Source organism: Camellia sinensis, chromosome 9 (assembly GCF_055761805.1).
Source record: "Camellia sinensis isolate YWXY chromosome 9, ASM5576180v1, whole genome shotgun sequence".
Lineage (NCBI taxonomy): Eukaryota > Viridiplantae > Streptophyta > Magnoliopsida > Ericales > Theaceae > Camellia > Camellia sinensis.
Genome location: NC_138969.1, coordinates 91,746,966 through 91,819,054, shown reverse-complemented (window position 1 = coordinate 91,819,054; position 72,089 = coordinate 91,746,966). Strand labels below are relative to the sequence as shown.

At 38.2% G+C, this 72,089-nt stretch overlaps 1 protein-coding gene across 5 annotated transcripts; it reads right to left on the bottom strand.

The window, feature by feature from the left end:
* Positions 1–41,344: 41,344 nt before the first annotated feature.
* Positions 41,345–68,037, bottom strand: LOC114294316 (putative ALA-interacting subunit 2). 5 transcript variants are annotated; one of them, XM_082887284.1, is made up of 10 exons: positions 67,737–68,037; positions 67,506–67,634; positions 66,622–66,683; positions 66,458–66,532; positions 66,208–66,324; positions 59,610–59,680; positions 58,907–59,204; positions 57,389–57,678; positions 56,341–56,397; positions 41,345–41,748 (listed from the first exon to the last, which is right to left on the bottom strand). In XM_082887284.1, exons 2-9 carry the CDS (start codon positions 67,570–67,572, stop codon positions 56,343–56,345), a joined length of 1,035 nt encoding a protein of 344 aa, XP_082743410.1. In that variant the 5' UTR covers positions 67,573–67,634; positions 67,737–68,037; the 3' UTR covers positions 41,345–41,748; positions 56,341–56,342. The 5 variants fall into 5 exon arrangements, with proteins under 5 accessions (XP_082743410.1, XP_082743411.1, XP_082743412.1 ...); XM_082887285.1 differs by having other exon boundaries at positions 41,345–41,673; XM_082887286.1 differs by lacking the exon at positions 56,341–56,397.
* Positions 68,038–72,089: the final 4,052 nt, after the last annotated feature.

The following is a 72,089-nucleotide window of genomic DNA, read 5'->3' as shown; positions in this document are numbered from 1 at the left end:
GCCATGATCTCAGCATCGATCTCAAGAAGAGTCTGGTCTAGGCTCTTCTCGACAGAGAGGATTTTGGCTTCAGAAGTCGCCTTCTGGGAAAGGTGCCTTTGGAGACCTTTTCTTCCTCCTCTCCGGTCAAGTCTAGGACTTGATCGTTAAGAGTTAGGGAATTGGCCCCAATAGTAGCATCCCCTCCTTTGTCAACGTCAGTCTCTTCGTCTTCGGCCTCGTCCTCGGATGGGTTTGGCGATGGAGGAAAAGGCAAGTCAAATTGGCTGATATCCCAAAGTGGTGAGTCCTCGGGGAAAGATAACTTCTTGAGTGCTTCCATTCAGCCCAAGAAGTAGCCTTTGTTACAAGCTAAATTGATTTGCTTCTTATATTGATTGGGTACGTCAGCCTGGCCTTCGGTATAAGCCTTTTGGTGGCCTTGACCTCGGCTTCCTTGGTCTCTAACACCTCTGCGAGTTTGGCCTCAGCTTCGGCAACTCGGACCTCGGTAGCCTTGGCTTCAGCCTTGACCACTTCGGCAGCAGCCTTAGTAGCTTCGGCTTTGTTCTGAGCACTTTTGGCAGCTTTTGATTTGTCCAGCAAACTCTGAGTACGGGTCTCGGCTTCGTTGAGTGAAGCAAGGAGACAGACAACTTCCTGGGTCTTCTTAACCAAATCCTTTTTCATCATCTCGGTCTTGACCACATGAGAATGAGCATGCTAGATGGCTTGCAAGAAAAAGAACAAGTTAGAAAACTTTGGCTAAGTGTTGGAAAGCTGGATGGAAAAGTAAAAAATTAGAGACTTACTAAAATCCAATGTCGCATCATCATTGCAAAGACTCTTGATGGCAGCACGATGGTGGATAGAACAACGCTGAACTCCAGATTCTCGATGGCACTATCACTGACCTTGATGGGCCGGTCACCAATGAAAACCTCAAGCGCTTAGGTCTTTTCGGCGTGGAAGCTATTTCCTTTCTTAGGACCCTCTGATCTCAACTTTTTGGGCAGCGACGCTTCCGATGAATCGGCTCTTATCGGCTTCTGCAGGAATCTTATCAGCCTCAACCAATTTCAAAATGGGCAGTGCGTCCTCTGAGTTAGAGGCAATGGTGGTGACCTTGTCTTTTGCCTTAGTCGTTTTCACCCTTTTTTGTTTGGGCTTTTGCTAGGATTGAGATGGAGAAGACTGGACTGTAACAACGCCAGGAATGTCGCCAAGGAGATCCTCGGCAACAACTGGCTTTTGACCCATTTCCTTGGTAGTCGTAACAACAATAACTCTGGTGCCGAAATTGATGGCAGGAAGAGCAATGTGAGGATTGGCAGGATCGTAAGTCGATGCCTCTGAATCTCGGTGCCTTCTGCTATGCGTTTTGTCGACAAGAGCGTTGGGAGGTCGGCGACGACGTTAGCACTATGATGGGGGAATGAGTTGAGCTGGAATGGAAGTGGATGACTGGGCCACTAGGTCGGACGATGAGGCTTGATCTGGCCTGGTCAAAGAAGTGACTGGTTAAGTGGTTGCTAATGTCTTGCTCCTTCTGGGGACATCGGGGAGCAGGATCGGTAGGTCGGCACGTAATTTAGTAGGATGGGGGCTTTACGTCCTTCAATGGACAGGTCCAAAAGCCTTTTAGATCACGACTTAGGATGTAGGACTGCCGAAATGACTTGCTCGGCTGAGGAAGAGCTACACAAGTCAAACAAAAACATTAGCACAGGTAAAAGAAATAAGTTACCAAGTGTTAAATAGAAACCGAACTATGAGATGTTTTTACCTTCATCTTCCCTAAAGGCTTCTCGGCGTAGAGGGTAGAGATGAAGATCGTCATCTGGTGTGAATTCCTAATTTTCCGAGACAATCAAATAGTCATCCCCAATGCCTTTGTTGGAGTCAGGAGGTTGGTTATTAGTTTGTACTTGGTGGATCTAGGCTTGAGGTAGTAAATGTAGCCGTTTTTAGATTTGAGGCCACACATGGTATAGTAGTACTGAAGGTCGGACAGGGTTGTTCTAGCTTTTTCTTAGTGTGCTAGCTCGACAACACCGTTGATGACCCTAAAGGTGTTGACTGCTAGTTGTATGGGGTTAAGATTGTAAAAATGGATAACTTCCCTAAAAAAGATATCAAGGGGGAATCTAACTCCACCGTCAATGATAGACACTACAGGGAAAGACATATAATTCTCTCCGGGCATCATGGAGTCCTCCTTCCCGGCCAACCTTAGTTGAACGTCAGCTAGGATAGAGAACTCCTAGCGGAAATATTCTAGTTTGGTTGGGAAGTCTACCCTCCATTTGAACATCCACATTACTTCAGCTTGGAGTATTTGGTACTAGACTTCGGAGAAAGGTGACTGGTGTGGGTTTGAAGACCTCAGCTAGACCCTGATGGCACAAGGGCGAGGATTCTGGTTGCCTAGGAAGATTGCGTTTCAATTTTCCTAAGGCAATAATGTTTCAAATCAAATCCCAAGCCTAAAACTATAAAGATAAACGAGGTGCAAGGGTAAGAATCTGGAAACAAACCAGAAAAGAACAGAAGAAAAATATGATTCAGAATCAAGAAGTGCAATAAGAGGCATTGACAAATTTGTGAGCATCAATTCGTGACATCTAACGATTGAGTACAAGGCAATGTGCAGGAAACATGAATAAAATAGAGCACAAGAACATGAAAACGAGAACGAGAAGAACATTGAAAGAAATCAAAGCCTAAGCATATGGAATAACGAAACTTGAATATGCTAATACAAATTCAATGGCAATGCAAGTACAGGAACAAATGTAGTAGTAAGCATATGGCAAATTCAAAGGAGAAATTTACAGATGAATAGTAAAGAACAAAAATGAAAAAAGAAGAAATCGGTGACTTACAGTGTGAAACTGAAGCAACGAACATCAGGATGGAGTTCGCCAGAGTTAGACGATGTAGATGATTGGAATCAAATGATTGAGAGTTCGCTAGCGGTAACTAATGGAGCAGTTGCAGAGCTTGAAAGCACAAAAATGACGATTTCGTAGAGAGGGAAAATTTGAGAAGAGAGAGAAAATGTATTTTCATAAGTGAAAAGATGAAGAGAGAGGGGTAAAGTTTTGTTAAAAACTAAAAAGGTAGCTGTAGACACCCCATTTTGATCGCCTTTATGACTTGGGCATTTCATTATGAACACTCGATGGGCATTTCACTATGAACACTCGATGACGAAATATTATGTTGTGTAATTGTTCAAATCTTCAGCAAAAAAGTTCAGGTTTGAGCTTCAAACCCAAACCTTGCACCCCATTTGGACCAAAACTTGTTTTTTTAGCTTGATCACTTAAAAATCAGCAAGACCAAAAAATGACCGGCAGACCACATCCTTTTGGCTGGCTGACCACCCTCTTGGCTGGCCGGCCATGTTTGCCGAGAGCAGCTATTTTGTAGCAGCCAGCTGCTCCCATGCACGGGTTTTGGACCAGCTATCTCTTTTGCAGATATTTCTATTGAAGGCGGTTGAAAGTCTATAAAAACAGCACCTTCCCTCTGAATTTAGGGTTAGAGAATTATTTGACAAGCTTAGAGTTCCCTCAAAGCTTTCCTCCACCCTCTTGAATATAGGTACAATATACATACACCATTAAAGCTCAAACTTCAAGCTTTTTACTGAACCTTTGAACATAATTTTAGATACTTGAGGGTGTTTAGATTGTGGTTTGTGAACTAAGAAGATCATTCCCTCTTCCAAGAGGTGAACTTTGAACTTTTTACCACCTTCTCTCTCTCTTTTTCTTTTCTTTAATACTAATTTTTAGAGTATTTTAGGCTTTAAAATGTGATTTAAATTTTGTTGAAGGTGGAAGGGTTAGCCACCTTTCCATAGGCTTGTTCTCTAGTGTTGCTCTCTTGTTATTCTTCATATTTTTGCTTCTTTTCTTTCATTTTAGCACTGTTTTAGGTAGTTTTTGATTAAATATGAACTGTATATATGTGTTTAAAGCTTATATAGATAGTTTGATTCTTGTATCATATCTTCCTTCTTAGAAGATATTGCAAAGCTCTTTTCTAGTTCCTTCTTTGTAGCATGGAAATAGATGTTTCATCCATGTTCCATGAGTAGGAAGATGAGCTTGCAATCATCTCTCCATAGCTTTCATTTCTTGCTTTTACGTAGTTTAGTTTTGCTTTTGCTTCATAGCTATATGAGAGCTCTTTCATCAAGACCATTAGAGACTCTCTTCTAGTTCCTTTGAAGGATGGAAATGGAGGTTTCAATCCATCTTCTATGAGTAGAAAGAAGAGTCTCCTCGGTTTTCTTAATGTTGGAACCTCTTGTGCATTAGCTTTGCCTCCAAGAATGGCTTCTTCTAAACCTATTCTCTCTAAGCTTGAGTATTCACCTACTCTTGTTTTCCATAAGATTCAATGGGCTTTGGCCATATCTTTGATTGTATCTTTCATAATTAGTTTTATTTAGCTTTATATCGATTAACTGCCCTCTCGTTGCTTCACTAATCATCATTTAAATACCCTTGGGATGTTTGATGATTTGTGAAGCAAACCTACTCTCTCCTTGAGAATCTTCATGACATGAGAGAGTAGGAAGGATGAACATCCTTTGGAAACCCTCTATTTTGCTCTATTTCAATTCTGTCGTTGCAGGTATTTCCCTAGAACTAGTGGCTGGCCAGCCATTACTTTGTACGGCCGACCACCCTTTTTGTACGGTATTGACGATTTTTCCAGGAAGATAAAGCAGATCCTGAGGCCTAAAACATAGTCATTTTTAGACTGTGAACATAACAGCTTCTGGTAGTAAGCAGTGGGGGTTATCGGAGGATGTTCTTGCTCGTGCGCATGTGATTCCCCGCCTCTCACTCAAGTCCATTAGATTAGTAGTTTTGATATTTGTATTTCATAATAATTAGTTAGTAATTAATTAATTAGTTAATTCGGACATTCATTTAGACCCTCTTGTGCGAGGCCAAATTTGTAATATGCGATGTATGTATTCCAGCCCCTTTTTCTTTCTCCCTTTTATTTACATGCTTGTCGTGGTTGCATATAGTATCATGTTTTCTTTTTATATCATTGACATGCTTTGTATCCATTTTTGCATACACAAGGACTTCGAGTTAATCCATATGACATGTTAATAAGCCAAACCTAATAAGTTGCATTCTTATATGTGTTACATTAGTGTAGACACCCCATTTTTGACCGACCTTAAGACTCAGACGTCATCGATTGAGCGCTCGGTGATCGTGCATGTTTGAGCTCGTTTCGAGTTTCCGGAATTTTTGGCTGAGAGCCTTGCCTCTGGGCCTCTGAACTCTTTGTGCTTTGGCTCGGTTTGTGGACCAAACCTTGTTTTCTCTCCCCAGGAGGGAGGGAGGGAGAGGTCCTGTAGACCATCCTTTTGTGGTTGTAGACCACTTTTTGCGGTCGTAGACCACTTTTCCCGCTTGGAGACTAGTTTTCGATTTTGGGAGCTTTCGGCCGTGTGCCTTGTCTCGGGACTGCTTAACGTTCTCCGTTTGGCCTGGTTTTTGAACCACACCTTGCTTCCCCTCCCTAGAGGGACACTGTGGTCCAAGAGACCGCCTTTTGTGGTCGTGTACCACTTTTGGTGCTCAACAGTTGGGTTTCGAGGCTTCTGGCTGTGCGCTTTGCCTCCCGAACTCTTGTTTTGCATCCGTGTTGGTTTGTTTTTGGTACAAACTTTGTTTTCCTTGCTTGGAAGGTGGTACGAGGATGGGAGACCAGTTTTTCCCCTTGGAGACCACTTTCCTTCCCGCCAGCTGGTTTTCTGGTCGGGAAACTGGTTTTCTTGGTCTTTAAGCCACCTTTTCTGGTCTCTTCCCCCCCGTTGGCTTGCTTTCAGTGTGGAGACCACCATTTCCCCCTGCCGACCACTTTTTTTTCTGGGAGACCACTTGAAGTGGTCGGCCGACCACTGCAAGTAGCAGGACGACCACTTTAAGTGGTCAGCACCTCTCCCCTTGTTTTGGCAGACTGTGTGGATGCCAGCTGTGCCAGCTGGAGGGCACAAACTGTATCCTCCATACACATGGAGGGATGGCATCCAAGTTTTAGCTTCTCCAAGAAGCTTTAACCTTGGTTTTTCTATAAGAGAGGGGCCCTCTCTCCATTGCAAGGGTTCTGATTTTGGGTTGAGGAGATAGGCTTACACTCTCTCTATATCCCTCTTTTTCTCTCTTTATATTGGTGCTTTACTTCACACTTGTGCACACAACCTCTCTTACCTTGTTGCTGAGTTGCTAGAGGGTCTTGAGGGAGCTCAAAAGGTGGTTTTGGCTCAAGAAATCTGCTGGTTTTGCAGTGCTTCAAGGGTAACCTCTTTTCTTCATTTTAAGCTTTATTTTGGTTGCTCTCTTGGTCTCATTTGCATGCTTATTTAGGCCTTGCTTTCAACTGGAAAAAGTTTTGTATTTAATTGTTTGTGATGTTTGTTTAAGGCCTCTTGGGTGTTGAGGGTCTTCTACTCTCTTGCATGTCTTGTTTGGCCTTGTCTTGTGCCATGGTTTAAGGCCTTTGAGCTAGTCCTTGCTTGGCCTTCTATCCACTGAAATCCAGTGGATTTTCAGTGGTAGGCATGTCATTTTGAGGCCTCAAATTAGAGGGCGGTGATCCCCTCTCTTCTTGTTTTGTTTGCTTGCATTTTTGGCCTATCAAAGGAGCATGCATCTTCATACTTTCAAGGCTTGGTTCAGGCACTTTTTCATGACTTTTAGGGCCTACCTTAGCTCTGTCTATGGCTGGTTTGGCCACCTTGTGTGTGCTTCTTGTATGTGTAGTGTATTCCCATTTGTGGCTCATCAAAGTAACATGTCTTTCTAGCATGTATTGGCTCCATTTCAGTAGATTTTTGGCCATCATTTGACATGTCATGACTCTATTTTTGGTTGGTTTGGTAGCCTCTTGCATGCTCCATATGCTTGTAGTGTAAATCTTGTTTACTAGCTTCGTATGCATGATGTTTTGGCTCATTATCCTAGCATATTTTGGCTATGTTCTAGCATGATTTTGTTCTTATTTTGGGCTGTCTTGGCTCTATTTTGAGGCTTCTTGGTCGATTGAGGCTTGTCATGCATGCTTGTAGTGTAATAGCCTTGACTAGCTTTGAGTTTTGAGATCTCATGCATGCTTAACTTGAGGTATTTGCATGCTTTGGCATCATTGAGAGTGATATTTCAGAGCATGTAGGGCTTTTACACTTCCATATTTTTCGCTCTTTAAGTGCTCTTGAGGGTTGTGCCTTTTTTGTGCCCTATTTGTGAGCTATTGCATGAGCCTCATTTTCGTGCCTTTCAAGCCATCATCCCAACTCATTTTTGCTACTGTTTTGGCCTGTATAAGGTCTGTTTGGGGTTGGTTTGGCCATTTGAGCATTGTCTTGTATGCCTCTAGTGTAATACACTTCACTAGCTTCAACTTGAGCTTTTCAACATGCATTACACGGGTTGTTCGCATGATTCTAAGTCATTTTGCATGCCATTTCAGTGTTGGAGCATATGCCATTGTACTCCATGTTTCGTCCTTTCAATGCCTTTGGAGAGTTGTATTTTGTGCCTTGAGCTTGGGCCAACATGCATGCATGTTTGTATAGCATTTTGAGTTTCCATCTTAGCATGTATGGCCACTGATTTGGGCATGACTGAGGTCAGTCCATTTCTGTTTAAGTCCATCGAGCATTGTGTATGCCATGTGGTTCATTACGTTGTGTATGCCACGTCCATTTGCATTGTGTATGCTAGTTGTGGTTCACATTGATTGCATGCCTGTGTCGCCTTGCATTGAGTATGTATGCATGTGCATTGAGCATGCCATTAGCCTTGTTAGGTTGTTCATGTTGCATTGTATGTTTTCATGCTTGTCCCTTGTATCTTGTTCACATGCTTGTTTCATTGCATTGTATGTTCGCATGCTTGAGCCGCATTGTGTATGCCATGACATGTCATTTGTTGCATTGTGTTTGGAATAGGAGTTAGTCCAAACACGGGAAACGAGAGGCGTTTCATACTCGAAGTGATGAAATGTGCCTCAATTCTCGGTTGCCGACACTCTTGACTATACATGATAGAGTTTTAGGCTTTATGTGTTCGTGTGTGCATTCATTTCATATTAAGTTGTGCAATTTGGCTCCTTGGCCATCATGCATCGAGATGCGTGATTGGTGGCCCGAGGGTCGAGAACCACACCCCCTTGAGCTTATGTAATGAGAGGGAGGGTAGTTGTGCATACATGTGTTGCAAATACTTTGCCATGCCCCTTTTTTGCTCTCTGTTGCAGCAAACTGAAGTCTGGCAGTAGAAACTAGTCGACCGACTAGATAAAGTGGCTAGCCGACCACTTTTTCTGGTTTTCAGCACAGAAAGTGGTCGGCAGATGGTCTCCAATGCCAACAACTAGTCGGCATCCCTCCTATAGATTCCCATGATGGAGTTTCAACCTTCTGGAGCTTTTTACAGTGTTCTGAGACCAGTTGCAAACAGAGGCAAATCGGGGCATCGCGATGCATTTTCGCACAAGGTGACCGGGCGCGCATCCTTCGTCATCCAAGGCAGTTTGGAGGCAGCCTATTTCATACAGTTTACATGCTTATTCAATTGCTAACTTAGTTAATTTGTTAATTAGTTAGAGTTGTATAATAATTAGCTGTAGCTTGTTATTCATTCTATTGTGTAATAACTAGTTTAATTAGATTAGCTTAGATTAGCTAGTTGGTTCTATATTATTCATTCGGACCCTCCGTCGAGAGGGCACAACTGTTGTAATGAGTGTGCGTGTGTGTGATGCATGTCTTCCAACCCCCATTTCTTTCTCCCTTTTATTTACCAGCTTATGATGGTTAGTTTTAGGGCATGTTTCAATTAGCATCCTTATGCTTCGCATGTTTGCATTCATTCATCTGTCTTGCATGCACCGGGCTCGGCGCATCATACTAACTGCATTGTATTTCAATACCAAGTTGAGTACATGTATAAACTGTTGCATTTCACATGCCATTTTAGAATAGCCGAGCCTATCTTAGTTGCATTTTGTATGTGTTGCATTAGGCATTCTTGACATAGCTAGGATCATGAATTGATTTCTAACATAGCTTTTGTTTTGGCTCGGAGTACTCGGTGAGTGTTTATGTTTTAGCATCCTTGCATGTGTATGAGTGGCCGCCATGATAGCATGCTTGCCATGAGGCTAACAGCTTATGTGATATAACTGCTTAAATGCCTGTGGGTGAAGGTTGGATTACTGGAATTGGAACAATTCATTGATTGCGAGTTTTAAGCCCACTTGAGAGTGGCAAATCACCATGTTTTCTAAGCCCACTTGAGGGTGGCAAAATTCGCATTTTAGCCTACTTGCAAGTAGCAAACCGCTTTAGAAAACAAACATGAGATGTTTTGTTCCAACTTAGGCGATCCAGTCTATACTTGTATGCTGTGCGCATCACATAGTAATTCTAGGTTAATAACCAGAATAAGAGCACACGTGTTTTCAAAAACAAGATATCATGTTAGTAAAGGCCGATCTTTGATTGGGCGAGCGAGGGTGCTCATTGCATGACCTTCCCCTCTCGTACCCAAGTTCCCGAGCCGAGGCAACTTTGGTGATGACGGACGTGTGGCCTTAGGCACGAGTCAGGATTTCCTAAATTTTTCAAAAATAAAATATTTAGGTGGCGACTCTGTATTTGGCGAAGCAGTCCATGTTTGACACTTCTTTCTAAAAATCAGTTTTTCAAAACGATTTGTCGGGTTTGGACTCTTTGGTGATTTATCAATCTCGTGTTGCACTTTGCGAGATTAGATTTAGAACCGTGACATTTGAGTCCGAACTGTAGTGAGCCTAATGAACAAAACGGGATTTTCCCGGCACGTTTGGGCGCGTCTACAATTAGTTATGTGTATTCTTAGGGTCATGCATTTTTCTAATTACTTTTGCTTTCTTTGATTTACCTCGGAGTACTAGGTGAGCATTTTTGCTTTAGCGTATTACATATGTGTTTGTGTTGCCATGTCAAACATACTACCATGAGGCTACGTGCTTATTTAAAATACTTTTTTGAATGCCTATGGATGAAGGCTATTTCGTTTAAAGTTGGAATGACTTTGATTGGTATACATGTGAGCTCACTTTTTCTTCAAGTGGCACGTATTTCTTTTTAAACAAACATGAAATCAAAGCATTTCAAAGTAAGTGACGTAGTCTACACTTGTGTGCCTTACATAGCAAGTTAGCATAATAAAATCAGAACATGAGCATATAATGTCCATAAAATTCACATCATGATTAGTAGGAGCCGATCTTTGATCGGGTGAGTAGGGTGCTTAATTCATGACTTTCCACTCTTATACCTAAGTTCCTAAGCTGAGACATTTTGGTTATGACGGACAAGTGGCCTTTGGCATGAGTCACGAGTTTCCTAAATTTTCCAAATATATTTAGGTGGCGACTTTGAAATCTGGCAATACAGTCCATTTTTGGCATCTCTAATGATTAATGGATTTTCTAAGATTTGCCAAATTTGGACTCTCATTCATTTTTATGTTTCACATTGCACTTGTGAAACCAGATTCAGAACCATGGGAGTCCGAACTGTAGGGCAATCGCATCCGAGGAGACTAAACCCCTCCGAGAAGCATGAAAAACCAGCTACAGCAGCAAAGTGTAATGAAGTGCGTTGGACGATGTGCCTATTAGGTGGCATGAGCAGAAATGTAGCGCCTGCTTGGTACGGGCCAGTAAGAATGGGACACGTGGAAGAAATAGTTGAAATGACAGTTCGTGACTGCTCATGCGTAGTTGAAAACTCTTGAAATTCTTGAAATAATGAAGCAATAACCTCGGCTAGAAGAGCAATCTCGATGAGATGCTTAAAGAACTTGGTTCTTGATTATTGATAAAGTGGGCGATTGAGTCCTGGTTACTTGAAGCCGATGAGTTATGATCTTGGTTGGAGTATTATTTGCGTATTGAGCCAACATGTTGGGTGGACAAACTATGTAGGTTTCATCACCTCATGTTGCCGAGGTAATAGAATCTAGAGGCAGTTATGGAAAAGTATATTGCGAATGACGCCACGTGGCCAAGATAGCCTTGAGATGTCAGCTAAGGTGCCATGTGGATGAGTCATGTTGCTGAGGTGATCACGGCATTACCGAGATGTTTTGCGGTAATGCCGGAATCCCGAGATATTCAGATAAGGGACAAGAGTCCTAGAACAGAGGCTTTCAGTCTGGATAAGGATAGGGCTCATGAAGAGTTTATCCCTATCTAGTTGAGAGTCCAAGATGAGTATTGAGCTCGAGTCCAATGAAGTGAGGCTTCTAGGGGACTAGGTCACTACTACTTATAAAAGTGAGGCACCCTTGTGGGTTGAAGGGAAGTTTTGGACTAGTGAGTTTAAGTATTGTTTTGATATCTGTGAGAGATAAGAATTAATGACTCGATCGTCGGAGTGCCACTGGGTGAACGAACAACAACGGTATTCTTATCTTCTTGTTGGTAGGTTGTTAGTTCAATCCATTATGTTGGTGCTCTATAGCTAAGTTCCCTGTTTGGTTGTGTGGTCAAAAATCAACACCCACACAACCAATAAAGTGGAGGTGAGTTATAAGTAGGTACCACATTCTTTCTGACTAGCAATCGGTAAAATGGGGTTGTGCTATTGTCACGCCCCAAATTTTATTACTCAGAAATATTACCAAAACCTTTAATTCAAGTCCATTTTATTAAATACATTTATTATCACAAATAACCATTACATTGAGTAATAATAATATTGTTCTCTCTCGAATGAATACAATCATAATACATGTCAACATTCACATTGAATTACACATAAATCTCTCATTTACACTATGACTTGTAAAAGAAAATAAACTCTTCAAATCCTTAATCTGGTGTTCTAGACTTCGTTCCTGAAAATGATTAAATTAAATGGGATGAACACAAAGTCCAGTAGGAATCCTCCCTAATTCTAAACAATAAGTCCCTAGATACATGCAATCATGAATGCTAACAAGTGATACATATACACTTAAGATGCTCTGTCATATTCGAAAATACAATATATATATATATATATATAGGAATACCATTTTCCTAAAGAAATCCACGAACCACTTTTCAAAGAAATGATTTTCTTTTGTTTATGTATGATTCTAGTATAATTTTCAAAAGTTTTATACGAAAATCCCTTGTTGACATTACCAAGAAGTGTAATTATAGAAAAGAATCATTCTAATATAAGTCATAACAAACCATTATCCATTATAACCACGTTAGATGAATCTACAAAATCCCACATATTCAACTGTACAACATTATGATTATTTACTTCTCATTATCACAATCACACGTGTAGATCTTGTTATAATCGTTTCACATAAACCAACTCCAGTACCAAGCCACATCATCACACTACCACGCTTTACCGGTCACGAGACGGAAGAAATGCGGAACCTCACACTTTACTGATCACAAGCCAGAAGAAACGAAGAACTTCACGCTTTGCTGGGTGCTACTTCGGAAGAAAGGAGGAGCCTTTATTATGCGCCACATTTTTCTGGCTCAAATACGGCGAGAAACAGAACCCAAAGCAACATCCTAATCCATCAATTTCTCAAGTCATTCCCCATTATGATTTGTGGTCAAAGCCAACACATCGTTCATTATATCCGTTACATATTAGCTCAATTACACATCCACCATATGATAAGGATTCATTCACAAAACTAGTACTCATTATGTTCCACCACATTCTCTATTATTTATCAAGTCATTCATTATTAAAATTCCAACAAAGAAAAACAATAACAACAGTCATTGTTTTTATCACAAAATATTCTTATATCACATCCACCAAAAATATAAAGGCTCATCTTTAGAAGTATTCACACTTCTTGTGTTCCAATTATGTCTTTACTTTTCCTCATTATCATCAAGTCTTCATACTAAATTTCACAATACAATAATCATCATAAATTATCCAAGATTAATTGATTTAATTACCAATCTTAATTTCTTTAACCTAACCCATATATACAATGATCATTTTCCAACCATTAATTGTCATTATTTATACTCATCTCAAAAAAACAAAAACTTTAATTTTATGAATCTAATGTCAGTTTAAGCATTCTTCATTTTCAAAATAAATTCTACAACTGGGGTTAAGCATAAATTAGGGCTTTTTACTATTCAACAGAAAATCTTAATCCCATAACCCAAATATTCCATATTCCACTTAAATCATCAATTCAACTTCCAAAATTTTAAAACCCTAACTTCCTTTACATGCTATTTTGAAAATCTCCTAAAAATGAGGGTTTTATGCAATAGAATTACCACTTATCTATCCACAAAATAATATTGAAGAGAAGTAAGGAAAATCCCTACCTTAAGCAAGAAGAGAAAGAGAAAGAAACCTAAAATTTCGACTTCAACGAAAACACAATCCACTTGGATAGATAGAAAGCCCTTGACATGCTCTTCGTTTTTATATAAGGAGCATGGGGTAGAAAACGAGGGAAAAAAAAGATGAAAACCGATCTTAAAAGCTTGAAACATACAACAATGGAGGAAAAATGGGAGAAGAGAGAGAAAGGCCAAAAATTGACTATTAAACATGCTGAGTTTAGACAATTTGCTCGAGCAAAGAAAAGAAGCTCCTAGAATCTCTGAAATTCGCACAGTTTGCTCGAGCGCAACTTCCTTCGCTTGAGCAAACTTACTTCCAACACAGATACAAAAAGTTCAAATGGGCATAATTCTTTCGTCCGGACTCCGTTTTGGGTCGTTCTTATGTCCAAATTGAAGCTCCAGAAACAAGCTTCCAATGGTTTTAGCCTCACATCCAAATTCAAAGAATGGAAAAAGAAAAGGGCAAAAGAGTGATGACTATTCGTAGGACAATTATCCAAATCAAATTTTTTGGTTTAGTCCTTTTTCATCATTATGATACCACCTCAATCAATATCCCAAAATGAAGCAAAGAGGCTCCAAGTATAAAAATAAAAGTGTTCAGAGCAATCCCATTAATCCAAGAAGTATGACGTGTCACAGCTATATAGAGGTATCGTGTTCCCTCTGGCTAGCAACCGGTAAAGTAGAGTTGTTTATGTAGGGCTTGGCGAGACCATGGATGTGTGCAAGTGTTTGGGATTCATTGTTGGAATGAATATATGTATAGGTTAAATTATTTTGTGAGTTATGAATTGTAGGGGGAAATTGTTATGAATCATGCAAGTGTTTGGAAGTCATTAGGTTTGAGTAGACTTGTGTTGAATAATATGAATATAAGTTTGAGATGAAATGAAGGAGTTATGGAAATATCTGAGTGTCTTGGACACAAATGATAAATGCCATATTGTATATGTATAATATGGAGCATCATGATCATATATATATATGTATAGAATTACATTAATTGAAATTAAAGATTTTGCCTATTAGACTATATATTCATCCAACGTTGTTAAAATCTTTTTAGGTATCAGCAGTGCACCCCGACCAAGAGTTGGCATGGAAGATGAGACAAGCTAGAAAGGCTCTTTTAATTGTGGCCACGAGGCCTTTATTTGTAGGCAGAATGCCATATGTATTTTAAAGGGTTACACTATTTTTTTTGGTCGTTGATGTAAGCTTAAGGGCATTTAATTCCAATTAGCGGTTAATGTTTTGTACTTCGTATTGCACTTAAAGATCTAATGTATCGAATGATTATTATATCTATACATTTATACAAGGGAGACTTCAGTTTATCATGCTTATTATTGTCTCGTTAATGTTAATCAAATTTATTTCTTATGAGATCGACTGTAGATTTTGGGGGCATTATGCCAACACATGGTTGACGTTGTTATCCATAAGCTTGATTGCACTATTCTTCCTTCAATCCAATCTTGTTATTCCTTCCTTGCTATGAGTTCAAGTGTATATATTTGGGGGCATGACGCGTTGTCGTAGCTACTTACTTCTCCCTTGAACTTCAACTCATTCCCAACTCAATTTCTATGATTTGAAAAATCTAAGAACATGAAATTTCACAATATAAAACCTTCCAAAATCACATGGAAATTGTGAATCTCAAACTCCTATTCAAAACTTTAGATTTTACTTATCAAAATCATGAACTTTTTACTAATTCAATTCCTTTAACCTAGTTTCCTTTATTCCATTTCATTCTTTCTTTCAAATTCACTTTCAACATATGTTTAACCATTTAAGGGAGTTACAACATAAAATACGAGAAGAATTCTTACCATTGAATTAACTAAAAGAGGTTTTATGTCAAGAATTAGCTCTCCTTTCTTCTTCATTCTTCTTCTTTCTTCTTTCTCTCTTCTCTTCCTTTATTCTCCTTCTTTTTATTTATTTTTTAATTTTTTTTTCTCCTTTCATCTTGCTTCTTTGCTCTCACAAAATTTTCTCTCTAAAATGATATTTTTCTTTTGGGTAAAAGCACACCCCCTGAGGTTTATTTAAATTACAAATTACTCCCTGTAGTTCTAGAAATTACAATATGCCCCTTAAGGTTTCTAATTTCATAACAAATAAGTCTTTTTATTAATAAATTATCAAGTTAATTAACATTTTTTAATGATGTTAAAATTTTATTTCAATTAATAATTCAGATGAATTTATTATTGTATAGGAGAATAGTTAGAAATTTTATTTTTTAGTTAATTCTGTTAAATAAAAAATTCTGATAATGAGGTATTTGTAATTTTTCAAACCACAGGATACAACTCGTATTTTAAGCAAACCTCATGAGCTATATTTGTAATTTACCCTTTTCTTTTTTTATAATTTGAGAGAGACACTCGTCTCTCCTAGGTACAGCCCCTTCCCTCCAAATAGCAGATGTCCTATATCTAGGGAGGTGTGTGTCGCAAATTATTACTAATTTTGATTAAGATTTTACACAATGCATGAAATCCTACTTAATTATTACAAATTTGAGATCCTACTTAATTATTATTAATTCCTATCAAGATTTTACACAATGCATGAAAATACCAAGCACAATAGTTCAAAGTCATTAAGCAACTGGATTAGTGTTTTAAAACAACATTAATGATACATCCCCACCCCACCCCAATTTTAGACCTCTAATGACATGGCAAACACTTATTTTAGACCTCTAATGACATGACGAACATTAATTGGAAAATTTTTATGTTTTAGTGGGGTTTCCAAGTGATGTGACTTATGACACATCACTTAGGGTTGTTTTGGGGGTCCAAGATTAGGGGTCCAAAACATTTTCTCTAAAACAACTTGTAGCATCTCAAATTCAAGACAAAACCATCTCCTAACTTGTAACGCCCTCAAAAAAAATAACATTAAACCAATATTTTAGACATGCATTGATACAAAAGAAATCAATCATTTATATTCATCAGAGTAATTCTTACAACTGTATTACATGTTAACAACAAAATCAAATGCCCTATGGGCTTACAGCTTTCCAAGTTAACACTTGGTTACAAAAAGAAGAGTACTAACTCAATACATATTAAGCCCTTGGCTTGAATTTACATGTAATACATCAAAATAAACAAAAGAAAAAAAGAGTCTTCAACTCTCATCATCATCCAAGCTATGTCCTTGGAGGTGGCATACTACCTGTACCTGAAAATAATGTCCCATAAAGGGTGAGCCAACGCCCAGTAGAGATATGCTAAACATAGTATGAGCAATTACTAAGACATTAGCAATTGATAAATGTTCAATTTTCATAAACCAATTCATAACCCATTTCCATTTCATGACCACTATGTTCATGTTTCATTTCAGTTTCCATTTCTTATCAATTTCACAATTTACATCAATGCCTCAGAACCTGGCCAACCACTTATATGAGACAATGACTCATATTAAACACTTCCCATTTTACAATAGATAAACATATTAGTTGTATCAACATCTCAACAGATAAGCATACAAGTTGTATCTACATTTCAACAGATATGCATATTAGCTATATCAACACTTCCAATGACAAGCATATGAGCTGTATCAACACTTTATCTGACAAGCATATGAGCTGTATCAGTGGAGTCCATCCCCTATCTCCTCCCAAACAACATCCGGTTTAGAGGTCCATCCCCTATCTTCCCCTAAACCGTGGAATACATCCTCTATCTCCTCCCACCTACACAACATATATACACAAAGGTCATATACGCAATCAATCAATACATAACGTTAATGTATTCTATCAACCGTCATACTCTATGACATATCCAATTGATTAGTTTTAGTTTGCCTAATCATCATGCATTGTCTACAACAATCAAAACTACCCTCCACCGGTAGCCCAAGCAATTATTTCTAAACAGATAATAAAAGCTCCAACAGATAAAATATCAATATTTTCCAAAGTGAGCGATTAATAAATCTAACTCCACTATTCAACCATATAATGAGTCAATTTCATTATTTCCAACTCAATTCCATATAGTTACAATTTCTCCAAATTAATTACACCAATTAATTTTGAACAACAAATTAGGGCTTTTACCCCCAACTTCCAATATTAACTCAAAGGTCCCAATATCAACAACCGACAACTATATCATCATTTTGAAACCCAAAATACATATTATGAGCCCAAAATCACAAAACCCTTTTTAACACATTTTGAAACCCTAAGTCCCAAAATTTCCCAACTTCAACACTCTATCAAAACAACTAAAAATCTAGGTCAAAGACCATAAGAGTGAGTAGGAACCCCTACCTCAAAAGATGACACCCAACGAAGAAGATGGTGAAAACGAAGTTGCTCCAAACCACGAGTTTCTCGGATCAAAAGGTAGCCCTCGACGATCAACAACTATTTTGTAAGGGCCAAAGGTGAGGAAACAACTCCTACTAGATCAATACCTAGAGAGAAGGCAAGGTTCTAGAGAGAGAAGCTCTCAAATGGCCTTTTCGGAAAAGTAAGAGAGAGAAAGAATGAGAAAAAGTGATTTAAAATTGCCCCACAGCCAACTGATATACGACATTCCCGCTCGAGTAGAAAACACAACGCTCGAGTGTCAAGAACAAAAACTAGGTCCGCTCGAGCGCAAAAAGTCCTGCTCGAGCGCCAAGACACAAGAATAAAGTAAATCCGCTCGAGCGCGAAAACCAGTCCGCTCGAGCGTAGATTTCCCCCTCCCAGAACTTACACCCAAAGGTACTACCCGCTCGAGCGCTCAAGTACCCGCTCGAGCGCCACCGCTCGAGCGTAAGGAAACCCGCTCGAGCGTAAAAATCACACCTGCAGAAGTTTTGCAGGGTCACGAAAAACTAGGAGTGTGCAATATCCGCTCGAGTACAAAAGGACTCGCTCGAGCGGAACGACCAAAAACTCGGCAACAAGATTTCAGACCAAGGTTCAACCCACCTGTTCGAAACAAGCCCAACACATCCTATAACTCAAACAAACGGAATTTAAGGATGACAACAAGATATATACAACTACGAACTTCACGAAACCGAGTCCGGAATACAACAGAACAGTAAAGGGACAACCGGGATCGCTATAACCTCCCCCCTTAAAGAATTTCGTCCCCGAAATTAAACACAAGTATTTCAAAAACAGGTTTTCTCCATTTTCAACAATGTTACAACATAATATTAAACAACCAGACGTATTACCGGTCAATCCCATCTCTTTTCAAGAGGCACATCACATTATTCATAACAACCTGCATTATCAACATGCATTCTTTTGAAATTTAGCAATTTCAACTCATTTTTCACAATTCCATAGCACATGCAACATTATCATTATGCTTGCATTTCCACAATATACTTAACATACACAATGTTAAAACAAACTTCCATTAACCAAAACATTCACAATGTTTTACGACTTAAGACACATGTAATGTTCTTAAAGTTCAACGATATTACAAAATTACCAATACATGGTTACACATCAACAAACAAGTCCGGATAATTCTCACGGACTTCCAACTCACGTTCCCAAGTGGATTCCTCCACTCCGTGATGTTTCCACAAAACCTTCACCAAAGGAATGGTCTTGCCACGCAGGACTTGATCCCACCTATCTAAGACCTGAACCGGTCTCTCCTCGTACGAGGCATCCTCATCTACTTCCAAGTCGGTCCAATCTAACACGTGGGATGGATCCGGCTCATACTTCCGAAGCATACTCACATGAAACGCGTCATGCACTCCGGACAACTGCGGCAGTAAAGCTAAACGATAAGCAACCTCGCCAATCCTCTCAAGGATCTCAAAAGGACCAATAAACCGAGGGGATAACTTCCCACTCTTTCCGAACCTCATCAAACCTCGCCTAGGTGATATTTTCAAGAAGACATGATCACCTACCTCAAACGCCAAAGGTCTCCTCCTACGGTCGGCATAACTCTTTTAGCGACTCTGGGCTGTAACAAGCCTCCTACGGATAAGCTCAACTTTCTCTATCGTCTCCCTAACCAACTCTGGACCCAACAAAGGTGCATCACCCACCTCGGCCCAACACACTGGAGACCTACACGGTCGGCCATACAAGGCCTCAAACGGTGTCATACCGATGCTAGACTGAAAACTGTTGTTGTAGGTAAACTCCACCAACGGCAAATGCCTCTCCCACGTCCCACTAAAATCAAGGACACAATCTCGAAGCATATCCTCTAGGATCTGAATAGTACGCTCGGACTGTCCGTCAGTCTGAGGATGATAAGCCGTACTAAAGGTCAACCTAGTGCCCAAGGCACTCTGCAAACTTTGCCACAACCTAGCAGTAAAACGAGGATCTCTATCTAAGACGATCGTCACTGGGACCCCGTGCAATCTCACTATGTCCCAAATATACAGGTCGGCGAGATGATCTACCGAATCTCTCACGCGCATAGGAATGAAGTGCGCTGACTTAGTCAACCGGTCTACAACCACCCAAATGGCATCACTACCCCGCTGAGTCCTCGGAAGACCTACAACGAAGTCCATAGTGACATGCTCCCACTTCCACTCGACAATAGGCAAGGGTTGCAACAAACCCACTGGCCTCTGATGTTCGGCCTTCACTTGCTGGCAAGTAAGACACTTAGACATGAAAACAGCCACATCTCTCTTCATACCCCGCCACCAAAACTGGGGACCCAAATCCCAATACATCTTAGTGCCTCATGGATGCACCGCAAGGCGTAAATGATGGAACTCTCGGAGTACTTCCTCTCGGCAAGGCTCCGGTACAAACAGACGATCTCGGTATCTCACACTCAGGTCGGGATACACCGTCAAACCCTTCTCAACTTTTTCATTTGAGATCTTCTCTCGAAGGGATTCCACCTCAACGTCACCTCTCTATGCCTCTAACACTCGAGTCACAAGTGTAGGCTGCGCAACAATAGAAAACAAGGCCGCAGCCTCAACTGATTTACTCAGAAGCAAGTCAAACTCGCCAAGCGTGCCCAACATCTCCCATTCCCGGATGGCGATACAAGCTACATCACTGATGGATTTCCTACTAAGGGCATTGGCCACAACATTGGCCTTTCCCGGGTGATAGTGCAATTCAAAATCATAGTCCTCAATGAACTCCATCCATCTCCTCTGCCTCAAATTCAAGTCTCTCTGTGTAAACAGATACTTCAGATTCTTGTGGTCCGAGAACACCTCGAACCTCTCACCATAAAGGTAGTGCCTCCAAATCTTCAAGGCAAAGATCACTGTTGCTAACTCTAGGTCGTGTGTAGGGTAGTTCTTCTCGTGTATTTTCAACTGACGTGAGCCATAAGCTACCACATTCCCCTCTTGCATCAACACACAACCCAAACCCTCTCGTGAGGCATCACAATAAACCGCATAACCCAACCCTCTCTCTGGAATAATCAAAACCGGAGCGGTGGTCAATCTAACCTTCAACTCTTGGAACGACTTTTCGCAAGTCTCACTCCACACAAACTTGACCCTCTTTCACGTCAATCTAGTCAACGGCGAAGCTAGCCTGGAGAAATCTTTCACAAATCGACGGTAATACCCAGCTAATCCTAGAAAATTGCGGATCTCAAACACACTCTTAGGCTGTGCCCAATCTTGCACTGCCTCTACCTTGGATGTATCAACAGACACCCCTTCCCCGGATACCACATGGCCTAAGAATTTCACTTCTCCTACCCAGAACTCACACTTCCCAAACTTGGCATACAACCTATGGGCTCTAAGCAACTCAAGCACCACTCTCAAGTGTTCCTCGTGCTCCTCCTCAGAAGGCGAATAGATAAGAATGTCGTCCACGAAAACGACTACAAAACGGTCTAAGAATTCCCAGAAGATCCGGTTCATCAAATCCATAAAGACTGCCGGTGCATTGGTAAGCCCGAATGGCATCACCAGAAACTCATAATGGCCGTACCGCGTACGGAATGCCGTCTTAGGAATATCCTCCTCCCTGACCCTCAACTGGTGGTAACCCGATCTCAAGTCTATCTTAGAGAAACAACGGGAACCCTTCAACTGGTCGAACAGATCATCTATACGGGGCATAGGGTACTTATTCTTGACCGTAGCCCGATTCAACTTCCGGTAATCTACACACAATCTCAAGGCACCATCTTTCTTTTTAGCAAAGAGAGCCGGTGCTCCCCACAGTGAAACACTAGGGCGAACAAAACCCTTATCTAGCAATTCCTGGAGCTGAATCTTCAACTCACTCAACTCGGCTGGGGCAAAACGATAAGGTGCCATTGAAATCAGCGACGTGCCGGGCACTAAATCAATAGAGAACTCTATCTCTCGGTGAGGTGGTAAACTAACGAGATCCTCGGGAAAAACATCCGAATACTCACAAACCACCCTCGGCAATACAATTTGGGTCTTATCACACTCACTACTCATAAAGCTAGCAAGTAGACCACTAAGCTCTCCCCGCCCCCGCGGATCATACACCGGTGGCAACACACTACCAACCCGATCCCCCAAGAAATGGAAACACTCCCTGCTCAAGGTACATACGGTGACTCTCTGGCGGTAGCAATCAATAACAGCTCGGTATGACGATAGCTAGTCCATACCCAAAATAACATCAAAACCCTTCATAGGCATGATAACAAAAGGAAAAGGAAGCCTATAATCGGCGACCTCTATATCACAACCTCTAACACCTTGTTTCAAGATCAACTCACCACCAATAGGCGATACTACACATATAGGAGATGCTAACTGTGCCAACTCCAATTCCAAAACAGATGCAAATGCAGCAGACACAAAAGAATGGGATGCACCCGTATCAATCAACACACTAGCAACCGAGTTGCAAAACAGAAAAGTACCTCTCACTACTGATGGAGCCGGTACTAGGTCCTGCGCGGTAACAGCATACACGCGCCTTGTAGGCCCCTGATCCACCTGCTCACCTCTAGGAGCAAAGGACTGCTACATTGATTGGAATGACGAAGCTCCCGGATTGGCCCTCGAGGCCTGCACAGACTGAGCTGGCTGATAAATCTGCGTCTGCCTAGAACCAGACGCTCTTGAAGTAGCACTCAACTGCGGGCAATACCTCTTCAGGTGCCCAGGCTGACCACACTGATAGCAAGACAAAGGCTGGCCTCTGCCCTGACTCTGGCCCTGAGGTCTAGCTGAAGAAGAAGCAGCTCGCTGATCCCCTCCCTTCTGCGGGCAAACCGAAGATTTGTGACCCAGCTGGCCACACGCAAAACAAGTCAAGCCTCCCTGACTACCTCTCCCAGAGCCCGTACCCGGCACTGGAAAGGTCGATCTAGCCACACCACTCTGAGACTGCTGAGGGTTAGAACCCCTCTGTCTCCTGCCATCACCCTGACCATCTTGGCTCTTCTTGGAGCCTCTCTGCCCCTCATCCTCCTCCTGCATCATGAGCTCCATACGAGCTGCCGCATCCACCAAACGTCTATACTCCCGGATGAAAGATCCACCAACCCTCAACTTGAGGCCTCGCCTCAACTTCCGCTCAAACTCAAAGCAACGGCGTTCCTCGGACGTCACCAGTTCAGGTGCAAACCTGGACAGACTAGTAAAAGTAGCCTCAAACTCGGCCACTGACAAGCCTTGCTGTTTAAGCTGGCAAAACTGTTCTCTCAGCTTCTCCCTTGCAGCTGAAGATAAAAATTTCTCCTGGAAAGCATTCACAAACGCCTCACATGCACCACCAACACTGCCCTTCTCGTACTTCCACCATTGACCCGCATCTCTCTTCAGCTGGAAGGATGCCAGGGTCACCTTCAAAGCCCCGTCCTTGATGCCCAGCATCTCGAACGTCTTCTCTATTTGTTCCAACCACTCGTCAGCCTTAAGTGGCTCATTCGGATCCCCAACAAACTCGTCCGGGTTAGACCGGAAGAATTCCCTCTTCAAGAAAGAAGGCCCTGCCTCAGTAACCTGATTCTTAGCTCTGAGAATACCCAAAGCTCCCGCTATCTCTCGGGCCAAGGCGCCCATAGCCTGCTGAGCCGCTGGCTCGGCCATGTTGGCCTGACTAACTCCCTCCTGCATTGCCGGAACGTCATCCGGTAAAGGTACCTCCTGCCTACCGTGCCTGCCACGCCTACCACGCCCTCGTCCTGACATCCTAATAAAGGTAACCAAGACTATTAGCATATTCACAAATGTGCCGAAGCTATAACACTCTCGTCCTAATGCATGGACAACTGTAATTCACTCCACGTAAGCACATAAACACATAAGCATTTACGAATTTCATTTTCGAATAATGATAGTCCCGAGGCGTTACTAGAGTTCCGATTAGAAACAACATTGATCAAGTGCTTTTCCAACAAGACTCCCAGAAATCCAAGGATCCAATCAACATCCTAGAAACTACATTCCATACCCACATAGTCACATAAGCATGTTATGAATTAAGCACATAGCATATGACACTACATCCAAGTCTCTATCAAGAGAGACAAACCCATTGTGATCCTAATCACTTCCCACGTACCCAAAGTATTCGAACCCGGTATGCTCTGATACCAAGTTGTAACGCCCTCAAAAAAAATAACATTAAACCAACATTTTAGACATGCATTGATACAAAAGAAATCAACTATTTATATTCATCAGAGTAATTCTTACAACTGTATTACATGTTAACAACAAAACCAAATGCCCTATGGGCTTACAGCTTTCCAAGTTAACACTTGGTTACAAAAAAAAAGAGTACTAACTCAATACATATTAAGCCCTTGGCTTGAATTTACATGTAATACATCAAAATAAACAAAAGAAAAAAAGAGTCTTCAACTCTCATCATCATCCAAGTTATGTCCTTGGAAGTGGCATACTATCTGGACCTGAAAATAATGTCCCATAAAGGGTGAGCCAACGCCAGTAGAGATATGCTAAACATAGTATGAGCAATGACTAAGACATTAGCAATTGATAAATGTTCAATTTTCATAAACCAATTCATAACCCATTTCCATTTCATGACCACTATGTTCATGTTTCATTTCAGTTTCCATTTCTTATCAATTTCACAATTTACATCAATGCCTCAGAACCTGGCCAACCACTTATATGAGACAATGACTCATATTAAACACTTCCCATTTTACAATAGATAAACATATTAGTTGTATCAACATCTCAACAGATAAGCATACAAGCTGTATCCGCATTTCAACAGATATGCATATTAGCTATATCAACACTTCCAATGACAAGCATACGAGCTGTATCAACACTTTATCTGACAAGCATATGAGCTGTATCAGTGGAGTCCATCCCCTATCTCCTCCCAAACAACATCCGGTTTAGAGGTCCATCCCCTATCTTCCCCTAAACCGTGGAGTACATCCCCTATCTCCTCCCACATACACAACATATATACACAAAGGTCATATACGCAATCAATCAATACATAACGTTAATGTATTCTATCAACCGTCATACTCTATGACATATCCAATTGATTAGTTTTAGTTTGCCTAATCATCATGCATTGTCTACAACAATGAAAACTACCCTTCACCGGTAGCCCAAGCAATTATTTCTAAACAGATAATAAAAGCTCCAACAGATAAAATATCAATGTTTTCCAAAGTGAGCGATTAATAAATCTAACTCCACTATTCAACCATATAATGAGTCAATTTCATTATTTCCAACTCAATTCCATATAGCTACAATTTTCCCAAATTAATTGCACCAATTAATTTTGAACAACAAATTAGGACTTTTACCCCCAACTTCCAATATTAACTCAAAGGTCCCAATATCAATAATCGACAACTATATCATCATTTTGAAACCCAAAATACATATTATGAGCCCAAAATCACAAAACCCTTTTTAACACATTTTGAAACCCTAAGTCCCAAAATTTCCCAACTTCAACACTCTATCAAAACAACTAAAAATCTAGGTCAAAGACCATAAGAGTGCGTAGGAACCCCCACCTCAAAAGATGACACCCAACGAAGAAGATGGTGAAAACGAAGTTGCTCCAAACCACGAGTTTCTCGGATCAAAAGATAGCCCTCGACGATCAACAACTTTTTTGTAAGGGCCAAAGGTGAGGAAACAACTCCTACTAGATCAATACCTAGAGAGAAGGCAAGGTTCTAGAGAGAGAAGCTCTCAAATGGCCTTTTCGAAAAAGTAAGAGAGAGAAAGAATGAGAAAAAGTGATTTAAAATTGCCCCACAGCCAACTGATATACGACATTCCCGCTCGAGCGGAAAACACAACACTCGAGCGTCAAGAACAAAAATTAGGTCCGCTCGAGCGCAAAAAGGCCCGCTCGAGCGCTAAGACACAAGAATAAAGTAAATCCGCTCGAGCGCGAAAACCAGTCTGCTCGAGCGTAGATTACCCCTCCCAAAACTTACACCCAAAGGTACTACCCGCTCGAGCGCTCAAGTACCCGCTCGAGCGCCACCGCTCGAGCGTAAGGAAACCCGCTCGAGCATAAAAATCACACCTGCAGAAGTTTTGCAGGGTCACGAAAAACTGGGAGTGTGCAATATCCGCTCGAACGCAAAAGGACCCGCTCGAGCGGAACGACCAAAAACCCGGCAACAAGATTTCAGACCAAGGTTCAACCCACCTGTTCGAAACAAGCCCAACACATCCTATAACTCAAACAAACGGAATTTAAGGATGACAACAAGATAGATACAACTACCAACTTCACGGAACCGAGTCCGGAATACAACAGAACAGTAAAGGGACAACCGAGATCGCTATATAACTCTTAACACAAAATAATGAGGTTCACACACTTACAAGTTCACTACAACATGCATTTCTATGTTTCCATCTAAATAAATCAGATCATAAAACTACTATGCAATGCAAGACCATCAAACAAGGACAAATGTATGCTCATGTCATGCAAGAAAGTCTTGGTTGCAACTCGCAAAGGAGAGGTTAGGAGTTGTACGCTCTTGAAGAGCTATTCTAACAATTAATAATTGACTTTTATTGATAAAAAAAAATAAAATAACTCCATAAATTTGAGGGGTACTTTAGGAGACCATGTAAGAGAGTTAATTCACAAAAGCCAAGATAATATCCAAGTGCTAATCGGGAAACAAAGAAAAGGAGCTAACTGTTAGAAATGATAGGGAAAATTCTGGGTAAAACCAGAATTTTTTCCTAAGTTTGGTCTATTTTTTAAGTGGGACCCGAGCGTCAATTTTCGCGGGTCAAAGTGGTAACGCATTCTATGCCGCATTGTGATTCACGTGGTATATTTGGTTGCTCAAAACCATTATCGAGTGAATGCAAAATTGAAGCTAAAGTGTGCTCCATGAAAATGGAGTTTTGGTGGAAAATCCTTAAAGGATGAAAAATGGCTTGTCCCACATTGATTTGGTGAGAACTTTTGAGTGGGTTTATAAGGCATGGGATTGGAACTTGGGGTGTGCCTCAAGGGGTACCCAAGTTTTGTAAAGAGGGAGGTTATGGGCAAAATGGGCTAGACTCATTGGACTCAAAAATCACCACACATGCGCGCGCGCGCCGTCCGTCCGTCTGGTTGGGCGGGCCAGACTTGGATGCATATGCGTAGTTGGGTTGGGCTTGTTCGACCCAATACTAATCTTTTTGGGCCAAAAATATTTAGTTTTAATTTTATTTTTTGAAATAAAATCTGTCCAACTGTCCAGAATTGAAATTAATTCCGGAATTAAACTATTCCGATTTTTCTCTACACCCAAACAGGACCCTAAGGTTTTTATCTGTTCAAATTTTAATCTAACAGGTTTGTATCTATTTATTCAAACCGAACAGGTATCATACCTGTTCAAACAGGTTTTGCACCTGTTTAATTCAAACCCAATAGCCATAAATTCTCCTATAAATAGACAAGTCTCTCATTTGTTTCCTCCAATTTTTCGTCAATCCTTGCTGCAATTTCATCTCTATATTTTGCTGCATTTATTCTATTATTTTTCTGTGAGAAAGAGTGTATACACTAAGTGTGTTCGTTGAACAAATAAATTGTAGTCCTGAATTTATTTGTTGATTGATTATTTTATCCTAGGAGATAGACGTCCACATTTTGAAAGTACCGTGGAGAGGACGAATTTGTCTTAAGGACACAGTATCGAACACCGGACTTGATCAGATTATTATTCGAAGAAATTAATCAAGTAAGTTGTTTAATTTATTTTCTGTTATATTTGTTTATTTAAATCAGATTTTAATTTTGTTTTAGTAACAAAATAAAATCTGTTTTTATTTATTTTATTTTTATTTCTAGTTTGATATTTGTAATCAAACATTCTCTCTCCTTTCTTATTTTTCTTTTGTATTCTGTTTGTCGTTTAGTACCCAAACAGAATTGATTTATTTAAGTACAGTAAAGATTGTTCAACAATCTTAAGACAAAATATTTTTTGTATCTTTATTGTATTTAATTTTCTATGTTTTCACAAAGTGATATTCTGGTTGGAAAATACAAATGGTATTTATAAACTATTTGACAGATAGTAGTAATATACTATCTATTTTCTTTGACAACTAGTAGTAATATACTGGTGTCATTAACAATTGTAGAATATTATTTGGTGTTACAGAAAATTATTGTGGTATTTATTTTTCTGGTTTTAGTAACAAGGAAAATAAAATTATTTTGTGTTATAATTTATTTTCTGGTTTTAGTAACTAGAAAATTAATTTGTGGTTTATTTTTTCTGATTTTTTGTAATCAGATATTATGGCTACTACAACTGAAACTGCAACTGGAAGTGGTACTCCAATTGTTACACCAACACCAGTCCCTATCCAGAACCATGTTCAAGTACCAATAAATCATGGAGAAAAACGGGAAAAATTTAACAATACTTAGTTTAAGAGATGGCAGCAGAAGATACTGTTCTATCTTACAACTCTAAATTTGGCCCGATTTCTCCATGATGAGGCTCCAGCACTTAAAGAGGATGAAAGTGATCGGCAAGTTGTTGCCGCTGTAGATGCTTGGAAACATTCAGATTTCCTGTGCAGAAACTACATCTTCAATGGCCTTAACAACATGTTGTATAATGTTTACAGCCCTCTAAAGTTAGCAAAAAAATTATGGGATTCTTTGGAGAAGAAATACAAGACAGAGGATGCCGGCACAAAGAAATTTGTTGTCGGTAAATTTTTGGACTTTGTTATGGTAGACTCCCAAATGGTAATTTCTCAAGTTCAAAATTTTCAAATAATTTTGCATGATATTCATTCAGAAGGTATGTCTCTTAGCGAGTCTTTCCAAGTCGCTGCTCTAGTGGAAAAGTTACCACCGGCTTGGAAAGATTTCAAAAATTATTTAAAACATAAACGCAAGGAGATGACCATGGATGAATTGATCGTAAGATTGAGAATTGAGGAAGATTATCGAAAGGCTGCAAAGAGGAATGAGAAAAATCCCATTGAGTCCAAGACTAATGTGGTTGAACAAGTTCACAAACCACATAACAAAAAGAAGAAGTTTACTGGAGATAGTCCTAAACAAGGCGACAGCAATGGCAATAAGAAGTTCAAAGGAAAATGCTATAACTATGGCAAGACTGGACATCGAGCTTCTGACTGCCGCTGCCCTAAGAAGGATCGCGGAAGTACAAACAAGAAGACTACCAATCAGGCCAATATAACTGAACTAGATTACATCTCTGACAGGGTGAATGACATTAACCTCTCTGCTGTGGTGTCTAAGGCTAATTTGGTTGGAAATCCCAAGGAGTGGTGGGTTGACACTAGAGCAACTCGTCACATATGTGCGGACAAGAAGATGTTCACTACCTACAATGAGGTTGCAAATGGTGAACAACTTTTCATGGGAAATTCTTCTACTTCTACTATGGCTGGACAAGGAAAGGTGATTTTGAAGATGACATTAGGGAAAGAACTGACCCTCAACAACGTACTGCATGTATCTGACATCCGGAAGAATTTGGTTTCTGGCTCTTTGTTAAGTAAAAATGGTTTTAGGCTTGTATTTGAGTCTGATAAATTTGTATTAACAAAGAGTGGTATGTATGTTGGTAAGGGGTACATGAGTGATGGTCTCTTTAAATTGAATGTAATGACAGTTGTATCAAAAGTTGCTATGAATAAGAGTAACATATCTTTTGCTTATATTATTGAGTCGAATTTATGGCATGGTAGATTAGGACATGTAAATTTTGATGCTTTGCGTAGATTAATTGGTTTGGATTATATACCAAAGTTTGAAATTGATCCTAATCATCAATGTGAAATTTGTGTAGAAGCGAAACTAACTAAGGCTCCATTTAAATCAATTGAAAGGAAAACCGAACCTCTAGAATTAATTCATACAGACGTATGTGATCTTAAATTTGTTCAAACTAGAGAAGGCAAAAAGTATTTCATAACATTTATCGATGATTGCACAAGATATTGTTATGTTTATTTACTTAGAAGTAAAGATGAAGCCTTAAAAATGTTTAAACTCTACAAAACAGAAGTTGAAAATCAACTTGGTAAAACCATTAAAATGGTTAGAAGTGATAGGGGTGGTGAATATGATGAACCATTAAATGAATTTTGTGCACAACATGGCATTATTCACCAAACTACAGCACCCTATTCTCCACAGCAAAATGGAATTGCTGAAAGGAATAATAGAACCCTAAAAGAAATGATGAATGCCATGTTACTAAGTTCAAGCTTACAACAGAACTTATGGGGGGAATAAATATTGTCTGCTAATTATGTTCTTAATAGGATACCCCATAAGAAAACTAACAGCACTCCTTATGAATTATGGAAAGGTTGACCGCCTTCTTACAAATACTTAAAAGTGTGGGGGTGTTTGGCAAAAGTTGAAGTTCCCGTTCCTAAAAAGACTAAGATTGGACCAAAAACAGTAGATCATGTGTTTATTGGTTATGCTCAGAATAGTAGTGCATATCGGTTTCTGACTTATAAATCAGAAATACCTGATATAAATGTGAACACTATGATAGAGTTAAGGAATGCTGTGTTTTTTAAACATGTCTTTCCTTACAAGAAAGGACATGAATTAAGTTCACAAAAAAGAACTTATGATTGTACACAAAGTCAAGAGACTAATGACAATCAAACACAGAGACTAGTAATGGTCTCGACCAACAGGATTTAACTGATGATAAATCAAGACGAAGTAAGAGAGCGAGAATATCAAAATCCTTTGGTCCAGATTTCCTAACATAACTGTTAGAAAATGAACCTCAAAGCTTTAAGGAAACAATGACAGGTCCTGAAGCACCTTTGTGGAAAGAGGCTGTTAATAATGAAATTGAATCCATTATGCAAAATCATACTTGGGAATTGGTGGATCTTCAACCAGGTTCTAAACCTCTTGGATATAAATGGATATTCAAGAGAAAAATGAAAGCAGATGGTTCAATTGACAAGTATAAAGCAAGACTTGTAGTTAAAGGTTACAGACAAAAGGAAGGTCTGGACTATTTTGACACATATTCCCCTGTGACAAGAATAACATCCATTCACATGCTTATTGCTATAGCAGCATTGTTTAATTTAAAAATATATCAAATGGATGTTAAGACAACTTTCTTAAATGGTGATCTAAATGAAGAGATCTATATGGAGCAACCCGAAGGGTGTGTAGTACCAGGGCAAGAAAAGAAAGTTTGTCGACTTGTAAAATCTCTTTATGGATTAAAACAAGCACCTAAGCAATGGCATAAAAAATTTGATCATGCAATGATTACTAATGGGTTTAAGATAAACGAATGTGACAAATGCGTCTATGTTAAAAACATTGACCAAGGATATGTCATAGTTTGTCTTTATGTGGATGACATGCTTATCATTGGAAACAGTCAAAACATGATCAAATCAACTAAGCAAATGCTTAACAAAAGATTTGATATGAAGAATATGGGGGTCACAGATGTTATATTAGGAATGAAAATTACTAAAACATCTGACGGATATGCATTATCTCAATCTCATTATATTGAGAAAATTCTTGATAAATTTATCATGGATGATATGAATGTAGCAAGAACACCTGTAGACATTAGTCTTTATTTATCGAAAAATAAAGGTGATGCGGTGTCTCAGTTAAAATACTCCAAAATCATTGGAAGCCTAATGTACCTAATGAATTGTACTCGTCCTGATATAGCTTATGCTATCAGTAAATTGAGTAGGTACACTAGTAACCCCGGAGAAGACCATTGGAAGGTGATCATTCGGGTTCTTAGATATCTAAGATTCACCTGTGATCATGGTTTGAATTTTACTCGATATCCAGCAGTACTCGAAGGTTATTGTGATGCAAATTGGATATCGGATACTAAAGACTCAAAATCCACAAGTGGATATGTCTTTACTCTGGCAGGCGCTGCTGTTTCTTGGAAATCCACGAAACAAACATGCATCGCACGATCCACAATGGAATCCGAGTTCATTGTTTTAGACAAAGTAGGAGAAGAGGCATAATGCCTCCGTCATTTTTTAGAAGACATTCCAATGTGGCCAAAACAAGTGCCAGCTATTTGCATTCATTGTGATAGTCAATCTGCAATAGGCAAGGCATAGAATCATATATATAACGGTAAGTCACGACATATTCGTCGTCGACATAATACCGTAAGGCAATTGTTGTCAAATGGAATAATCTCAATAGATTATATAAAATCTAAAGAGAATATTGCGGATCCGTCAACAAAAAGTTTGACAAAAGAGCAAGTGTATAGTTCATCGAAAGGGATGGGATTAAAGCCTATTACATAAGAGTCATCACAATGATAACCCTACTTATATGACTGGAGATCCCAAGAACTAAGTTCAAAGGGACAACTAAGTTATGTGTGGCTCGCCAGAAATCACCAAGGGATTAAAATTCCCTACCTATTCCTATAGTGAGAGTGATGTCTGCAACATGTGTTGTCTGCAGGGGTATATGGATAAGCTTTGCTTTTAATGATTACTTATATCTTGATTTAGGCATAAAATCAAGACGAGTATAAGGAGATACTCACAATAAGAATCACCTATATGAGTGTTGAACTGGGGTCGGTTCTATGAGAATGAAGAAGCAAAATTCTCTAGAAGCACTCATGAAAACTAGGAGCGTTCAAGGCCAAAATGAACACAATAGTGAGAACCACGATGTGTTAGAAGATATTTTGTGTGAAATCTATTGTCTTGGCTTACACAAACGGCTGAACAATTCAAGGCATCGCGTCCATTGGTTAGCTAGTAAGTCCGATAGGTTATCACTGGGGAAGGTTCAAGGCCGAAAGCTACCTATCCTGATGCAAGATATTTTCGACCTATACTCTTTCGACTAAGTTTGTATATTGTTGCATTTCCGTTGTCATCAAATTCCATTCATGTGGGGGATTGTTAGAAATGGTAGGGAAAATTCTGGGTAAAACCAGAATTTTTTCCTAAGTTTGGTCTATTTTTTAGGTGGGATCCGAGCGCCGATTTTCGCGGGTCAAAGTGGTAACATGTTATATGCCGCGTTATGATTCACATGGTATATTTGGTTGCTCAAAACCATTATCGAGTGAATGGGAAATTGAAGCCAAAGTGTGCGCCATGAAAATGGAGTTTTGGTGAAAAATCCTTGAAGGATGAAAAATGGCTTGTCCCACATTGATTTGGTGGGAAGTTTTGAATGGGTTTATAAGGTATAGGATTGGAACTTGGAGTGTGTCCCAAGGGGTACCCAAGTTTTGTAGAGAGGGAGGTTATGGGCAAAATGGGCTAGACCCATTGGACCCAAAAATCATCACACATGCGCGCGCGCGCCGCTGTCCGTCCGGTCGGGCGGGCTGTGCTGGGCCTGGGCTTGGGCGCAGGTGCATGGTTGGGTTGGGCTTGTTCGGCCCAATACTAATCTTTTTAGGCCTAAAAAATTTGGGTTTAATTTTATTTTTTTAAATAAAATCTGTCCTACTGTCCAGAATTGAAATTAATTCCGGAATTAAATTGTTCCGGTTTTTCCCTACACCCAAACAAGACTCTACGGTTTTATCTGTTCAAAGTTGAATCTAACAGGTTTGTATCTGTTTATTCAAACTGAATATGTATCATACCCGTTCAAACAGGTTTTGCACCTGTTTAATTCAAACCCAACAGCCATAAATTCTCCTATAAATAGACAAGTTTCTCATTTGTTTCTTGACTCCAATTTTTCGTCAATCCTTGCTGCAATTTCATCTCTGCATTTTGCTGCATTTATTCTATTATTTTTTTGTGAGAAAGAGTGTATACACTAAGTGTGTTCGTTGAACAAATAAATTGTAGTGTTGCATTTATTTGTTGATTGATCATTTTATCCTGGGAGATAGACGTCCACATTCTGAAAGCACCATAGAGAGGACGAATCTGTCTTAAGGACACAGTGTTGAACACTGGACTTGATCAGATTATTATTCAAAGAAATTAATCAAGTTAGTTGTTTAATTTATTTTCTGTTTTATTTGTTTATTTAAATCAGATTTTAATTTTATTTTAGTAAAAAAATAAAATCTATTTTTATTTATTTAATTTTTATTTCTAGCTTAATTTTTGTAATCAAACATTCTCTCTCCTTTCTTATTTTTCTTTTGTATTTTGTTTGTCGTTTAGTACCCAAACATAATTGATTTATTTAAGTACATTAAAGATTGTCCAACACTAACATGAGAAAGAAGAGTCCGTTAGCCTAGCCAAGGTGACTGTCTGGAAACCAAACAAGGGTTCCAATATCAATCGAATCAAAATGAAAGAACCCTCAATTTGGCATCGAACAATTCATCCTTGGCTATCAAACGTATGACTCTTAATCTTCATGTAAGACCTCTCTTCTTCTCTCAAACAAGTAATTGTCAACTCAACACACAAATGTTTGGTTTTCCATGTCTCTACTTATAGCCCCCGGCCCCTTAGAGAGTATATAGCTCAGATTCGGATATAGTTTAACTTTTTCAATATGTAATGTATGTATGTAGGTCACTTTGGTTCTTTCACTAGTAAGAAGTGTCTTCTTCTCTCCTTGCATATGCATGAATGAATGCCTCCCCATAATTAATGGAATATATTCTATTCGAAATCAAAGGAAAGGAACCAATTTGTCAATGCTCGGATCTTGCATTTCCTTCCCTGCTAGTTGATGGAGATTTGGGAATTTCAACGCCTTACAAAAGTAGTGCTTCAAAGACTTGTTCCTATTGCTCTACTTATAGGTCAATGGTCATCTTGCATGTAAATTGACAGGCCAACTTGCAATGAATCAAACTATATATGGAAAACGCCACAGGTGTACATGTTATGTCCAAATCGAAGCTCCAGAAACAAGCTTCTAATGGTTCTAGCCTCACATCCAAATTCAAAGAATGGAAAAAGAAAAGGGCAAAAGAGTGATGACTATTCATAAGACAATTATCCAAATCAAATTTTTTGGTTCAGTCCTATTTTATCATTATGATACCACCTCAATCAATATCCCAAAATGAAGCCAAGAGGCTCCAAGTATAAAAATAAAAGTGTTCAGAGCAATCCCATTAATCCAAGAAGTATGAAGTGTCACAGCTATATAGAGGTACTGTGTTCCTTCTAGCTAGCAACCGGTAAAGTGGGGTTGTTTATGTAGGGCTTGGCGAGACCATGGATGTGTGCAAGTGTTTGGGATTCATTGTTGGAATGAATATATGTGTAGGTTAAATTATTTTGTGAGTCATGAATTGTAGGGGGAAATTGTTATGAATCATGTAAGTGTTTGGAAGTCATTTGGTTTGAGTAGACTTGTGTTGAATAATATGAATATAAGTTTGAGATGAAATGAAGGAGTTATGGAAATATTTGAGTGTCTTGGACACAAATGATAAATGTCATATTGTATATGCATAATATGGAGCATCATGATCATATATATATATATATATATATGTATAGAATTACATTAATTGAAATTAAAGATTTTGCCTATTAGACTATATATTCATCCCTGGTTATTAAAATCATTTTAGGTATCGGCAGTGCACCACGACCAAGAGTTGGCGTGGAAGATGAGACGATCTAGAAGGGCTTTTTTAATTGTGGTCGCGAGGCCTTTATTTGTAGGTAGAATGCCATATGTATTTTAAAGGGTTTCACTATTCTTTTTGGTCGTTGATGTAAGCCTAAGGGCATTTAATTCCAGTTAACGGTTAATGTTTTGTACTTGTATTGCACTTAAAGATCTAATGTATCGAATGATTATTATATCTATACATTTATACAAGGGAGACTTCAGTTTATCATGCTTATTATTGTCTCGTTAATGTTAATCAAATTTATTTATTATGAGATCGACTATAGATTTTGGGGGCATTATACCACCACATGGTTGATGTTGAGATCGATAAGCTAGAATTCTTTTTTTGTTGTTTTGTGTATAAAGGCCTAGAGCCATTGATGTAATTATGTTGTAAATGACCAAGAACTTTATTTGATAGAGAGGATGCCCTCTTTAACTTGTGTAAGCTTTAAGGCAATTATGTTTATTTTGTGAAAATGGTGAACTTGTGCACATGCCATATATTCATATCATGTTGAATTGTGAATATAGGTCACGTGTGGGTATCTTGTAGAACTGTGCTTGTATGAAATGAATATATATATATATATATGTATATATATATATATTCGTAGTGTGAGTTATTTATCATATTTGCGTTGTTATCCATAAGCTTGATTGCACTATTCTTCCTTCGATCCAATCTTGTTATTCCTTCCTTGCTATGAGTTCAAGTGTATATATTTGGGGGCGTGACACGTTGTCGTAGCTACTTACTTCTCCCTTGAACTTCAACTCATTCCCAACTCATTTTTTACGATTTGAAAATCTAAGAACATGAAATTTCACAATATAAAACCTTCCAAAATCACATGGAAATTGTGAATCTCAAACTCCTATTCAAAACTTTATATTTTACTTATCAAAATCATGAACTTTTTACTAATTCAATTCCTTTAACCTAGTTTCCTTTATTCCATTTCATTCTTTCTTTCAAATTCACTTTCAACATATGTTTAACCATTTAAGAGAGTTACAACATAAAATACGAGAAGAATTCTTATCATTGAATTAACTAAAAGAGGTTTTATGTCAAGAATAGGTCTCCTTTCTTCTTCCTCTCTTCTCTTCCTTTATTCTCCTTCTTTTTATTTTTTTTATTTTTTTTTTCTCCTTTCATCTTGCTTCTTTGATCTAACAAAATTTTCTCTCTAAAATGATATTTTTCTTTTGGGTAAAAACAGACCCCCTGAGGTTTATTTAAATTACAAATTACTCCATGTAGTTCTAGAAATTACAATATGTCTCCTAAGGTTTCTAATTCCATAACAAATAAGTCTCTTTATTAATAAATTATCAAGTTAATTAACAGTTTTTAATGATGTTAAAATTTTATTTCAATTAATAATTCAGATGAATTTATTATTGTATAGGAGAATAGTTAGAAATTTTATTTTTTCAATTAATTATGTTAAATAAAAATTTCTGATAGTGAGGTATTTGTAATTTTTCAAACCACAGGATACAATTCGTATTTTAAGCAAACTTCAGGAGGTATATTTATAATTTATCCTTTCTTTTCTATAATTTGAAAGAAACACTTGTCTCTCCTAGGTACAACCCCTTCCCTCCAAATAGCAGGTGTCCTATATCTAGGAAGGTGTGTGTCGCAAATTATTACTAATTTTGATTAAGATTTTACACAATGCATGAAATCCTACTTTATTATTACAAATTTGAGATCCTACTTAATTATTATTAATTCCGATCAAGATTTTACACAATGCATGAAAATACCACGCACATTAGTTCAAAGTCATTAAGCAACTTGGTTAGGGTTTTAAAACAACATTAATGATACATCTCCACCCCACCCCAATTTTAGACCTCTAATGGCATGGTAAACACTTATTTTAGACCTCTAATGACATGACAAACACTTATTGGAAAATTTTTATGTTTTAGTGGGGTTTCCAAGTGATGTGACTTATGACACATCACTTAGGGTTGTTTTGGGGGTCCAAGATTAAGATTAGAGGTCCAAAACATTTTCTCTAAAACTTGTAGCATCTCAAATTCAAGATAAAACCATCTCCTAACTCTTAACACAAAATAATGAGGTTCACACACTTACAGGTTAACTACAACATGCATTTCTATGTTTCCATCTAAATAAATCAGATCATAAAACTACTATGCAATGCAAGACCATCAAACAAGGACAAATGTATGCTCATGTCATGCAAGAAAGTCTTGGTTGCAACTTGCAAAGGAGAGGTTAGGAGTTGTACGCTCTTGAAGAGCTATTCTAACAATTAATAATTGACTTTTATTGATAAAAAAAAATAAAATAACTCCATAAATTTGAGGGGGACTTTAGGAGACCATGTAAGAGAGTTAACTCACAAGAGCCAAGATAATATCCAAGTGCTAATCGGGAAACAAAGAAGCGGAGCTAACATGAGAAAGAAGAGTCTGTTAGCCTAGCCAAGGTGACTGTCTGGAAACCAAACAAGGGTTCCAATATCAATCGAATCAAAATGAAAGAACCCTGAATTTGGCATCGGACAATTCATCCTTGGCTATCAAACGTATGACTCTTAATCTTCATGTAAGACCTCTCTTCTTCTCTAAAACAAGTAATTGTTAACTCAACACACAAATGTTTGGTTTTCCATGTCTCTACTTGTAGCCCCCGGCCCCCTAAAGAGTGTAGCTCAGATTCGGATAGAGTTTAACTTTTTCAATATGTAATGTATGTATGTAGGTCAATTTGGTTCTTTCACTAGTAAGAAGTGTCTTCTTCTCTCCTTGCATATGCATGAATGAATGCCTCCCCATAATTAATGGAATATATTCTATTCGAAATCAAAGGAAAGGAACCAATTTGTCAATGCTCGGATCTTGCATTTCCTTCCCTGCTAGTTGATGGAGATTTGGGAATTTCAACGCCTTACAAAAGTAGTGCTTCAAAGACTTGTTCCTATGGCTCTGCTCAGAGGTCAATGGTCACCTTGCATGTAAATTGACAGGCCAACTTGCAATGAATCAAACTATATATGGAAAACGCCACAGGTGAACACGTTATACACTTTATAACAATATTACAAAAATGACATAACTTTTATTATATAAAATGACATAATTTTTCTTATCACGAAAAGTAAAAAAAATTTCATCACCACAAAAAAAAAAAAAAAAAAAAAAAAAAAAAAAAATTGTAACTTTTATCACTAAATAATATAATTTCGACATTCATAACTTTAAAATACACACAATAAATTAGTAATTAATAACTTTCACCATAAACTGCCAAATCTGTCAAGTAACCATAAATTCGTTCATGCTATATATTTGTTTCCAAAAATTTTTGAAAGCCAAAAACAGATAAAATTGTTGGTAAGTACTTTGTTAGAAGCGCCAGTTGTTAAAATAAAAGTAAAAAATAAAAAATAAATAAAATAAGGGGATTTTTCTTAACATCCTCAGTGATATTTTTTTAAAAAAGATAAGGATAATACAATTTTTTATATTAGTATAGGTCCTTCAAAACACATAGTAACAAAAATAATCCCAATACTCCGCTTCAGATAACACCTATTACTTTTTTACGCCATTTGAAATTTTCAAAATTCTATGATTTTTTTATCTTAATCTCTATTTTTTTTATTTTTTTTTATTTTTTGATAATTTGAGTCGTTTCATCAAGATCTGTAAAATAAGATTCATGATGAATTTGAATACAAATTTCTAAAAACAAAGTTAACGAAATTTTACTTTTTGGTGACTATTGTCGATTCTTTTTCCGATAACTATTCAGCGAAATGAAATTTAAGTGATTTCACTTTACTAACTCATCAAAATTTCCGTCGTTTGCAAACATAACAAATTTATTAGAATTAGTTGTACAACTATACAAAAACATACTTACAAAAGTAGAGGGTTATAACTTGTGTATATATAATAAGATATTTGAATGTTTATGGTAAGTAACAATATACATATATATATATATATATATATGTGTGTGTGTGTGTGTCTAAATGGTCTGATTCAGTTCCAAATCAGATTTGTAACTATAAACGACAAACTGAATCATGAAATACGATTTCCTTATTTTAAGAATCAAGATCGAACCATGTATTGAAAAAACTAAACCAAACAGTGCAGTTTAGTCTAAATTGAATTAAAATTAATTAATTAATTTTATTCAGCCAAAAAAAATTGAGTTAATTTACAATTTTTTCTATTTTTTTACTCAATTCTAATTATGTGCAACAATGGAAAATATTATATATTTTTTTCGTCTTAATATTTTCAGATTGATGAGAAAGTTGATAATAGGACAATACAATCCACTTAAGAATCTTTTCAAATTAAATGGCATATTAACTTATGTGAGAACGAAATTAGGTTCTTTTTGAAATGCATATATTTTTTTAAAAAAATATTATTTGTTAGTTTTTAACTTATTGTCTACTTTCAAATTGATTTGTTTTTTAATATTTTCAATTCCATACTAGTTTAGATTCATAGAAAAACTTATTTGACTTGATTGTGAATTTCCTAAAGCATAGTTTTTAATTTCCTAACACTGTATTTATACCATAAAGTTGAGATTTAAAAAGAAAAATGAAAAAAGATAAAGACAATGTGAATGAAATACAAGATAAATTTTTTCGCCATTTCCATTTCTCTTTCTAAACTCCTAATCCAAAACAATTGTTTCATGTGTATTTCTTATTAATTTTGGAGTAGATTGCGAAAAATCAATTTAACTTTTGATTTAATGATTGTTTATGCAAGAGAACCACCAAATTAGCAATCAGTAAAGATGGCATGTTGTTTTGCTTTGGACATGTCTCTATTGGGAGAAGGTTGTACACTAATACCTACCAGCAATCAATAATGTCCTCAGAGCGCATAGTTGATCATAATATTTAGGGTTAATTATACTTTTCACCTTTTGATTCAAAATTTATTTTAACTTTTATATTTTTAAATTAAATAATTTAATTCATACACTTTAAATTCAATTTTAATTTAGTCTTTATGTTCAAATTTAAGGTTAAAATTAACAATTTTGAGATATTTGTCAATTTTCTTAAATGAAAAATAATAATAATAAAAATTTAGAGAGAAAAATCAAATTGAAATTGAGCTTAAAGTGTAATGATCAAATTATTCAATTTAAAACTATAGGAATTAAAATAAAATTTAGAACAAACTATAATGATGAAAAGTTGATTAATAACATTAGGGTGCATGTGTAGTGATTAGTGAAAGTCTAATACATTGAGAGTAGAAGCACTAATGAGCTACAGTGTTATGTCTAATTAATTCCCTTGCACATGAATTACCTTACAGTTGTTACCTGTTGCTTGAAGCCAGTGAGTGTTTCTTCAAAACAATGTAAAGTTTCAAGATATTACTGCCAAGTGAATTGTTACCAAACAATCCAGCTTTTTTTCATACTCCTTGTGCTAATTTGTGAATAACTTTATCCAAAAACGTCGCAGCACATCGACAAATCAAACCCAACACTGACTGATTCTGAACACATTAATTAGCACAAGGTGAACGGAACGTTCCACAATTCTAAACACATTAGGTCATCGAAGTATCATTTAAAATGGCTAAATGGAACATCCCAAAAATGACCTAAAACAACATATGAGTTCCACATTTCAGTCACTCGCAATTTTTATCAACTGAAATTACAGGTTTCCTCTGCTCATGGGAAACAGCTTTAACCGAGTTTTTCATGCATCTGTTTGACATTTTATATTCCTAAGTGTGGTTCACTTCTTGAAAAGCTAACAACAAATTTGAAGCTATAAAGATCGAATGCAGCTAAAAGACAATACAGAAATGTAAGCACAAACATTAGTGTTTCTTTCAATCTCATGATGTTCATTAATGTGAATTCATTTTCAATCAATTTTATGAATTTGCATTTGATTTCTATGGAGTTGCAATGTTTGTTTAAACAAATACCAGATGTAGTTGAGGTTCCAACATCAACCAACATAAAACATCCAAAAATTGGAGGTTCTGTTTACTAGCCCTTCTTTTTTATAATAAACAATGTATTGCCTGGATGGACAAAACACCACTGCATCCACACAAAAAGCTCCAACTTCTATTTTCCCAGTTACTTTTTCTACTTATGTTACAAGAATCTCTTCCGGAAAAGATGAGATCCCTACAGCTTCAATTTTCTACACCAGAAACAAACAGCTCTCCATAAACAAATTTCAAGTAGTTACATCCATCAAGTGCATTTTGAAAGTCATCTGTGGGATCAATGGACATATCATTAATTGACATGAAACTAATAAGATGTACACAACTGGGTGTTTCAGTGACAACAGTTATATTAGCAACAGCATAATTGTGCATAAGAAAATGAGCATTTGATGTTCGTGCCATTCTTTGCTATAAATTTGACAAAAATGAAGTGCACTAACTCACTAAAACAAAGTAAGCACACTAAACATACAACTCAGATCCACAAAACAAACTCCAAAAAATCAATTCTGGTTATTTCATTGTTGTGCAAGGAGGATAGTTGGGATTTTCATTTTTTTTGTCAATTCTGTTAAATGACAAGGGGGCATTTGTAATTCCAAAACCATAGGGGGCAATATGTATTTTAAGCAAACTTCAGGGGATGAATTTGTAATTTATCCTAATTTATATATTTATTATACGTCATATATTTGAATATTTCATTCGAATATAATACAAAAACAAAAAATAAAAATAAAAATGGTGCCTGGGCCATAGGTCCAGATTTTTGACTTTTGGGGCAATCTATCTATGTTCTAAACATTTAAAGCCATAAGGACAAATCAATTAGGTGAGACAACAATGCCCCTGCATGTATTTTGTATTAAAAGCTTTAAAATCTCGCAACTTGAATTCAGAGTTTGGGTACCTTCGGCCGAGCCAAAAATGGTGCTTGGGCCGTAGTTCCAGATTTTGGACTTTTGGGGCAATCTATCTATGCTCTAAACATTTAAAGCCATAAGGACAAATTAATTTTGTAAGACAACAATGCCCCTGCATGTATTTTGTATTAAAAGCTTTAAAATCTCACAACTTGAATTCAGAGATTGGGTTCCTTCAGCCAGGCCAACCCTTCTTTGGGCAAACTTGTCCCATGCTCAGACGGGCACTGTATTCGCTCTGAAGGACTCCAATCCCAAGGCAGAGAAGATGTTGATTGCCAATGATAAGGGGCTTGTCCACCAAGAACACCTTTGGGGGTTGGATAAGGTATCGATACGGTGATTGAAGTAGTGCCAAGTTGGATAGGCCTTGAGAAGAAGTGGAGGGCTTTTGGACTTAATAGTCCTTATCATTTGCTTGCATTTCTTGACTTCTAGCTTTCAAGGTATATTTTTGTGGGTCCTACCTAGGATGGTATTGACAACTCTTTATTTGATATTAGGGCCATTCTTCCTTCGGGGAACTTGGTTGCGCTGGGAGCCCTCTTCCTTGGGAAGATGAGCTCTCCTCCATACTTCATCTCTCGATACCCCCCTCTATACTTCACTTGTGGGTCTCAACCCAAACAAATACAAATGATCTGAACCGCCTATCTCATAGACCTCGCAATAAAGGTTTTCTATGCAAGAAAATTAGCTTCATCGAATAACTATAAACACAGGAACAAATCACATTTTGTTATATAAAATTGATTATTTATGTAGCATCCCAGGTCTTAAACCTGACTTGAACCCATTTGTATGGATGCCATTCACACTTTCAGGCATATGAATGGATGGACTATGTTGTTGTTTAGATTGCTTACTTTGTTTTCCATTTCACTTGGTTGGGACTCCATTTTTTTCCTTGGAATTGGCCCAGGAAAACTAGAACTAGCAGTTTCTACAGGAGTGGTTGCACTTGCAACCATCACCATTGAGGCCGCGATGAATGTAAATCGCGCCTGCGATACGCTAGTGATGAGCCTGCGACCAAAAACACCATGTAACACCCTCAAAATAATAACATTAAACCCATCAAATAAGACATGCATTTACATATAAACTAGCCACATTCTTTTATTCATTAGAGTTCCATTACATAAGTATTACATGTTAACATCAAAACAAAATGCCCTACGGGCTTACAGCTTTCCAAGTTAACACTTGGTTACAACAAAAGAGTACTAACTCGTTTACACATAAAGCCCTTGGCTTAAAGTTACATGTAATACATCAAAAGTAAAACGACAAAACATGTCCGCCTCTAGCCTCCCAAGCTATGTCCTTGGAGATGGCATGCTTCCTGCACCTGAAAATGATATTCCCATATAGGGTGAGCCACAGCCCAGTAGAAATACACTAAGCCAACCATGAACAATGACTAAAATATTAGCAATTGATAGATGGCCAACACTGATACAATCACATAAATCACATATTTATGTCATACGACTTATGAGTCCAAGTTTCCTTTCATTTTCCCTTTTTCAACGGATAGGCATATAAGCACTAACCACATGCTCAACAGATATGTATAACAACAATATCCACATTCTCAGATAAGCAAATAAGCTATATCCACATTCTACAACAGATATGTATAACCACAATATCCACAGATAAGCATATGAACTATATCCACACATCACAAAGATAAGCATATAAGCTCTATCTTCACTTCTAGACAAGCATATGAGTTGTATCTACGGAGTTCATCCCCTATCTTCTCCCAACACTAACCGGTTTAGAGGTACATCCCCTATCTTCCCCTAAACCGCGGAGTACATCCCCTATCTCCTCCTCTACACATAGCGTATACAAACACAATGGTTCTATATACAATCACCCAATACATACAGTTAATGTATTCTATCAACCGTCAAGTTCCATGACACATTTCATTGATTAGTTTCAATTTGCCTAATCATCATGCATTGTCTACAACAATCACGACTATCCTCCACCGATAGCCCAAAGCAATTATTTCTAAACAGAAAATAAATGCACAATGGATATTCAATCAACATTTCATTTCTTCATTCTTCTCAATTAATTATCCCAATTAATTAAACAATGTAATTAGGTCAATTCCCATAATTAACATTTCAACCCTTAGGTCCCATTTTCATTAATGATTCAACAATCATTCCATTTTTCTATGCCAAACATGCATCTAGGTTTATTATGAATAAAACCCCAAACTTTCACAAAATTACCAAGCCAAGCCCAACATCTCAAAATACCAAAATTTAAAGACAAAACCCATAGAGAGGAGTATGATATCCCTACCTCGAAGTTTAAGCCACAAAGGAGATGAAGACCCGAAGATCAACTTGCTCCAAATCCAAACTTTTTCAGATTAAATCGAAGCTCTCAACACCCTCTAACTTTTTAACAAAGGCCCTAGGCTAGATTCACACTCTAGGGAGATCAAATCTTAGAGAGAGTGTAAGTTTAGAGAGAAAGTGTGTCGGATCAAGGGTTTGGAAGAAGAATGAAGTGAAAAAGTGATGTTTAAAATCGCTACTGTCCGCTGATATAAAACACGCTCGCTCGAGCGAAGACATGGTCGCTCGAGCGACCAGACACAGAAACTCTCGCTCGAGCCAAGAATCCCTCGCTCGAGCCAAAAACTCAAAAGTGCGCTCTAGCGAAAGAAAGCTCGCTCGAGCCAACAACTCAACCCTACAGGTCTGCAACCAGAAGCACGCTCGAGCGACAGACCTCTCGCTCGAGCGAAGAACGAACCAGACCGCTCGAGCCAAGAAAAGCTCGCTCGAGCCAAGAAACACAACTCTCAGGTCCAGAACCAGACGCAACACTCGCTCGAGCGAAGCCATTCTGGCTCGACCCACCAGACACGAACCTCACTCTCGCTCGAGCGACTAACTCCTCGCTCGAGCGAAGGTCCAAAAATCTGGGCAGCAACACTAGGCTCCCAAACACAACCAACCTGCAACAAACCTGCCCAACACATCCTATAACTCAATAAGAAGCAAAAGGATGCAAACAAGATAATAAACAACTACCAACATCCACGGACACATGTCCGGATCACTGTACAACAAGGGTAAACCCGGGATCGCTATAACCTCCCCCCCTTAAAGAATTTCGCCCCCGAAATTAAACACAAGTTTGCAAAAACAAGTTTTTCTCCATTTAAACAATGTTATACTAACATTCAACAATTCGACCCATTACCGGTCATCCCCTCCTTTAACAAGAGGCATATCACAATATGTAAACAACATATGTATTTTCAACATGCATCAACATTATGCACTATCTTTCCAATTTCAACAATATATTCAACACATATAGTGTCACATTCAACTTCCATATGAGGCAAGTTCCAAAACATACTTCCAATAATCAAAACATTTTCAATGTTTCACAACTTAAGACATATATAAAAGCTCTTAAGTTAAACAAAATGTAAAATTTAAATACAAGATCACATATCAATAAACAAGTCCGGATATTTCTCTCGGACTTCCAACTCACGTTCCCAAGTGGCTTCCTCCACTCCGTGATGTTTCCACAAGACTTTCACCAAAGGAATGGTCTTGCCACGCAGGACCTGATCCCGCCTATCCAAGACCCGAACCGGTCTCTCCTCATACGAGGCATCCTCATCTACCTCTAAATCGGTCCAATCCAACACATGTGATGGATCTGGCTCATACTTCCGAAGCATACTCACATGAAACACGTCATGCACTCCGGACAACTGCGGCGGTAAGGCTAACCGATAAGCAACCTCACCTATCCTCTCAAGGATCTCAAAAGGACCAATAAACCGAGGGGATAACTTCCCACTCTTCCCAAACCTCATCAGGCTTCGTCTAGGTGATATCTTCAGAAAGACATGATCACCTACCTCAAACGCCAAAGGCCGCCTCCTACGGTCAGCATAAGATTTCTGCCGACTCTGGGCTGTAACAAGCCTCCTACGGATAAGCTCAACTTTCTCCGTCGTCTCCCTAACCAACTCTGGACCCAACAAAGGTGCATCACCCACCTCGGCCCAACACACTGGAGACCTACACGGTCGGCCATACAAGGCCTCAAACGGTGCCATACCGATGCTAGACTGAAAACTGTTGTTGTAGGCAAACTCTACCAATGGCAAGTGCCTCTCCCACGTCCCACTGAAATCCAGGACACAACCCCGAAGCATATCCTCGAGGATCTGAATAGTACGCTCGGACTGCCCGTCAGTCTGAGGATGATAAGCCGTACTAAAGGTCAACTTAGTGCCCAAGGCACTCTGCAAACTCTGCCACAACCTAGCAGTAAAACGAGGATCTCTATCTGAGACGATCGTCACTGGGACCCCGTGCAATCTCACTACGTCCCGAATATACAAATCGGCAAGATGATCTACCGAATCTCTCACGCGCATAGGAATAAAGTGCGCCGACTTAGTCAACCGGTCTACAACCACCCAAATAGCATCACTACCCCGCTGAGTCCTCGGAAGACCTACAACGAAGTCCATAGTGACATGCTCCTACTTCCACTCGGCAATAGGCAAGGGTTGCAACAAACCCGCTGGCCTCTGATGCTCGGCCTTCATTTGCTGGCAAGTAAGGCACTTCGATACGAAAACAGCCACATCTCTCTTCATACCCCGCCACCAAAACTGGCGGCCCAAATCCTGATACATCTTAGTACCTCCCGGATGCACCGCAAGGCGCGAATGATGAAACTCTCGGAGTACTTCCTCTCGGCAAGACTCCGGTACAAACAAACGGTCTCGGTATCTCACACTCAGGTCGGGATACACCGTCAAACCCTTCTCAACTTTCCCACTGGAGATCTTCTCTCGGAGGGATTCTATCTCAAGGTCACCTCTCTGTGCCTCTAACACTCTAATCACAAGTGTAGGCTGCGCAACAACAGAAAACAAGGCCGCAGCCTCAACAGATTCGCCCAGTAGTAAATCAAATTCGCCAAGTGCTCCCAACATCTCCCATTCCCGGATGGCTATACAAGCTACATCACTAATGGATTTCCTACTAAGGGCATCGGCCACAACATTGGCCTTTCCCGGATGATAATGCAACTCAAAATCATAGTCCTCAATGAACTCTATCCATCTCCTCTGCCTCAAATTCAAGTCTCTCTGTGTAAACAGATACTTCAAACTCTTATGATCCGAGAATACCTCGAACCTCTCACCATAAAGGTAGTGCCTCCAGATTTTCAAGGCAAAGATCACTGCTGCTAACTCTAGGTCGTGTGTGGGGTAATTCTTCTCGTGTATTTTCAACTGACGTGAGCCATAAGCTACCACTTTCCCTTTTTGCATCAACACACAACCCAAACCCTCTCGTGAGGCATCACAATAAACTGCATAACCCAACCCTCTCTCCGGAATAATCAACACCGGAGTGGTGGTCAATCTAACTTTCAGCTCTTGGAACGACTTTTCACAAGTCTCATTCCACACAAACTTGACTCCCTTCCGAGTCAGTCTAGTCAACGGTGACGCTAACCTGGAGAAATCTTTCACAAACCGACGGTAATACCCAGCTAATCCCAGAAAACTGCGGATCTCAAACACACTCTTAGGCTGTGCCCAATCTTGCACTGCCTCAACCTTGGATGTATCAACAGACACCCCTTCCCCGGATACCACGTGGCCTAAGAATTTGACTTCCCTCAGCCAGAACTCACACTTCCCAAACTTGGCATACAGCCTATGGGCTCTAAGTAACTCAAGCACTACTCTCAAGTGTGCCTCGTGCTCCTCCTCAGAAGACGAATAGATAAGGATGTCGTCCACGAAGACGACCACAAATCGGTCTAAGAACTCCCGGAAAATCCGGTTCATCAAGTCCATAAAGACTGCCGGTGCATTGGTAAGCCCGAATGGCATCACCAAAAACTCGTAATGGCCATACCGCGTACGGAATGCCGTCCTAGGAATATCTTCCTCCCTGACCCTCAACTGATGGTAACCCGATCTCAAGTCTATCTTAGAGAAACAACGGGAACCCTTCAACTGGTCAAACAAATCATCTATACGGGGCATAGGGTACTTATTCTTAACCGTAGCCCGATTCAACTTCCGGTAGTCTATACACAATCTCAAGGCACCATCTTTCTTTTTAACAAAGAGGGCCGGCGCTCCCCACGGCGAAACACTAGGGCGAACAAAGCCCTTATCGAGCAATTCCTGGAGCTGAACTTTCAACTCAACCAACTCTACTAGAGCAAAACGGTAAGGTGCCATAGAAATCGGCGCCGTACCAGGCACTAAATCAATAGAGAACTCTATCTCTCGGTGAGGTGGCAAACTAACAAGATCTTCGGGAAAAACATCCAAATACTCACAAACCACCCTCGGCAACACAAGCTGGGTCTCACCACTCTCACCACTCTCAAAGCTGGCAAGTAGACTACTAAGCTCACTTCGCCCTCGCGAATCATACCCCGGTGGCAAAATACTACCAACCCGGTCTCCCAAGAAATGGAACCACTCCCCGCTCAAGGTACATAACGTGACCCTCTGGCGGTAGCAATCAATAACAGCCCGGTATGACGATAGCCAGTCCATACCCAAAATAACATCAAAGCCCTTCATGGGCATGACAACAAACGGAAAAGGAAGCCTATAGTCGGCGACCTCTATATCACATCCTCTAACACCCTGTTTCAGGATCAACTCACCACCCAAAGGCGATACCACACAAATAGGAGATGCTAACTGTGCTAACTCCAATTCCAAAACAGATGCAAATGCAGCAGATACAAAAGAATGAGATGCATCCGTGTCTATCAACACACTAGCAACCGAGTTGCAAAACAGAAAAGTACCTCTCACTACTGATGGAGCTGGTACTAAATCCTGCGCGGTAACAGCATACACGCGCCCCGTAGGCCCCTGGTCTACCTGCTCACCTCTCGGAGCAAAAGACTGCTGCACAGACTGGGATGACGAAACTCCCGGATTGGCCCTCGAGGCCTGGACAGACTGAGCTGGCTGAAAACCCTGCGTCTGCCTAGAACCAGACGCTCCCGAAGTGGCACTCAACTATGGGCAAAACCTCTTCAGGTGCCCAGGCTGTCCACACTGATAACAAGTCAAGGGCTGCCCCCTGCCCAAACTCTGACTCTGCGGTCTAGCTGAAGAAGAAGCAGCTTTCTGACCCCCACCCTTCTGCGGGCAAACTGAAACCTTGTGACCCAGCTGGCCACACTTGTAACAAGTGAATTCCCCCTGACTGCCTCTCCCCGAGCCTACACTCGGCACTGGAAAGGTCGATCTAGAGACTGCACCCTGAGACTGCTGAGGGTTATAACCCTTCTGTCTCCTGCCATCACTCTGACTATCCTGGCTCCTCTTGGAGCCCCTCTGTTCTTCCTCCTCCTCCTGCATCATAATCTCCATATGAGCAGCAGCATCAACTAGGTGTCTATACTCTCGGATGTAAGACCCACAAACTCTCAACTTGAGGCCCCGCCTCAACTTCCGCTCAAACTCATAGCAACGACGTTCCTCAGACGCCACCAGTTCCGGTGCAAACCTGGACAGACTGGTAAAAGTAGCCTCAAACTCGGCCACTGACAAGCCCTGCTGTTTAAGCCGGCTAAACTGATCCCTCAGCTTCTCCCTAGCTGCTGCAGACAAAAACCTCTCCCGAAAAGCATTCAGAAACGCCTCCCAAGTACCGCCCACACGAGCCTTCTCGTACTTCCACCATTGACCCGCATCTCCCTTCAGCTGGAAGGATGCCAAGGTCACTTTCAGTGCTCCGTCCTCGATGCCAAGCATCTCGAACGTCTTACTCATTTGTTCTAACCACTCATCAGCCTTCAGTGGCTCCTTCGGATCCCCGACAAACTCATCCGGATTAGACCGGAAAAACTCCCTCTTCAAGAAAGAAGGCCCTGTCTCAGCTGCCTGATTCCCAGCTCTAAGAATACCCAAAGCTCCTGCTATCTCTCTGGCCAAGGCACCCATAGCCTGCTGACCCACTGGCTCGGCCACATTGGCCTGCCCAACTCCCTCTTGCACTGCCGGAATCTCACCCGGTAACGGTACTTCCTGCCTCGCAGGTCTACCACGCCTAGCTCCTCTTCCTCGTCTTGACATCCTAATAAAGGCAACACAGAACGTTAGCACATTCATAAATGTGCCGAAACTAAACACTCACGTCCTAATACATGGACAACTGTAATTCATTCCACATAAGCACATAAACACATAAGCACTTACGAATTTCATTTCCGGATAATGATAGTCCCGAGGCGTTACTAGAGTTCCGGTTAGAAACAGCATTGATCAAGTGCTTTTCCAACAAGACTCCCAGAAACCCAAGGATCCAATCAACATCCTAGAAATTAAATCCCATACCCACATAGTCACATAAGCATGTTATTATTTAAGCACATAGCATATGATACTACATCTAAGTCTCTATCAAGCGAGACAAACCCATTGTGATACTAATCACTTCCCACGTACCCAAAGTATTCGAACCCGGTACGCTCTGATACCAAGTTGTAACACCCTCAAAATAATAACATTAAACCCATCAAATAAGACATGCATTTACATATAAACTAACCACATTCTTTTATTCATTAGAGTTCCATTACATAAGTATTACATGTTAACATCAAAACAAAATGCCCTACGGGCTTACAGCTTTCCAAGTTAACACTTGGTTACAACAAAAGAGTACTAACTCGTTTACACATAAAGCCCTTGGCTTAAAGTTACATGTAATACATCAAAAGTAAAACGACAAAACATGTCCGCCTCTAGCCTCCCAAGCTATGTCCTTGGAGATGGCATGCTTCCTGCACCTGAAAATGATATTCCCATATAGGGTGAGCCACAGCCCAGTAGAAATACACTAAGCCAACCATGAACAATGACTAAAATATTAGCAATTGATAGATGGCCAACACTGATACAATCACATAAATCACATATTTATGTCATACGACTTATGAGTCCAAGTTTCCTTTCATTTTCCCTTTTTCAACGGATAGGCATATAAGCACTAACCACATGCTCAACAGATATGTATAACAACAATATCCACATTCTCAGATAAGCAAATAAGCTATATCCACATTCTACAACAGATATGTATAACCACAATATCCACAGATAAGCATATGAACTATATCCACACATCACAAAGATAAGCATATAAGCTCTATCTTCACTTCTAGACAAGCATATGAGTTGTATCTACGGAGTTCATCCCCTATCTTCTCCCAACACTAACCGGTTTAGAGGTACATCCCCTATCTTCCCCTAAACCGCGGAGTACATCCCCTATCTCCTCCTCTACACATAGCGTATACAAACACAATGGTTCTATATACAATCACCCAATACATACAGTTAATGTATTCTATCAACCGTCAAGTTCCATGACACATTTCATTGATTAGTTTCAATTTGCCTAATCATCATGCATTGTCTACAACAATCACGACTATCCTCCACCGATAGCCCAAAGCAATTATTTCTAAACAGAAAATAAATGCACAATGGATATTCAATCAACATTTCATTTCTTCATTCTTCTCAATTAATTATCCCAATTAATTAAACAATGTAATTAGGTCAATTCCCATAATTAACATTTCAACCCTTAGGTCCCATTTTCATTAATGATTCAACAATCATTCCATTTTTCTATGCCAAACATGCATCTAGGTTTATTATGAATAAAACCCCAAACTTTCACAAAATTACCAAGCCAAGCCCAACATCTCAAAATACCAAAATTTAAAGACAAAACCCATAGAGAGGAGTATGATATCCCTACCTCGAAGTTTAAGCCACAAAGGAGATGAAGACCCGAAGATCAACTTGCTCCAAATCCAAACTTTTTCAGATTAAATCGAAGCTCTCAACACCCTCTAACTTTTTAACAAAGGCCCTAGGCTAGATTCACACTATAGGGAGATCAAATCTTAGAGAGAGTGTAAGTTTAGAGAGAAAGTGTGTCGGATCAAGGGTTTGGAAGAAGAATGAAGTGAAAAAGTGATGTTTAAAATCGCTACTGTCCGCTGATATAAAACACGCTCGCTCGAGCGAAGACATGGTCGCTCGAGCGACCAGACACAGAAACTCTCGCTCGAGCCAAGAATCCCTCGCTCGAGCCAAAAACTCAAAAGTGCGCTCTAGCGAAAGAAAGCTCGCTCGAGCCAACAACTCAACCCTACAGGTCTGCAACCAGAAGCACGCTCGAGCGACAGACCTCTCGCTCGAGCGAAGAACGAACCAGACCGCTCGAGCCAAGAAAAGCTCGCTCGAGCCAAGAAACACAACTCTCAGGTCCAGAACCAGACGCAACACTCGCTCGAGCGAAGCCATTCTGGCTCGACCCACCAGACACGAACCTCACTCTCGCTCGAGCGACTAACTCCTCGCTCGAGCGAAGGTCCAAAAATCTGGGCAGCAACACTAGGCTCCCAAACACAACCAACCTGCAACAAACCTGCCCAACACATCCTATAACTCAATAAGAAGCAAAAGGATGCAAACAAGATAATAAACAACTACCAACATCCACGGACACATGTCCGGATCACTGTACAACAAGGGTAAACCCGGGATCGCTATACACCATCTAGTATATTTCCTGTGAAAAAGGTGGCACCCAAGAGAGTGGTCCGCGATCTTCTTGGGCGCACCCATGAAGAGGACAGTAGTGCTTGTGTATGTGCCATTCGCACCTGCGATGTCCTGGCCAATAAAATGAACTTCAGTGCCAGAAAAAGCTATTTTTGAACTTTATCTTCTCTCACCCTATTGTTACACTTTCTACCATAGTTCCATAACATCAACATTGATTTTGGAGCATCGAGAGTTAGGTTTGATCTCTGACCCAAACACTGTTATTGTAGAGCTCGACGAGAACTTCGACATCACCAAACCAAAAATTTGATCCAGACTTTCGAAGTGGGTTTTACCTTCTCCTTTTCTCTTCAAGACGTAGGGTTCTATTTCATTAACTCAATATGAGTTCATTAGTGTATTGGTAGTATTTTGATACAAAAGAATCACATTGGTGTTGTTGATTTTGGAAAACATGATAGAAGGGTTAGGGTTTGGTGATTTGGGTGTGGTTTCTCTATTATCTTCTCATCAAACCTATTTTCCATATATCAAAGTTGCATGAGAAGGCTTTTAATTTGAGAATACCCCAAATTGTGGAAAAACCCAAGAACATGAGATTTTGGGTTTGGAGAAATTGATGTGTAAATATTGAAATTGATGAGGTGGTGTTGAAATTTGTGATGTTAAATTGAAATTTGAAATGCTAGATTGAATTTGGAAATTTGGAATATAATTTGAGGAATTATATGATGTTGTACAGAAATAATTGTTGGGTTATCTATGGAAATTGATTCATTGAGTCCTTTATTGAGAATGAAAACCCGTTGTTAAACGAAGGTGCATGAGCCCGTTTTTGCAAGAATTGAACACTTCAATTGTTCATTGTTGCATTGGTTACATTAAAACATCACGGTTTTACTTGAACATTTAGGGTGAATACAGTCGTGTATAGTTGAGGATGAGATTGGTTTAATTTGGCTTGGCTTGATAGTCCATGGTGAAAGACAAAAAACCCACATGGTGTAGGTGCCAAGGTTCTTGCTGTTGGCAACTAGTAAATTTGGTGGGTTAGATGACGCTTAGCGATGGTCACTGGCATAGTGTAACTTCAGATAGTGCACTAGATTAGGTGCTACTTAGCGATGACCACTCGTAGATACATGTGCTTGAGAGGATTCACCAAGTCTTGGTGTTAATATTGGGAAAAGTTGAATCAAATGAAATGTTTTGAGCATGTTATACATACATAAAATCATGATCATCTATATATGTGGAAATATATTGATTTCTGAAATGCTACCCTACCGAACTATATGTTCACCCTACGTGGCTGAAATCTTTTTTCAGGTATTGATGGCGTGCCCCGACCTTGATGCGAGGCACCGGGATATGTGTATGAGCTGGGAGAGCTCTTTTTGATTTTCAAGCCTTGGGCCTTTTTTATGTAAGCCGAATGCCATTTTTGTAAAGGGTGACACCCTTGTTTTGTAAGCCTAAGGGCATTTTATTTTTGTGCATTTGTTGATATCACTTTTGCTTTACATATTGTATATTCACTCCACGTAGATGTTGAATATAGGATGTATGTAATTGAACTATTTCATAATGACATTGATACACACATATATGAGAGAGAATTCTTTTAATTATGTTAATGTTGCCCCTTTCTTTGATTATTTATTTATTTATTTATTCTCATGGGTCAGATCTTGGAAAATCTTGGGATGTGACAGTTTTAAATTTACAATCCATGGATAGTTCATTTTATAAAACAAAATGAGATCTGTTCTTGTGTTTATAGTTGTCCGATGAAGTTGATTTTTTGCATGGATAACTTTTACTGTGAAGCTTATGAGATAGACAGTTCAGATCATCAGTGTATGTCCGGGTTGAGGCCCACAAAAGGGGTATGAAGAGATGAGGTATGGAGGGGAGCTTATCCCTTACTTGGGACGTTATTCAAGCATCTAGACATGTATCAGGATGTTGCCAAATGATCTTAGGGTAGGTATGATGTTACATATTGTACACTCCCTTCCTCCAGATGTTCTTCTATAAGTGAGTTTCTCAACTTACTTCCAAGCAAACGATATTGGTGGTTGAGCCAAGGATGTCGATCTACTCGATGGTTTGGAGTGAACATCACGAGTAGCTTGGTGGAGTTGATTGATCAAGAAGAGGAGTTCATGGTTCATCCATATACCATGGGCTTTGCTAGAGTAACCCATTTTTAGATGTACTACAGCCAGAGGTTGACCTTGATGATGAGAGTAGCCTGACTAATTCAGACTCTTTCATGATGTGTAAGTATTACAGCTGGTTTGTTCCATTCACTGTGGAGGGCGTTTATGGCCTAAATTCAGACTACCCAATGAGGTTTCCTGGGCTGTGTTTGGTTCATGAATTTTGGGAAGAATTTAGAAGGTGAAAGGGGAAAGGGGAAAGGGGAAAGGGAAAAGGTGTGTGAAATTAGGTAAAATGTAGGTATACTTTATTTAGATTTCACCATCCTTTTACCTTTCCCTTACCAAATTCCTTCCCAAATCCTTGAACCAAACACCCTAGGGAATTTAGGTTTGATCAAGAAGTGTCGAGACACCCTCTTACTTCAGTGTCTGTTGTTGAAGCCTTGAAAGGTTCATGCATCAAACCAACATGGACAAATTGAGGCGTTAATGGATGATTGTTCTGTCTAGAGACACTCAGTTTGGCCAAGGTACCACTCGGTGGAGCCAACAATGGAAGAGAAACTTGGCCTCCTTTCAATCTTTCTTGGATAATGATCAAGGGATACTAGAACACAATCCTCTAGATGAGGACGAGTTATGCATGCCAAGGGGGAAAGACACATTGACAGCCGTTTGAGCCAAGTGTAGGCGTATCTGTGTTCTTTTTTCTTTTTTTTTTTTTCTTTTTTTATGTTTTGTCATATTGCTGTATATATATCGTATTGTATTAGTATTCCATATCAGTATCCATGCTTCATAGTCAATATTGTATGAAGTCTTAATGTCCATCAGCCAGTAATGTTTTTTATTCAATGTTTTGCTTGCATTGACAATGAATTGGACGATAAGCCAATATTCTAGGCATGGTATGAAATGATATTCAAATATTGACCACCTAGAGAGGTACACCATAAGTGATATACTGGCCAAAATGACACTTACTGTCAAAACTAAACTTTTCACACCCTTTCTTATTAAAGTTTACAGTTACCTCACAGGTTTAATTTAATGTCACTGGGATGTAAAGGAATCTTTTAAAGTAACTAAGTGCTGAAGTACAAACATCACCTTCAACTAGAAATGCCTTTCCAGTTCCAAGATAAATAAGTTGTGTCCCCGTAAGGCCTGTAGACAAACAAAATTCAAAAGATACACTACACATTAACATTTTGACAACTGATTGAAGAAATTTAGTCTCAGGTGGCAAATTGGTGAACTAAGATGTTGCATAAATAAATCTTTAATTACTAGGTAGCTTCAGCAACAAAAATTACAGAAACGTCTAATTACAGAGGTGTTAAAATATTTCAACAACAGACCTATGCATCCTTAACATGCTCTAATCGAAAAGAGAAAGCAACCTAAAATAGCAATTATATTAACACATACATCTCAACTCTTCAAGCTCTCATCCCAGTTACTTGTGGTTGAAAATATGGATCCGTTTTTCCTGCTTGGCTCTGTTCAAAGCCATATTATTGGTTAATGCAAGGCCAAGTTTGCCTTGGCCTTGCTCTCCTGAAATAAATTCCTTCTGAAACTCCTTAAACCTAAAAATGACTGAGCTAAAATAATGAAATGAAATGCAATAAAATATATTGGCAAACTACCTTTCTGTTGACTGATTTGGTGGCAATGAAAAGATCTGCCACTAAAAAGTGCTTTGGAGGAATAATTTGTTTCTGGCCAGCCCTAGATTGCAAACTTCGTATTCCTTTCTATTTTTAAACTGGGAAGGAATCCCCTTCCTCCCAATATACATTTTGCTTTTCTGTCTATTAATTTACTCATACGACTGCTTGCCAAAACCCCCAACAAAATGAAATAAGATAATGAATACCATGCCAATACAACTATTAAATAAAGGCATATATATTCAGTGAGAAAATGCCTTGGTAATCTAAATTTTATGTTGAAAACATAAAATGTCAAAAAAAAAAAAAAAAAAAAAGGTTAAACAAAAAATACTTCATAAAAGGAATGCGATCAAGACATAAAAATTTATTAACAGCATTTAGCTCCACTTAAAACATTCAAGTTATTCAGAAATTTGACACAGCATCAATGAACATGCAGAGATATCAAGCAGTTATCTGTGGATGCTTGGAATTTTTACCTTGGATTTTTCACATGAAGCAACAGAAAGACAAGGGAGATTAATATAGAAGAAGAACCGACAGAAAGGTAGGCCATCCCCAGAAAGTGATTCTTTCCTCCCAACCAGCTTGATGTTGAAAGAACAAGCTTCTTCTTCCCACCAAAACTATAAGTGTTGTAGTTATTCAAAAGGTTTACGACTACAACATCATCCACATCCAAATCCTCTTCAATTTTTCCATACAACTTCCGGAAGCTAGGGAGTGCAGCAGTACGCATCCACACAATAAGATCCTCTTGGTCACTTAGCTAATTGATGTAATGCATCCCAAAACCAACCAAAACAGGAAAAAATAAGAAAAACTGTTAGAACTCATGGTTTGGCCAAGCAAATATTAAAATGTTCCCAGGAGAAGCCTCCTTTGTGAATACCGGAGATGCAGGAAATGAAAGCCACATGAGATTTTTCAATGATATGTGAAACATAACATGAAAGACAAGGCTAGGGCATTGATCTAGGTTCCAGGTAAGAAGTTACAATTTGGCCAAGAATGTATTAAAATGTTTCCAGGAGAAGCCATCCTTGCCTCCTCTGTGAATGCTGAAGATGCAGGAAATGAAAACCACGAGATTTTTCCATGATATGTGAAACATAACATGACAGACAAGGCTAGGGCATTGATCTAGGTTCCAGGTGAGACATGCACTTAATAGCTCTAAAAACTATAATTTATGTATGTCACATGGTCTTAGGTACCGGTGTCGGGTGCGAGTGTCAAGAAGGTGTGGGTGCATATCTAGAGGTCGGACCCATCAAACCTCAAATTTAATGATATGCAGACAAGGAAAAAAAGGGTCATAACTTCATATTATATCTATTATGTGAGATAAAATGATGTTATATGTAACCTACAATGTCAAAAATGCATTTTATTCAAATGTTTTATGGCAGTTATACAACAATATGTACATATGACGATAGTATCAAATACAAATATATAAGAGTGTCCCATGGAAAGTATCTGACACATCTCGCACCTTTTTCCAAGAGACGGGTGTCCGACATGAGTATTTGATTTATTTGGAAGAGTCCATGTAACATAGGTATTACTTCATGTGCATTTCAAATTGGGGGAACAATAAGTTAGCCCCTCAACTAGTCAATTGCAACACCAATTATTACTGCACCTATCAACGTGTAACTAGGTTTTTGTCCACAAATATACACCAAAGTTCAACATACTATACATGCTTAGAGAAACAAGTTTGGTGTTCAGAGAAGCAAAGGCTGTTCAGTAAATTAACAAAAAAGGTTTTTCAATAATAATCTTAGCAAGTGAAGTCAGAATACCAGTTTGGAACAAATTAGGGCTTTAAATATGACACATAGGAAGGGTGATCACAGAAAGGTACTTTAAAAAAAAAAGAAGGTAGGCACATATTCAAGAATAGAAGTATTTTCCATAAGGAGGATACGAAGAAGATATAAGCACTCAGAAAGAAGAGACTAATTAATTTGTTCTCTGTAAAAGCTTACAGGAATATTTGGGTCCAGATTTCCACCACCAATCAAGGTCCCATTCTGAAAATTGAAGGGATAGACTTGCTTCCCAAATTTGTGATCTCGGTCACTCTTCCAGGCAATGTTCTTCCTGTTGACCTTCAACTCCTCTGTCCCACGAGAAAAGCTATACGTATCATTGAACAAACTCCATGCAATTAAACCACAAGGGACAATTGGGAGACCACTGTTGGACTCTTCCGGTTTACAGGAACCTGTGTCATTGTACTTTAATCCATATAAAAGCTGACGATCACTTCTACTTTTGACATACCTGGAACGAAAGCATGAAGCTGAATTATTATTTATTAGTGCTAAAGCTTGGGTTTCTACATAAACCAAGAAGGAACCAAAAAGGAAAGTACCAATGTAAACATGTGAAACCCTGTGATAAGACAGTGACTAACATGATAACATTTTACCATTGATTATTGCAACAAATAGATACAATGACAGTTACCAGAAATGAATGCAAAGAAGCACCAATTATCATCAAGAGCATTAACTATAGGAGGATGCCAATAATACTAGATAAATGGAAGGAAAGATAATGGACACATATATATAATATAAGCATACAAAAAAAAAAAAGAAAAAAAGAAATACATTTGATGAAACAAGCAAGGTAATTTAAGTAAATGAATGAACTTGTCACAGGTAAGAGAAGAAATACTCTCACCGTCGGTGGTTCTGGTAGTAGTTATCAAGCTGGTAGTAGATGTAAATTGGGGCCTTCATGTACTTGGGAACCTGAAAATCAAGTTGTAAATGTCAATACACAAATCTAAAGAACAATGATGAAGAATTTGAGGAACAGATCTTAAATTTACACCAAATGCAAATTATATAATAAAACAACTGACAGTCTCATGTAGAAAATTAACCAATTATGCATATAAAGATCAAATAGTGCAAGTTCCACCCATAGGGATATGCTAGTTAACCAATGAGCATCACAGATTTTGGTATTTTAAATGACAAACAATATCCAAAACCATGTGCCTCCCAATATTAGGATATCCTGAGTGCCATATATGCCTCTTTGGGCATGATAGATAAAATCTCTACAAAGTGTAGTGTTTGAAGGTGACCAGGTCACACATCTAAAAGAAGGGAAGGCCTGGAAAGGATGGTTTCAATATCCATGAAAGTTTGTACAATACCACATTAATTCCACTTCTAAAAAAAGTAAAGTTCGATATTGTAGGCTCATGGGCCCAAATGTCCACGTGGCAAGCCAGCACCGTCTCCATGTCATCTCCTTCATCGTCTCTAGTACCGTACGTACAAAAAGCCTTAACCTCAATCCAAGACATTTAGAAGGCAATCCCCAAGGAACTTCCTAGGTATGTATGATCTTCCCTCCCTTGCTTGAGTGATCTCTCCAATCGAGTGTGCCCATTACCACTCATCCCAATAAATTGGGTCCTCCCCTCAGCCTGGCCAAGAGAATTATCCATTCAAGTACAAATGGCTCTCTAAAGGCACTTTGATCCTCTAAAATCAGCCTAGGTCAAGAACAAAGCCTAGGAACCCCTCAAGATTGGTGTGGTATTTATGGGACACCAGAATGATTCTAGAACCCTCGTACGAGATCATCGGGGTCTTGTGGCTTGGTAGCTAGACTAGAGAGTTTGTCAAGGTGGCTTGTCTCATTTCTTCAAGAAAGAGATCTCCACAAGTAAAAATTCTCAAACCATGACAAACACACATGGCATCCTTCGTACATAAGGAGCACATCTAGCGATTGTTGTAGTTATTGAGGCATTTGTAAATTTCAAACCCACTACTATGATTGTTGCCTCTAGTGTGTTAGGCCAAGCAAAGGTTGCCACATGTCCTCATGCTCCTACTTTTGCACGTGACAAGGTCCTCCATGGCCCAACCCTCCTCTCTCCCCAAATGACCTAATGCCATCTCAACAACTATCATACTAAAGGCTCTAATATTCTTCTCAGCAAATCACAATATGAAATTTATTAAATGGACTCTTCTGAAGGCATCAAGTATACATGTTCAATAGGATACAATACATACAAAAAAAAAAGTACACCCGTTTAGTCTCTATTAGATGGGGGGTCTAGGAGGGATAGATTGGGCACAAACCTAACCTTTGGCATAATTTCAAGGTTAGTAGGCTGAATTTCAATGCCACTCAAATTAGACATATATCAAACTCATCTATCCAACAAAGGAAATGACAAACAAATTTCCCAAAAGATTCTTAGTTGATAGTCTATTATTGAGCCATGTTATTTCCAAAGAAAACACTTTAATGGAAGTGGTGTGTGATGTATAGGCACGCATGGGCCAAACTCCATCATGGAACAATTTGACTTTCTAACTTCTAATCAAGTTCTTTTTTCCACTTGGTGCAAGACTTCCTACTTTCCTAAATGAAACAAAACTTAAAAATGAAAGTAAAAAGAAGAGAATTAACCAACCTTAAGTAACATTCACATAATCCCAAGATACATCAACGAGGATAATAGGATTTGGGTAGAACCCTTCAGTAACATTCTCACAATTCCACAATACATCAACAAGGGTAATAGGATTAGGGGAAAATAAAGGCAAATGGAAAGAAAGAAACACCAGCAATGAAACAAAATAACAAGAAATGAACAGTTTAAAACAATGACAACAAACTACAACTATTGAATAAGATTGAACAAGAGCTTTGGTTTTCTTTGAAGTTTTAGTTGTGGTCACATACTTTTGTCAATGCCTCTATTTATTTATACCACAACTTTTGACCGTTGAAATAGATGAGACTTTCACGAGCCACTTTCCTAGTTCTTCTCCCATATTCCTAGAAATTGATTATAGAAAATCCATGCTATGCGCCCTTTTTATTTTCTCAAATTATATATTTTAATATGGATTTAGAGGTGTTCTTCAAGGTCCAAACTTTCCTTCCTTTTTTTGGGAACATGTAACCAACTATACCATTTAACCCCTTTTCAGTCTTTGATTTTACCCTCTGGAAAAAAAGTGTAAACCCATACCTGAAGCCAAGGTTTTGAAAAGTGGTTGGGGTTGCGGTCGTCGTAACGGTTGCGGTGATGCAGTAGCGGTTGCAGTGACGCGGTATCGGTTGCGGGGTGTAAATGTTGTAGCGTAATGGTTGCAATAATCGGAACTACGATTTTTTTTATTTTTCGCACAATTTAAAGAAAACATACCAATACGCATATATATATATTTATATATATATATATTTTTTTTTTCAGAATCGCATTTATCGCGATTTAAAATAAATTTTTATCAATTTTGTTAATTTTTAAGTATGATCCAATATATTTCATATTTTCAAATCACTATAAAAGGAGCTTTTTACATTTTATTTCAATAGTTAATGATTTTAAGAATAATTGATTGTAAATGTCTACAAATTATTTATTACTAATATCTGAACTAATTGAATAAAAAATATTCACAATTATTAAATAAAAGGATTATAAAATAAAAAATGTGCCATAAATTAAAAATAAAAATTATAAAGAAAAAAATTCATATAAGATTTTTTCTTTGGACTTGGATCGCTTGAGTATTTATTCTTTTTTTGTAAGCTTTTGTTTTCTTTTTGGGGAAAAGGAAACTATTTAGAATATTGTAAAAGGGTATAACGGTATCTAACGGACCATTACGGTCGTTATAGTACCGCTACGGCCATTATGTAATACCAAAATAGCCGTTACACATGTGAATTTCCGTCACACGGCTATTGCGGCCGTCACGGGTGACAATAACCACTACAACCGTTACGTAACGGCGTCACGGAACGATTGCGGCCGTTTTTTAAAACCTTGACTGAAGCTTAAACCATGTGGATATAACATCACAAATATAGAAAAAGAAAATTTATTGTATTGACAAAAGATGAATTGTTATTTCTATAACATCTTTGAGAAGTCGGGTTCGCTCGAATGCTAGAATCACCGCTCAAGTGGTGATTCCAGTCATCTAGTTATTCATTTTGCAGTCTAAGATTCTGAGAGTTCAAATTCTATGCTCGAGCGGTCTTATGTCTCTAACGCCTGAGTGCTTGTTTAACGCCTATTCGGGTTAAGTCAATTAAAAGTTGACTTTTGCTCCTCTCTCTCTCTCTCCCCTATTTATGAATAACCCTAACCTGAAACCTTAGATTTCACCAATTTTTACTAAGAATCCACCCTTGATCGTTTTCTAAAAGTGAAGAACAAGCGTATATCAACATCTTGACCGATTAGTTTGCACTCTCCTCGAAGTTTCTTGTCAGGTCTTCATCTTCTAGCTTCCATCGTTGAGGTAGGAGTATTATTATTATTATTATTATTTTTTTTTTTTTTTTTTTTTTTTTTGATAAATAAAATGAATTTAAGGAATGCTTGGAAGTTGAGGTAGGAGTATTATTAACTTGGTATGTCCATGATTTGAGATGTATATGCTATGAAGCATGGACACTCCAAAATTAGTGCCGTGGCGGTGTCCGACACGGGGACACGCCGGGGACACGGGGACACGCCGGGGACACGTATGGGACACGCCAGATGGCGTGTCCCTTTAATTTAATGATTTTTTTGCAGGGGACACGGCAGGGACACGCGTGTCCATATGGGGACACGGCATGGGACACAGCGGGGACACGGCAGGGCTATTTTTATTTTTATTTTTTTTAATTTAATTTTTTTTTTATTTTTTTAATCTTTTGCCTCTCTTATTTAGTACTTTTGTGAAAAATATTGTTGGATGTTGAATGTTTTCCCCTTCTCGTCTTAGTTCTTGTTATCGTTTATTATGACTTTTTTGTGAATTTTTTGTGAATGGATGATCTATTAATTTATTTAAATGTAATGGTTATGTTTATTCAATTAATGTTACTATGTTAGTGTTTGTTAATTTTAATTTAGGATGAATGTAATATGATTCTACATAACACATAAAAATATATAAAATAAATAAAATAAAATTCGCCGTGTCCCCCGCCGTGTCCGTGTCCCCATTTTTTGAAAATTGCCGTGTACCGTGTCCGTGTCCGTATCCGTATCCGTATCCGTATCCGTATCCGTGTCTGTGTCCGTGCTTCATAGTGTATATGTGGTAATTTCTTAGTTATATTTATGTATGAGATGAATGTATTGTGTTAGTTAAGTGTTGAAGCACAAAAAGGGATTTTCTCAAGTTTTTTGTAAGATTTTGGATAACTCTTGATGATAATGGTAATTGATGATGATTATTTGCTTTTAAAATGCCATGAGGGGAAAAGCCCTAATTTTACCCAAAACCCTAGTTTTGAGCTTGAATCTAAAGATAAAGTTTTGTTCATTTGGGCCTCGAACCATGAAATTGGGTTTATCTATCGTAAAAATGTGTATGGATATTAAACTTCTAGTTGTTTTGGAAATCATATTTTGATGGAGAAACTTCAATTAATGTTGTTGAACTCATGGAATTAAGATCCTTCAGAATATGTGATGTATTGTTTATCCTCCGTATATGGAATTGAACCTAAGGCAACTTGAAATATTTATAAATTCATGCATATCATCACATTCATGGCTTTACATCTTGTTGACACACTTTGTTGATTGTTAAGAAATGGTAAAAAGGAGGTAAATAGCGTGCAAGTCCGGGTAGTAGAGTCAGGTTTTGGAAACAAGTTGTGATTGGTATTGGTACCCACGCGGGGAGTCAAGGTGCCCAATCGGTCTTGAATTTATCACCAGACGAATGTGAGAAAAATGTTTTTGGGTGTCCAATGGCCCCGCCGTATTATGGGCGGACAAATGTGGAAGGGAATCGTGTTTTAGGTGCCCACCGCCCTACCATATTTAAGAGCTGGCGAATGTGGGGATATTTTCAATATATATATCTATGGTTTGACTCTTACTTGGGACTTCATTGCTTATTTACTGCCCCACCGTAAATGTTGAGATTTTTGAATGGCAATTGTGCATTGAACACCATTTATTTAAAAGAGAAAAAAACATAGATTTTATCACGACATGTGCAAAGCATAATCATATTCATTTCAAGTATTTATATACTCTATTAATTGTATTCCTACTGGGCAATCTTGCTCCACCTAAGTGAGGAACTGATGGTGATGATTTTTTGATGGAGCACTAAAGCTCGATTGATATGTCATGTGCTTACACTTAGGAGCTTTGATATTTTGGGATTGAAATTCCACTTTAGTGTAATCAAGACACTTATCTTGGTTCAACCCCCAAAAGAAAAAAAAAAAAACACTTGTCTTGAAATGTGTAAGCCATTAGGGCATTTATTTTAAATTCTCCAACTTCTTGAACTATGAACAACTAGTTATCTATATTAATGGACATAAACTTGTAATGTTTGACTATAGTTCAATGAGAAAGAGAATCATTTTGGGTAAGAGACATTATTTTCCATTGTTTTAAATCATGAGAATTTGTTTGGGATGATATTGTTTTAGTAAGTGCTTAAAGGATTTTAATTATAAAAGGATATAAAATTTTAGGGGCATTGCAATTTCTCTTAATATTTGACATAAAATGATCAAAGATGAAGCTCTTGATAGACTAGTACTTTTCATGACCATTTGTACGTCCCATTATTCAAATTTTCACGACCATTGGAGATAATGGCAACATTTCCTGCAATAACACCATCCACTACGCTGGAGTTGAAGCTAATCTAAATCTTACTTCCAAATATCTTCTCCTTTAATATTGTCACCTCATTTTCTTTACTGACAATTCCAGCAGCTCTTTTCATCTCAGCTCCAATGTATTTTATGCACTAGTACTGCAAAGCATGTCCACTTACAATGCTCGCACAAACCCAGTAGCACTTAGTTCCTGCTTCCATTATTATTGCATAATAAACAAAACAAATCTGTGCTGTTGGAAAGTGAAAAGTAGAAATCCTACCCATTTCAGGAAGTTGGCAGTTCTATCAGCAAAATGAAAAGTTGAAGACATACAATGAAGATATACATATTTGGTCCACGTCAAAACTAAGACAGCCATCCATTGAAGAATTACCAAGAAAAAAAAAGGTTCATTCCCTTGAGAATGAAAAAGAAAAAAAGAAAAAAAAGTTCTATCAGCAAAATCAAAAGTTGAAGACATACAATGAAGATATACATATTTGGTCGACATCAAAACTAAGACAGCCATCCATTGAAGAATTACCAAGAAAAAAAAAAGGTTCATTCTCTTGAGAATGAAAAAGAAAAAAAAAAAAAAAGAAAAAAGGAAAAAAAAAAAAAAAGGAAAAAGAAACACACACACACCCCAAGATAGACTCACCTTCAAGAACCGAGAACAATTTTTTGGAATTGAGCTATCTTTAATATATGCCACCTTATTGCTTGTAAATGGCTCAGGTACACAATCAGTATCATATCTGTCCACAATTTCCACAACCTGCACACAAAATGTCAAATAGTTTGTTACACCAAACTTTTAGATGCACGCTTTGGAAGCAAAATGAAAAACCAATAGCAGGCTGCTGCATTACAATAAAACATAATAGCAAACAAGCAGAGTGGAAATTTACACTGTGTGAAGCGTGAAGAGAAACAAGACCAACAGGAATAAAAATGACACCCATCAAAAAAAATGTTGTAATGACCTGGAATGATAAAGTTAGCATGAAGTTTATGAATAATTACAAAAAATAGAATTTAAAGTTTTAATGCATTCTTCAGTGCATGCACTTACCCATGCTGGAGTCAGGACAGGTTTACAAGCTGGGAGACTTTGTTGGGTAAATTGATATATAGCTGCAGAAGTACCACAAACAATATCAATAATAAATGAGGAAAGACAATTAGGCCAATTTTTATTTATAATTGGAAATTAATATCACATCAATAAAAAGGAAAACTAGAAACTTGAATTATGTTAGATGTGCAAGAGATATGATCAAAAGGTCAGGTGAAATACAAACTAAGGAGGAATCAAAAAGGGAAACTTGATCATCATAAACAACCAATAGCAAATTAGATGGACCATGAACAAAAAATTGTTAAGACTTTCTACAATATAGTATCCAAACTGAAGCTTCCCTAACTCAATGAGAGTAGCAGCATATCCTCCCTAGAATTATACTTTCAGTAACGCTATGTTTGGTTGGGGGATTTAGAAAGTGATTTGAAAAGGAAAAGGAAAAAGAAAAAATATAGGTAAAATGTGAATAAAACATACATAAATTTCACTTAGTTCACAAATCTTTTCATTTTTTTTTTCCAAATTCCTTCTCAAATCTCTCAACCAAACACAGTGTAAAGACACTGGGAGAGGAATGGAAGGGAAAGGTGTTCTTCCGTCCTTTTCTTCGTAAGTGGGCAAGTATCAAACGGAACAAAAAAAAAATGATGATAAGAAACCATCAAGAGCAAGTTAGATGAATCATGATCTTATGACATGTCTTCCAGTAAGCCTGTGCATTTAGATGTATCAAGTGATTACCTTATCTTCTTCTCATGACATATATAAAATCTTCATCACAAATAATAATAATAATAATAATAATAAATAAATAAATAAATAAACAGAAAACCAAATATGTATATGGAATTGAATGAGCAAGAAAGTTCAAAAACCGTTTGATCGACGAGCTGGAATTGAATGAGCTCCTATGCCAACTGCTGAACTACTTCCTCCATCCATATCTATCAAATCCAAGTCTTGGACACACAATCCTTCAGTACCAACACCAATCACACAACAATCTGCACCAGAAATAAACCTTAATTGGCACACACAACACAAGCCCAGTCAAATCCAAATCCAAATCAAATCATACAGTTTTCCAATTAATAATTTTCGTTTACCAATCAGATCATAACCAACAACATAGAGTGTTGAATTTTGCTATGAACGCATAGGGATTGATGAGAGGTGATGAATTTTCCCTTGGAATGGAAGAGAAAACGTGGAAAATGGAATGCTTAGGGTTTCTGATTCGCGAACACGTGAGAAATTACTTCCACTGGAGGGAAAGAGATCAACATTTTACTTGTAGAGAGAGAGATTGCGTCGTCGTATGTGTTTGGTACAGGGTAACAGGGCTAACGGAAACGTTTTGTTCGCACCGTTGCGCATTGTACATACTTGTATGGTGCAACTGGGGCCGATTCGGGCCGTCGTCGGACGTGTTTGATTTTTTTGAATTTTTTTATTTTTTAATTAAAAAGTTTTTTGAGAAAAAAATAAAATGAATATGTTTTGAATGTGATATTTTTTAATCTGAAGTTAAAAAAAAATTTATTTTATCTTTTTATAACTATTTTAACTCCAACCCACCTCAATCCAAATTCTCAAACCAGTGTTGAGAAGTTGTTCAAATTATGCGAGAGTTGTCTAGACGTGTCTTCAGTAAGGCCTTGTTTATCGTAATTTAAAAAATCAAAAAGTCATTATCTTATTTAAGTCATATCATCTTATTTAAGTATATCACCTATCTACCACATCACTTCAAACCTAACCTATATCCAACCCATATTTTATAAAAAATCAAAAAGTACATTTATTTAAAACATTCCAAACAATCAGTATATTAAGCACAAATTACTTCAGTCACTCATAAATTTGAGGGGTTTTTTTTTTTTTTTAAATGCAGCTGAATTAATTAATTTATTAAAACTATAGTCTATTTACATTTTCTAATAAAATTATTAATAATATTAAAATAAATAATTTATATAATCTAAAAGAATTGAGAAAAAAAACATCTTACTTTATATATTTAAATTATTATTGCTACAGTGGTATTTATAATTGAGAAAAAAAAAATGTGAAGTTTCATGTTGTAAAAGTTATATATTAATATATAATGGACTTTTATTAGGTGCGCCTTGTATATGGTATGTAAGACATTTACACCATTTTTATTTTGCATTTACATCTTTTATGTATTGAGTTATAGGACATTTTTTGAAAGTTTATGCATTGGTGACCTGCTAAACGCGTCACTTTGCAAGTAAATTAATAAAATAATATAACATATTAATAATTTCATAAAAGGTGTAAAATGTGAAAACATTTTCAGAAATGAGTGTAAACTTTCACAAAAAGAATATATATTTAATATAATGTTACAATTTAAATTATTTTAACTTCATCTAATAACTACTAACTTATATACATATTTTATATTTATATATATAATGAGGTTTTGCGTTGCTTGAATTGTTTAGGGAAATTCTATTTACACTCAGCAAATGTTTAAGTAAGATATTTACTTTTCATTGGTATTTTTTTTTTTTGGAAGTAGAGTAAGATGTTTTATGTCAAAAGATGTTGAATACTCCCTTTTCAATCCTTTGTGAACATGAAAAGGGGTGGAAACAACCTTGTTTCATTGAATAGGAGAGGAGTTATTAATGTCCTTTGATGAACCTCTTACTTTGAAGCAAAGCTTCCACTAAGAAATGATTTACATTAATCTACACTCTCCACTTAATAGCATGGATTTGGTTATTAATTTACCCTTATTCACAAAGAGAAAATGTAGGTTTCTATCTATTTCTTGGGCTTGAATTTGTTTTGATTTTAATCCATTTAATTGTTGATTTATTGCAAAATATTTGTTCTATATATTTGTTTATATCATTGTTGATGGTTAGGGCCCATTGGTCTCTTGCCTAAGTGATCCTTGTGAGCAGAGAAGGAAAGAGGGGTGAACACCCCTCAAAAACTGTCTTGTGGCTTTTGTTCTGGAAATTCTACAATGACCTAAATCTCAACTGGAAGATTAATTCGACCGGCCCTTTTCCCTGTTCGGCCTATGTATAGTCGACTAACTTCTCCAAGAACAAAGCAGGTAGTTTTTGGGGAGTGTTCCCCTGGGGTGGTTCTGGAGTTGTTGATACATATTTTTATATAATTTGTTAGACTCAGTAGTAACTTGGCTGAATTTATTCATTGTTGTAATAAATTCTTCAACCCCCCATTTTTTTCTTTTTTTATTATTATTTATTCAAAGTGTTATAATAATCTCTCTCGCTTCCCCCTCATTTCTTATTCGAATTGGTGTAATAACTTCTAACCCCACGTCTTTCTATCCCTTTTATTTATGCCCTTTCTGTATAGCATCATGTTTTATTAATCATATCTACGCATTGCATCCATCTTTCATGCATTGAGATTTAGCTAATTTGCATCTATAGGTTTCATCAATTCTTATGTGCCTTTGTGCGCAAACTCACGCCTTGAGATGATACACATATCATATATTTAGTAGTTGAATCCTTAGTTGCATTTTGCGTATGTATTGCATTAGGTATTTGCGTATAGGATCATGCATACATATATATATAGCATATTATTTTTTTGGCTTGCCACGGTAGAGTAATAGATAAGCATTTATAGCTTTAGCATCCTGGTTGTGTATGTAACTTTACCATATTTAGCATCCGACCATGCGGCTAAGTGCTTAAATGACATACCTCCTTGAATGCCAGTGGATGAAGGTTGTGTTGCTTAGGTTGGAATGATGTTGGTTGATATGCATGTGGGCGTAGTTTTCTTTGAGTTGTACATTTATTCAAAAAAAACCTTTCAAAATGTATAAAATCAAAGCATACCAAAATAAGTAACATAATATATAAATTGCTTGACTCACATAGTAATTTTATCATTATTAATAACCGGAACATGAGCATATATTGTTTATAAAACTCATATCATGGCTTAGTAGACGCCGATCTTTTGATCAAGTGAGTGGGGTTGCTCAATTCATGACATTTCCCCTATATACCTAAGGTTTTGGATCGAGGCATCTTTAGTTATGACGAACAGTGGCCTTTGGCACAGGTTACGGGCTTTCTAATTTTCCCAGAAGATTAGGTGACAACTCTGAGATTTGGTAATGTAGTCCATTTAATGGCATATTTTGCAATAAATGGATTTTCTATGAAGTTGCCAGATTTGGACTCTCATTTTCTGTTTTACATTGCACTAGTGAGACTAGATTAGAAGATTGGAAGTTTGAATTGTTGGGCGCGCTTAGTAACCCCAAAAGCATCCCACAGTTTCTGGTGACTCTGTTGGGGAAGCTAAGAGACCTTGATTCGAACTCCATAATATGAGATTTACTTACATTTATATGTTCATTGCATTGCATGCATGGTGTGCATAAGTCACTGCATTTTCCATCTAACATCCCAGACGGCTTGCTGGACGTGGGCTCTGTTACGGTGGAAATACAAGCCTCGGATTTGGATCACCAATGTACTACTTGATTCTCCCTTCACTTATTGTTGTTGGGAAGGGTAGGTATATAGGTGTCTTGCTGAGGTACCATTTTTTACCATACTGACCTAGTGCATATATTGAGCTATAGCAACTTCCAAAATTAAGACAAGATGCTTAAGATATGATGATACTGAATAGTGAAGCTCTAGATCTATTCAAAACTAGGACGAGGAAACCTTAAACCCTATGGGTGTTTGTAATGATTGCTTACGTGCGAATGTGAAATGCTTGCTGCACGAATATGAAATCTTGGGAAAATGGCACCCAATCCTTGGAGAGTCTTGATTTTAAGGGGGATTTCTTTCAAAATTTGGGATCATATTAGAATCAGAATTTGGGGTCAGAATCTAGGGGGTTGTGTTTGTCTGGTGGAGGATTAGAATTTGGGGATTGTATCTAAATGGTTGAATTTATAGCAAGATTAGTAGTCAAAAGTCAAAATTATGTCTTACTTTGTTTTGACCGACATGTCCAGTACCATGATCTGATGAGGTATTTGTTTTGATGTAAGGATTTACTAAGGTCAAGAGAGCTTGATTACGTATGCATTGGTTGGTCACTCGAGAGAAGTCATACCCAATTCAGAAATAACCCAACTAACCCAATCCAGGAAAAGTCCAGTCCAATCCAACTCTGAAAAAGCTTAACCCATCCCACTCCATAGGAATTTAACCTAACCATCTCAAAAGCATTCCGGTCCATTTGAACCCATAAAAGCCAACTTCGAAAAGGCCCAATCCATCTAATGTCGAAAAGGCCATCTCTGACAAGGTCACATCCACCCAGTTCCATAATTGTTAAATTCACCCCGATCCCATAATGGCCCAAAATCCAATGAATTTAGTAGACATGCTTACAGCTCTCCAACGAACTATGGATACTCTTAACCACATAGTAGCCAGGGCGATTCCATTGCTAGGATGCAACAA

Excerpts from the sequence above, each read along its gene's own strand:
- LOC114294316 (XM_082887284.1), bottom strand. The coding sequence starts at position 67,572 with ATGGATGGAGGAAGTAGTTCAGCAGTTGGCATAGGAGCTCATTCAATT. Across the intron at positions 66,684-67,505 it reads TCCAGCTCGTCGATCAAACG|CTATATATCAATTTACCCAA; the intron begins GTTTTTGAACTT and ends GTACTTCTGCAG. Across the intron at positions 59,681-66,207 it reads ATTGTTCTCGGTTCTTGAAG|GTTCCCAAGTACATGAAGGC; the intron begins GTGAGTCTATCT and ends CTTGATTTTCAG.